General features: G+C 41.6%; 3 protein-coding genes and 1 long non-coding RNA gene across 6 annotated transcripts; 3 read left to right on the top strand and 1 right to left on the bottom strand.

Moving 5' to 3' along the window:
* The first annotated feature begins 265 nt into the window (after positions 1 to 265).
* On the top strand, positions 266 to 18,879 carry glra2 (glycine receptor, alpha 2). 2 transcript variants are annotated; one of them, XM_010880315.3, is made up of 9 exons: positions 266 to 784; positions 3,581 to 3,708; positions 10,392 to 10,459; positions 12,683 to 12,906; positions 14,073 to 14,155; positions 14,254 to 14,397; positions 14,495 to 14,709; positions 16,402 to 16,551; positions 17,181 to 18,879. In XM_010880315.3, the coding sequence occupies exons 1-9, from the start codon at positions 717 to 719 to the stop codon at positions 17,460 to 17,462; spliced, it is 1,362 nt and encodes a 453-aa protein (XP_010878617.1). In that variant the 5' UTR covers positions 266 to 716; the 3' UTR covers positions 17,463 to 18,879. The 2 variants fall into 2 exon arrangements, with proteins under 2 accessions (XP_010878617.1, XP_034153534.1); XM_034297643.1 differs by having other exon boundaries at positions 16,500 to 16,551; positions 17,181 to 17,358.
* A 9,029-nt stretch (positions 18,880 to 27,908) lies between these two features.
* On the bottom strand, positions 27,909 to 34,474 carry fancb (FA complementation group B). 2 transcript variants are annotated; one of them, XM_010880317.3, is made up of 8 exons: positions 32,987 to 34,474; positions 32,744 to 32,899; positions 32,501 to 32,593; positions 31,417 to 31,545; positions 31,143 to 31,303; positions 29,650 to 30,053; positions 29,251 to 29,491; positions 27,910 to 29,005 (listed from the first exon to the last, which is right to left on the bottom strand). In XM_010880317.3, exons 1-8 carry the CDS (start codon positions 33,911 to 33,913, stop codon positions 28,582 to 28,584), a joined length of 2,535 nt encoding a protein of 844 aa, XP_010878619.2. In that variant the 5' UTR covers positions 33,914 to 34,474; the 3' UTR covers positions 27,910 to 28,581. The 2 variants fall into 2 exon arrangements, with proteins under 2 accessions (XP_019910129.2, XP_010878619.2); XM_020054570.2 differs by having other exon boundaries at positions 27,909 to 29,005; positions 32,744 to 33,092.
* Positions 34,475 to 34,876: 402 nt separating this feature from the next.
* mospd2 (motile sperm domain containing 2) lies at positions 34,877 to 56,953 on the top strand. Its single transcript, XM_010880319.5, has 15 exons — positions 34,877 to 34,909; positions 35,025 to 35,082; positions 35,667 to 35,819; positions 36,539 to 36,625; positions 36,735 to 36,889; positions 41,036 to 41,096; positions 42,136 to 42,174; positions 42,302 to 42,426; positions 42,646 to 42,834; positions 50,234 to 50,355; positions 53,306 to 53,399; positions 53,485 to 53,581; positions 54,309 to 54,438; positions 55,928 to 56,030; positions 56,349 to 56,953. Exons 1-15 carry the CDS (start codon positions 34,877 to 34,879, stop codon positions 56,490 to 56,492), a joined length of 1,590 nt encoding a protein of 529 aa, XP_010878621.2. The 3' UTR covers positions 56,493 to 56,953.
* LOC117592823 lies at positions 47,055 to 49,455 on the top strand. The gene is made up of 2 exons (XR_004574585.1): positions 47,055 to 47,733; positions 47,950 to 49,455. It is a non-coding gene; the product is annotated as an uncharacterized LOC117592823 (long non-coding RNA).
* Positions 56,954 to 62,232: the final 5,279 nt, after the last annotated feature.

The raw sequence follows: 62,232 nt of genomic DNA on the forward strand, positions 1-62,232 counted from the left end.
GTTCTGGCGCGCAACATCTGTCCTTTTCATCTGTCCCAACTGAGCACTTCTGTATCAATACCGATTTTCGGACAGTTTTCAAGGGACTCCTTCTCGAAAAAACGCAGTTTTGACCAAATAAAACTATCCCGAAACTGTTTTGAAAATGTTGCCCTCGTCATTTCTATGACATATTGATAATCAACTCACGTCCTCTAGTTGTAAATCGTGCGCTTGCGCGCAAAGAAACCGGGAGCTGTCCAAGTCCTGAATCTGAAGAGGCGTCCACTCGTCTCCCATTTCAGCAGTGGAAGGATTGCAAGCAAGGAAAGATTCCGCTTCAGCACCACTATACCTTTTAAAGAGTATACAGTTTTTCTCCAGTGAGTCTTTGAATGAAAGCGCGAAAACGCCTTATTGAAGTCTCCATATTCCGCGCCTTGGAGATATTTTTCACCTCACGCCGTGTTTTACACAGGATCATTTTTGGTGGCAGTGACTCAGAATTTATGATTCTTTATACATTAACAACAACAATATCGCACATTGGAATCAGTGTTTCTTCAAACTAAACTATGATCCTACGGACTGGAATGCCACCTGCGTATTCTCTGTGTGCCACGAGAACACCCAACTGCGCTTTGGTCAGAAAGAAAGCGATATTGCTGCTTGGATTATCTGTTTGACCAATATTCACATATGGAACAAATAAAGTGAAAAAATAAAAATCAAGAGGAATGAATCGCCCCTTTATAAAAGTCTTGACTGCTTTATTTGCATGTTTAATGGAGACCAACAACAGCAGGTAGGTTACTTTATTAGCTGTTTAACACTGAAACATAATAACGATAAACTACTTTCAATAGAATTAGATATTTTCTTGGATATGGAGAGTGTATTCAACAGTAATGTTATTTTGAAAAGGCAAAGTGCATTACCGTTGAAACAAAGTTTAAGGATTTTTTACTACCTCCAATTAACCCTTTCTGTCCTCATGGTCCTTAAAGTTTCAATGTTATTAATGGAAAACATAAATCATAGTAACTTGAGTATAGCTTAGCTCGATGCGTGTGTCTGTGTGCCCCTGGTGTCGAGTGGTATAGCCTAAGCGCGAGTGAGACACCAGAGCCTTCGCGAGATGTCGCCTAAAGAATAATGCATTTGGTTTGAAAAAAACGACCTACTACAAGTGAATCATTCATAATGGCTTTCCCAAAACACATTATATGACAGATAGCTTCATAATACTGTCATAACCATATTATAACACGTAATAACAGCTGACATAACTTTTCATACCCTGTTATCATATTGTCATGACTTGTAGACTTATGACTTGTTAATTTATGATGGTTATGATCGCTAGATAAACTTGTCACAACCCACAAAACTGGAAAAAGGCAAAGTATTCAAACACCTTACTAGTAAGTACACTGAACAAAAATATGAAAGTAGCAAGTATTAATATCAATGACTTTTACCGAATTAGAGTTCATATAAGGAAATCAGCCAATTCAAACAACTAGTCACTAATCAATGGATTTCACACATAACTGAGAATACAAATGTGCATATGGAAAGTTTTGGGATTTTTTTTAATTTCAGCTCAAGAAACATGGGACCAATGCTCACCAGTTATGATTTATATTTTAATTCAATGTTGTAACCATGTAATCCAGGAAATTCCCTTGCTATTGTATGTGTTCCCATATGGAATACACATACCAACCGGAATGCTGCTGTTGATGACTGGGATGAATGTAAGAGCTGATTTCAGGAGCTGTACAAGACAACTTTGGTACCGATACTGCCATGATTCTGATTCTGATGTCATCATGCTTCCTAAAAATACATGTCTCTTAAAGTATATTTAGATATTAGAACTAAATTGATCATAATGCTGTATTAAGTTATTTCAAGTAAATTGTCACAGGATTTTACACACACACACACACACACACACACAAACATGAATTACCATGACTACAATACAGGTTTTTGTAGTTTTATTTCGCAAAACAGCACGACAGAAATGGAACAATGGAGCTGTGGGGTCTGTGTTCAATTCAGCAAGATGACCACAGGACCCTCACTACCTTTCCATCAAGTCTGATCTTGAGAGAGGTCTTCTTCATGGACATAGTCCACATCTACAACTCTGTAAGATCTCCAGACACCTCTGGCATATTTTTAACTCCAGTCTGCCATCACACACTTTTGAAACAAATACTAGCATTTCATTTTGATATACTGAGGGGAAAAGAAGATGGGTGCCACGCATAATGTGGTACAAGACTATAGAGGCAGCAACTGAGAGGGGGATAGCAGAAGTAAAGGGCTAAAAACAAAACACACATACAGGAGCTCTAGTCTGCAATATTAACTTTTGTAGAAAGAGAAAAAAAAATATTGGGAACATGAGATATTATGAAGGGAATGGAAGAACAGGATGCAATTTACCCAACTGTCCCTGTTTCCTCCAAAATGTCTGTCCATCAGGCTACATGCTGATGTACAGTATCTACCAAATTCTACAAGCACATGGAGACAGTTCCTTCAATTTTTCTGAAACTAGCAATCATTAACGTTGAGTAGCTACCTAACAATCGCAAATACAAGTGATGACAGGAAGATTTATTACCTGGAAACAACTCTATGCTCCTACTTTACACAAAGGCTAGCTACATCAAAACATATATGTATTCATAACTGGTAGTTAGTTAGCTAAGTTTAGCTAGCTAAATAACTCAGCTGGCTCATTGCAAAACCCAGCTAGCTTTGAAAGTCATTCAGCTAGATAGCAAATAATATAAATTTACAGCAAACTCTAGGTGTTTGCATATTATACCCATTGAATTGTTCCCTTAGAGCCTACCTAATCTAAATTATTCAATGAAATTCTTTGACTGTTGAATCCATTTGTGTCTTTGAATGTGAAAGTAGAGGCTTCATTTTGTGAAGCCTCAGAAATAGAAAATCCCAGACACTTCCTATACACACTTTATTAATAGATTATAGACGAATTCATATATTTAAATTAGCTGATTATCTGAACATTAATTCAGTAAAATCTTTGAAATTGTAACATGTTTTGTTTATACTTTTGTTCAGTTTATTTACAAGCAAGGAGTTTAGTTGAATGGTCTGCCTTGGGTTATTACAAGTTTATGAAGTGTCATAAACTCATAGTACAAGTCTGCATATGAGTCATGACAGTGTTATGACAATTTTACAACAGGTTATGACAACATCATCATGTATAATGACTCTATCCATCACATAAAGTGTTACCTCTTTCCCAGAATCATTTGTTTTGAAGATTTTACAATGATGTTATACCTAATTTAGTGGTAAACTTTTTGCCTCAGTGACAGATCTAACATGGAGTTTGTTTTTCCCTTTCAGTGATCATATGCTAATAGCACACAGTGTCTGCCCAGGTGTAATAATAATAATTTCTGATTGTATGATTTGTGTTTTATCAGTCTACGTTATGTAGATCAGAAAGCACTTTTGTTGAGTTGACGTAGAAATATTTCCCCTAAACTTGGAGTTGTCACTGGTTGTCACTAAGCAAGTGTTTTTCCTTTGTTTGTCACAGGGTAGTGAATGCCAAGGAGCATGAGTCCAGATCAGGCTCTCCTACTAACTTGTCGCCGTCGGACTTTTTGGACTCATTGATGGGTAGAACATCTGGTTATGACGCACGAATAAGACCAAACTTCAAAGGTTTGTTATTTTAATTGATGTGTAGATTGGAAAATCCTCAACTAAAATGCATGTTGTTAATCAGTATATTCACCACTGCAAATCCATCTAGAGTATCGATATCCCACATACACTGTAATTATGTAGGCCCACACAATCTCAACTGAACACCCCCTCAACAGTCAATATGGCACATTATGTGCAATGAATTCTGCGCTAGCGTATTGATTTAACACACCACTTAATGAGTTAAGGAATGGCTATCAGTCAAGCCTGTAGACAATGACATCATCATCCCTCTAGGACCTATGGGAGTTCATGGGATTTAAATACTGAACATCGAGGGCTCAGACAAGAACAGAAGCAGTAGATGTGGGGCTTATCACCCATCGTGACCCACTTCAGCTGTTTCTTCAACTGTCATTTATGGCGTCAAACACGTCATTATTCAAAGCAAAAACCCAAAACTTGCGAGTGTGAGGTTGTAGACGTGGGCCCCAAACCAACATCGGTGGCACAGTGACAGACGTAGATGACGAATGGGGTCCCCCTGGCTAGTCTACAGGGTTCCTCTGTTGTTGTGTTGTGGTGCTCGGTAGAGACCCAGCATCTGTCAGTGTGATGGAGCAGAGTGAGAAGGGAAAAGGAGCTGGCTAGTGGGACTCAGGCAGGCAGGCAGGTAGAGCGGACAGGCTGGCAGGGAGGAAAGCAGACCCCAGGCTGGGTGTTGAGGGCTGGGAGACTAGCAGCGGAGCCAGTGCTGCAGAGAAAGGGCACAGTGAGGGGAGTAGGACAGGAAACACTGTCTAAGATTGGTCAGCAGGGCTCAGCTTCAACCCAGAGCCACTGGCCCAGATCTCTCCACTCCGTCTGGGTTGAATGGAAAACAGGTGTAGACAGGACCTCAATATCCAAAAAAGACTGTCTAACGCTGGCCACTGGACATTCCTCGAGACGAAATGAGGAAACTTGAAGCCATTTGTTGTGTATAATATTTGTATGGTAAAACCCTCGAGTTTAAAATGCAGAACAGAATCTTACATTTTCAGTTAGATAAGGTCTCTGTTGAATAGAGTATTTCCAGTCTAATGGGGTTGCATACCCACACACGGCTCACTTGTAGTGTGCATCAGCACATGCATGTTCAGTATAAAGAGACACACATGAATTATGTTAATCACCTATGGACCTTAACTATACTCCACACTGCTGCTGTAGCCTGACCTACATATGCCTGCCAAGGTTGTTGTGTGGAGTTTTCATCTTCACTGCTCTGCGACTAACATTAAATTCAGTTGCCCCGACTACAAACTGAGGCAAATAGTGGTACCGCAATGTCACATGCAATATTTGATGAGCAATACATTGGGGAAGGACACTGTGTCCACAACTTAAAAACACAGAGGCCAAGATGCGGTGCTGCCTGGGTATTCTCACTTCATGGGAGGGCCCAGTGGAGTTGAAATTACATAACACATAGTATTTCCTTACCCGATATAAGACTCTCTCTCAGTCTCGATCTACATCTTACCTGATAGTTTTTATTCAAGACAGTGCTGGCTCAATGGATAGAATGTGTAATCTCCTGATTCTTCACTGCTAACACATTTACCATTGATTCTGGAACTGCCACCCTTACTTTAAACATATCAGCAGAGGCCTGTGACACTTACCTGCTCATGGTTGTTTCATAAAAGACGTGCTTGCATGTGCCACTGACTGTAATGTAAGCATGTATATACACCACATTAATTGATACTTTTCGCTTTGAGGTTTCTGGGGATCTTTTGCTGTGTGCAGACTAGCACGAGGGACAAAAAGTAAATTACCGCAATGAGGTTTGTTTTGAGGAGTGTAACATTATAAGCAACCTAGAATTGAACTAGATTGTTGCTTGTTTAATTCCTCTCATGATTATAAAGCAAGCAAAATGATGATGTAAACAAAATGTCATTATCCTCACATTACCAGTAATGGTCATATTTAGCCTAGTTGTCATTTACTTATTTAAATAATACACCCGAATGACAACGGTTAGCTTGGCATTACCTCATATCAGCCCTAAAAGGCTTATAGAAAGTCTGGTTAATAGTTGTATGCATTGTCTGCTGGTATTGTATATGATATATGGAGTAGCTCAACAAAACAATGAGTGAGTTTGGTCTGCCTTAAAATAGGACTCAGCCTTTGGCTGCATTGGCAATTGATGTTACACATGTACAATGAACTGCTGAATTAATAAACACAGCTGACTTACTGAGAATTAAACAAGACTGATTTTAGCTCTTACAAACCAAACAAAAAATAAATGTAAATTTTTATTATGCAACACAGAATCATTAGAGACAGATTGCCCTCATCTCTTTATTTTAGGATTGTGATCTTTTATAAATCAACACTGAGTAAATTTGAATAGAAATTCAACAGTTTAAACCATTTCACTTCAAATAATCAGTCGTGCTCGGTGGATTGCTGCGATATGACCACAACACATAAACTCAAAATGCTACATGGACACATTCCATTTTAAGTTTATATTCAATTTAACGTGACATTTCATGCATTAGCGCCCTGAAAATGTCCTCTGATGTGAAATGACAATTACGAGTCCTGCACTGTTCATTGTTTTCACGACCCCCCTGAATTGGGAGTGGATTTGCATGCCTGCTGCCTGTCCTTGGATGCGGTGACTGTTTCTCACCCTCCCAGACTGGAGAGCAGGAGGAACAGTCTTCAAAAGAGGCCCTGTTAACGCGGGTCCTTCCATGGTGGACTGTGTACAAATCACCCAGGGAAACCGGTTAAACAGAGAAACCAAGGGGGTTGTGATGACACGACGCCGGGTGCTAGAACCAGGAATGGAAGAACTACAATCGACCTCCCGTTTCTGCCCGCACCGTCACTAGTGCCGGATAAAAGAACTAGGCCCTCGCCAGTTTCATAGTACTGGTTCGTTGTTGCAATACCAGGTTATCACCCCAGGTGGTAACACACCTCAGGACACACCTTAGTACACACATTAGAACACACATCAGGACACACCTTAGTACACACATCAGGACACACCTTAGTACACACATTAGAACACACATCAGGACACACCTTAGTACACACATCAGGACACACCTTAGTACACACCTTAGAACACACATTAGAACACACATCAGGACACACCTTAGTACACACCTTAGTACACACATTAGAACACACATCAGGACACACCTTAGTACACACCTTAGTACACACATTAGAACACACATCAGGACACACCTTAGTACACACATCAGGACACACCTTAGTACACACCTTAGTACACACATTAGAACACACATCAGGACACACCTTAGTACACACATCAGGACACACCTTAGTACACACATCAGGACACACCTTAGTACACACCTTAGAACACACATTAGAACACACATCAGGACACACCTTAGTACACACCTTAGAACACACATTAGAACACACATCAGGACACACCTTAGTACACACATTAGAACACACATCAGGACACACCTTAGTACACACATCAGGACACACCTTAGTACACACCTTAGTACACACCTTAGAACACACATTAGAACACACATCAGGACACACCTTAGTACACACCTTAGGACACACCTTAGGACACACTTTAAGACACACATTAGGACACACCTTAGTACACACATTAGGACACACCTTAGCACTACTTCAAAGCAATGTGAAAATGCTGCAGTGGTCTGTAGTCCCTGTCTCTCAGTGCAGCGGACCTAGCAGAGGATGGTGATAATTGGCTATGCACCTCCCGAGGTGGACCGTTCAGATGTCAGACAGGTTGGCCTTTGGTCACCGTGCTCTAGTGTCTACCTGTGGTGGATCGGGTGCCTGTAAACTCAGTCGTAGTTATGGGCCTGAGAAAGAGCTCCCCCAACGCGTAGATAATGGCAATTCACGTAGTGTGTGAAGCAGTGTACGCAGCATGTGAAAAAACTATTTGTCAAGCAAAGACTTTTGATAGGATTAGGATTGGTCTTAGTGTGGAGAAACAAACTGTGTGACAGGTTTGGCACTTTTTGTTGTTGGATTATTAAACAATTTGCCAATTAAAAATACCAGCACTGAACGCAAAATCGCTGCACTTACTCAACAATAATAATTTAAAAGATACTGTATATTGTGGAGAAAAACTGTTGCCTATTGGTAAGCGATAAGTTTGTTTGAACAACAAATTTATTTCAATAGGCTATGAAACTCATTTGCATATACAAGTAGGCCTATGTTCTGAATACACAGGCCAATGTTTTAAACTTTTGAGAGTTTTTGTTAGGCATACACTGTATCAATAGCATCCATTCATTCAGCTTCTGCCCTTGGAGAGTGTTTACAATGCTTTTTTTAACCTCCACAGACAATGGCTTTCAATAATGCTAGATCAGATGCTCTGACTCAGATTCTCTGAGAGGTAAGACATTGAGGATGTTTTTTTATGCTTTCAAGATCTGCTGCCAAGCACGAACACTCTTGGTTGTGACTCCAAGTGTAAATTCCTTTGAAGAGGCTCACATTGCATCCCGTCAGGAAGAGTCTGACGGTTGCTGGCGTTGAACACAAAGAGGGCGATGGATCTTCAACCAAACCCCTGGTAAAAGTTTTGGGGTGAAGGAAGCACATCTCAAGCCGACCTGACTTGCCACCATGTCCCACAGGTTCTTCACCTTCCGGAGCGTTCTCCTCTCTCCCTGTTTCCCACCTCATTCACTGCTTCCGCTTGGCTTGTCAGACTGCCTTGGCGCACCTTTCTGATTCATCCCGGTGGCATAGTTTTTCCACAAATATCTGCTGCTGCTCAGAAGTTTGATCTTCTGTCAGGGGAGTAGACATTCTCTTAACCCAAAGCCTTGTCATCCCTGTTGCACTTACCTTACAAAGTCCCCATGCTGAAGAGCCTTGGAGTACACCTCTGTCCTGTTGATAGGGTTGATGCAGCAGTTATTATTTCTGCGTCCTAAGACTCTGATAGTGTTATCTCCATCCTAACCTTGGTGCCTTTGGAGCCTTCTGCCAGACCAAATGCAACTCAAGGACTCCTTTTCCATAGAGGTCAGTGTTTGTGAGGTTAATGTTGTGGCCACGTCAGGCGGGAAGCAAGGTTTCATCCGATCTTGCATTTAGGCTTCCTTGAGGCTTGCATCATCACATCCTCCAAGCTTATTTATAGGATGCCCGGACAAGTGTTGCCATTTGCTGAAGAACAAGTTCACCTTTGGCGATGGAGATTCTTCTTGCATTGTTTTATCTTCATTCTGGTCCACTTGATGTAAATTTGAAGCTGAAGACCATGGGAGAGAAGCTACAACTGACCATTAAGCCTACTTCTAGGTATTGCCATGCGGTGGTAAACTTGGGGGGGATCAGTTATCTTCCTGGTTTGTGCCATGCTTTGAGTACGACTTGTCCCGTATGGGACCCTATTAGGCTCTGGGGAAGAAGCTCTGGCTTATTTTAATGCCATTTTGTAGGATCTGTGTCCATCTGGTGTTCTAGTTTCACTGGTGGGATATTCAATGGAATGGAAGTCTACTGGTGCCTATTCTCATACAAGTTTCTTTTAAGGTGATGCGCCATCTCTGGCTGGATACTTTCAGATTTCCACTTTTCCTCTTGGCGAAAAGTGCTTTGATGAATTTAAGGGTTCCTTATTGAAACATTGATATGTTTTATTATATACCCCTAAAAAAGTGTTTCTTCAAAACAGTCTGACATTCAAGATATGAGGCTGGAATGATCTTACCCTGTTCAAACCTCCTCAAAATCATTAGACATCTTTAAAAATGTTCTAGAGTATGTTGTCAATGACATTTTTCTTTGCTGGATGGACTTAAAACACCCCCCACTTGATGCTTCTGTGCTTGAGTTTGCTCGCTAATATATGCAGTACTGATACTATGCAAACATTGATTTGGCTCCAGTTGCTGAAATTAATTTAACTGACTGCTCAAGATGTACTGATCAATGCAAAGCCCCTGCTGTTAACTCATATAAGCACCCTTTCTTGCCTTGGCGTATGTTCATGTCCTTCCTAGAGGTTGCCTATATATCTTTACTGAAGGCATCTCGTCATTAAATGTTTTATCATTCACTTATTAGGAGTCAACTAATCAGTGGTCTAACTCAGCAATTAAGCAAGAGTTTTGCAGTGCACCTTTAATTAAAATGGCTTTGGGAAACAGCTCAGAAATGTAACAACGCTACTACAAATGTTCTAATTATTAATTTAACCTCAAGATGCTTTTGGGAAACCGGGTTCCAGTTTTGTATGTATGCATGAGCGTGCACCAGCATGATTCTCTCTTCTTTTGCCTCTTCACGTCTGTAACTCAGGGGCATGTATTTTTGTGTACCTTTTCTTGAACCAACCCAGTTAAACAATCCTTGTCATCCATAATGAGTCAGTGTTTCTCACCTGCTCCTACTGCTGTACTAGGCCAGCCAAACAAATGGCATGCAATGATTCAAAAAAAAATCTAAACGTTTTCTTGTCGCCCTATTCTCATTCCATTTCACAGGTCCCCCTGTAAACGTTACATGCAATATTTTTATCAACAGTTTCGGCTCGGTTACAGAGACCACCATGGTAAGTTTGTTGATCGCCCTATTGCTTTACTTGTGCCATGTCAAACATGTCAATGTGTTATCTATCCTCCAACCTGCAGGTCCCCCAGTTAATGTTACCTGCAACATATTTATCAACAGCTTTGGTTCTATAGCAGAAACTACAATGGTGAGTTGGAGTGTTGTGCCTGGGCTTGTAATCAACAGCCTGGCGCCGAATGCTCCCCTAGAGTTTGCAGCTGAAATCATCCAATGTCTTTACTCTTCATGAGCAAATGTATCTTTTTACTTTACGGCCGTTTAGAAGTTTTTCTTCTGTATGTCACATTCTTTACTTTGCCCCATCCCCCGCGTCTACTGGCGGCTCCAGGAGGAAAGCTCACAAAGAAACTGAGCAACGCAATCCAAACAAATATCTTTCCAATAATACTTAAGGCAATATTGGATTGCTATTCCCAGGAGTACTTTGTGCATGTGTTAGATTAGTTCTATTTTAATAATTCACAGAGTGAATGCAAGCACATAATTCACTTTAATTGCAGCCAATAGCTGTAGGTGTGATGTCTCATGGCCTGAGATTTCTGTAGATTGATTGGGTGTAATGTCTGAAGACATCAAACTGCCCAAGGGGTAAACAATATCAAACCAGGAATCTGCCATGGGACAGAGAGCCGGTGTGCATTCAAAAGTAGTTAGACCTTTAATAAATATCAAAGTTAACCAACAGCTGAGACATGTTTCTAACAGTTGTTCAATATATTCTGACACACCTGGGCCCGCCAATACACTGCTACCTACCCAATACGTCTGTTCTGAGAAAGAGAGAAAAGGCATCTCATCTGATTTTATCCGTTCATCTCCATTTAGGTTTTGAAAAACTGCACGATTCAATACTAACCGCATCTTCAAACTTTAAGGGAGTTTCTTGATCTACTATTTCCACAAACATCATCTATCTCCAATTTCAGCAATAGGAAATAAATTATATGGAGCAAGTAATGAAGTCAGATTCATGATTCAACTTTTATTAGTTGAGTTTAATTTTCTACAAATTAAAATCTATTACCCAACTCTTTAAATTGTATTTTGGATTTTAGATGATGGTATTGCTTGCATCCAACCATTCATGCTATTGTTTAACATATTACAGTTATAAATACACTAACAGTCAGAGATGGGCAATAATGTATTTAAAATAGGAATTTCAAAAACTTTTTGGTATTTTGTATTTGTATGTAACTGGCTTACTACAATCCCATGTACTTTGAAAGAAGATACTTTTGAGACCTGTATTCTAATATTTCCCCATTTGGTGTGTAAACATATTTATTTTGACACTGCACAGCACACTGCACAAATAAAATCTATTATTTTCAAGTGTTCAACCACCACCTTGATTGGGCTACCTTAATTACTCATACTACAGTATATGTCATAGGGAGAACTTTTTTTTTTTATTGGTTGGATCAGCTGTTAATAAAAGATCTGATGTGAAAAGATGCTATTGATCAAAAATACCAATTATGGGAAAACATATCAGTATTGGACTGCATGTGTAAATGCAGAGGCATGTTTAGTCTACAGTACATAGCATAGTATAAAACCCTGACTCCTGCTGGCATAATTACACGTGGCAAGTCGTTCATGTTAATTATGTACGTTTCAGGTGCCTCAAAACATTGTACCATTTACGGCTAACTGTAAAAGGGCATGTTCCCTTGCCCAGGCATTGCCAACACGTGACAAATTTTAGAATGTCTCAATAGGTACTTTAATGTTATTAAATTCATGTTTGACTTCATTTCGGGGTGGAGATCATTAGAATATCTGCAAATGTATTTTTGAATTGTTACAATTACAAAATACATAAAACTTTCATTTAAATACAACACTTTGCACAGACATTTTATTTTTTACTTGGATACACTGGTTTTAGAGTATTTGGTATTTGTAACAAAACATTTTCCTTTGCCCATCTCTGAACATAATAAATCCTGTAAAAGTGTTATCAGTCCATCAACATTTTGCCATTGATATTAATGTTATTATGACTACTGTGAAGCAGATTATAAGAATGTAAACCAGTGATACTTCAACTTCAGTGTTACTCTCAAAGGTCTTACAATTGTAGTTATAGTATCATTGGTGGTTTATTTACGCCTTAGTGGCAAATGTCTTGGGGCAGTACTGTCACCACGATGTGACCAAAAACCTAAGGCATGCGTTTGGCCTACATATTGACAGGACAATGTTGTTTTCTATTAGGGAGTCCATCACTCTAAGTCAACAATCTTTCAATAAATATTCACTAAGTGTAGTGCTGTATATTTTATGGAGAAAGACAGCAGTCATAGTGAAGCAGTCATAAAGCGTATTTCATTATTTCCCCAAGGATTACAGAGTGAACATCTTCCTGCGACAGAAATGGAGAGACCCTCGGCTGGCGTACAGCAAATACCCAGACTCCTCCCTGGACTTAGACCCGTCCATGTTGGATTCTATCTGGAAACCTGACCTGTTCTTTGCCAATGAGAAAGGCGCCAACTTCCATGATGTCACCACAGACAACAAACTTCTGAGGGTCTTCAAAGATGGGACTGTCCTGTACAGTATCAGGTCAGATGTGAGCATTGAAAGGTGGACTTTAGCATTGAAAGGTGAAATTAGCGCAATAAAGTTGAAAAAGAGTTGAATAAATTTAAGATTAACACAAAGAAATCTTTCAAATCCACTTCGATTTCGGCAGACAGAGATTCCCTTCAATGTTAGTCTACCTTGAGGTCCTTTAAGCACATGTAATTACTTCTGTAAGAAACAAGTTTTTACACCAAAAACTGCCTCTGGTTCGTGGGATTCATCTCTGTGAAGCATTCCTTTGCCAGGAGTCTCCATACAAACACACCACTTGACTAGTGTAGAACTGCTAGTGTAAAGGCTACAGAGATCTTTTCTCTATAGACATTTAAAATATGTTCTGGGAACACTTTATTTCCCCTGGGCTACAAGGGGAAACTTCATCGCTAGCGATGCACAGGATCAGTAAAATTGAATCACTTCAAAGCAGATGCAGCCCACTCGCAGTGAGATGAGTCATGGATAACTTTCATACAATAGCCGCCTCTTACAATCCACTACCACACTTGAGAGCATATCTCAGAGACAAGACATGGAAACACATTACATTTCATTTCAATACGACTTCAGTAACACCAGTCAGCCTCAGATTTACACTTTGAGGCAGCAGAATAATACAGCTCAATTTGGTGTCCATTTGGAAAAGCTGATTCAGGCAGGGGCAGACAAGCCGCGGGGAGCGGCAGAGGATTTGGAGAGAACAGACGAAAGGTGGTTAGCTGCTCGCTCCTTTCGCGGCAGAAAAGATGAGAAAGGGAGAGGACCACGGACGATGACAGACCTCAGAGACAATAACGGTCCAGTAATGAAAGTGTGATAAGAAGCTGCTGGAGGGAATCCCACATGCTGTGTGGGAGGATGAGGCTGTCTCACAGGAGACTGGAGAAAGAGCATTCGCAGCAGGAGTGGAGCATATGTTTAGCACGTACTGTACACAGTAGAAATATATTGAAGGGAGCTTGTATTTAAATGTGATTTAAACATCAAACATTAAGTATAAAAAAGATTATAGAATTTTTTTTTAAGTCTACTACTACATGTATCTAGTGAGGGAAGTAGAGAACATGATCAACTGATTATTCAATATCTACACAAACTGTAATTCACTTGCCTAATGGTTTCATTACTTTGCTGTCTTTTTCTCAAAGGTTGACTCTTATTCTGTCTTGTCCCATGGATCTGAAGAACTTTCCCATGGACATGCAGATCTGTACCATGCAACTGGAAAGCTGTGAGTGGTGTTTCCCCGCAACTGAAATAGTGAAGTACACGCAACACGATGATCCTGAAACATCGGGAACGTCTTTAATGCATTCGTTCATCCCTCAGTTGGCTACACCATGAATGACTTGATCTTCGAGTGGGAGGAGAAGGACAAAAATCCTGTCCAAGTGGCGGCAGGGCTGACCCTCCCCCAGTTCATCATGAGAGATGAGAAGGAACTGGGTTACTGTACGAAAAGCTACAACACCGGTCAGTAAACGGAGCGAACCCAAACCCCCTCCTGCTCACACCCGCTCACGTGTACAGGCGTCACCGACATGAGCCGCCTGTTTTCATGTTTCCGCAGGTAAATTCACCTGCATTGAGGTGAAGTTCCACCTGGAGAGACAGATGGGATACTACCTGATCCAGATGTACATCCCCAGCCTCCTCATCGTCATCCTGTCCTGGGTCTCCTTCTGGATCAACATGGACGCCGCGCCCGCCAGGGTGGCCCTGGGAATCACCACCGTGCTCACCATGACGACCCAGAGTTCCGGCTCGCGAGCCTCCCTCCCCAAGGTGAACCCGTAAATCCGTGCGCGGGGGTTGAGGGGACGGCGTGCCGGAGAGGCGAGGGTTAATGGGTCGTTTTCAGTTCAGTCGATCTTCATTTCCGTTGTTCACACGTGTCATACGCAATCAATGCAAATATGCCTGTGACTGAGGAGTCCATTACGGCTCAGTGGATTTGAAGCATTGGATTCAGATCCGGGCGTCCTAGGGCAATTGATAAAGCAATTCATTGATTTATATCAATCAATGCATTTGTTATGTTTCTCTGTTTCAGTCAATAAGCTGTAAAAGAGAAAAAGACTATTAAACATTCCATTATCACCAGACATGGGTTCAATACATTTGTAAATCTGTAATTAAAAATCTTTTGGTTTGTATTTGAGAAATGTCCAATACTGAGCACAAAATAATTTGTTGTATGAGTAGGTCATACACAGTGAGTTAGTCTAATATGTTAAACTATTCTCAAACACCTCTCTGCCACATTATATGAAACCCATTTGAAATATAGGGTAACAAAATAATTTACCTCAAATACTCGAGGTTAAAAGAAAAAAAGATATTCTTTATATAGTTCTAAAAAACAGATGTTTTAAGTAAATGTTCAATCAATGAATTGCATAAATAGACTTGAAAAGGGCACAATTCCCACCCTTGCTTAAGTAATCCGTCAGGCATGAGACTGGCGAGTTATAACCACAAACAAATTCAACATTTACTATGAGCTCATCACCCAATATCTTCCACCAACTGCCAATCCCGTGACATTCTTGAATACCAACTGTCACACATTCTAAATTTCCCAAATGATGATCTCAAATACATTTCAATAACCAACCACTTGTTCCTTCAAATACATGTTATCTAAATAGCAGTTTGTAAAGCATGGAGAAAATGTAAATACATTAAATAGTATTTGAACGCTGACTATCATAATGTATTTTAGAAACTGATTTAACGTATCACACCAGTGAAGTGATGAAGAGTCTGGACTAATAATACCAAATGAAACAGTAGTGGACACAGAGCAACTACACATGGTCAAACATACTAAATTCGCATTCTCAATAGAGCTTCGGCGTGAGTTGTCTCTTGAAGATCAATCATTCCCCTAGTCTTTGGACAGCACATGACCACAGAGAGCCTGGGCCATGTCAAAGACACCTGCATGAAAGAGAAGCACGCTGATAAATATTTAGAGGGAGATCTTCGAGAGGCCCAACTCAGAACAACAAGAGCTCAATATACCTCAGGAGCACTAAACAATGTCAAGTTGTTTTCTCTCCATGCAAATTACCTGTCATTTTGAGAAACAGAGACAAGGTTATTGTATGATGAATAAGAAGGCATCCTTCCGAGTCTAGACTCCATCTCACCTCTGGCAGAGACATCGTTGAAACAGACTGATAAAGGCTCCCGTTGAGCTGCCATGGATTCCTTTGTTACCCTGGTAATTAAATAAGCAATTACTTCCAGCTAGAGCTATCGCTTAAATCACTAATATCAAAATGAGCTTTGAACGTTGAAAGCGTTCTTTAGCAAATACCACCCCTCTAATTATGGTGATTTCAAGTTAAAAGCAACACTGATTAACATAAATAAGCACAATAAGTGAGGATAATATTCCCCTTGAAATATGAATTGAATGAGGGATCATCCAGTGTAGGTAAACAACAGGCTGTTTATGTCTTGTCACAGGTGTCCTATGTGAAGGCCATTGATATCTGGATGGCCGTATGTCTCCTGTTTGTATTTGCTGCGCTACTGGAATACGCTGGCGTTAACTTTGTCTCCAGGCAACAGAAGGAGTTCCTTCGCTTGAGGCGAAGACAGAGGCGGACTCACAAGGTAAACACTCTGGTCTTAAAGAGCGTAGCCTCATGAAATAGCTATTTTTTCAAAGAGTGGGTCAGAAAAGAAGTTGAGTGGGTTTGTTTAAAGTGCAATATGGGACCACGATTTCAATCCCATGCTCACACAAGCGCACATGCACCAAAGCCAGTGCCTATTAACCGCTAGACCGCATCCCAAGGCCTATATGCCTGAGCGTGCTATGTGCTACATAGTACCTGTGGAAAGTAGGCGCAGAAATTAATAAACTGGACTGAATGCACACTTAGGGGCAGTCAGAGACTGACTACGTTGACCGAAGTTCATGGTATAATCATTTTGAAGGCGAAATGTGCCAGGTTATCTGAGGGTATGAAAGCGTCAGCTAGCTCCTGCGGCAGCAGCAGTGCAAGGAGGGTTTTGCAACTGGGAGACATTCAGCTGTGTCCCAGGTGTCAATGAAGCTGCTGTAGATGTCGCCTGGAGGCGTCCTCAGGTAAAGGGTACAGCACCTGAGTCACGGGCCAGGAACAGGGGAGAACATGGCTGCAGGCCTTATACACCGCAGTGTCGTGGTGTGCACACACGCCCGCGAACACAAGCGTACTCACCGTGGGTCCTGAATCGTTCTCCTTTTGTTTCACCAGGACGAGGACATGAGGGACGGCCGCTTCAGCTTCTCTGGATACGACATGACCCAGTGTCTGAAGGACGGGACAGCTGTTAAAAGCGCTGCATCAAACCCCGTGGCGGCGGTACCAACGCTGAAAGAGATCGAGATAATACGGAAGAGGTTTGTGGACAGGGCAAAGAGGATCGACACGGTGTCCCGGGCGGCCTTCCCTTTGGCCTTCCTCCTCTTCAACATCTTCTACTGGATTACTTACAAGGTCATCAGGCATGAGGACATTGGCATGCAGTCAGGGTAGTGTTAGGACCAATCAGGGTGGGAGGAAGGCCCAGCAGGATTTACCTATGGAACAGCCTTCTCTTTCCATTCCCCTCTCTCTCTTTCTCTCTCTCTCTCTCTCCCTCTCTCTCTCTCTCTCTCTCTCTCTGACTGAGAGATGATTGGACAGCATCATTGAGACTACCATTTTTGTTACGACTGTGCATCGAGGAGAAGCACATTGATGTTGTGGGTGGCGGTGTTCTATCAGGGACAATTGATAGGTGTTAACGCGCATTCTAATAGACTGACGGACGCACACGTTTCGGAGAGAAAACAAGTAAACATCTACAGTGCAAACACATAAGTAAAAAGTTGGTGAGGCACAGATATATGTCTTAGATGTGTCCCTATTAGCTAACGCAACCAGGACATTCCACTGGGTTGAAACTTCATGGATTTGTATCTGCAGTAGTCTGGGCGTTAGTTAAGGTTAGACTTTTGTGTGGTGAAAAAAATGTTTTATATGAAGGCTGATTTGAGCAGTTTAATACGATTTGCACTGCAGTTCCTCACTGTTTCTACAAGCAGCAGTTCTTCCATTTATTAAGACGCGAGCTCAATGTGTACACACACACTCCAGTAAGGCCAACATGTGTGTTTGGAGATGAAATCTAGATTGAACATTGGATACTGCATTTTTATGAGCTACCCAAGGCCTTCAATATCATGCATTTTTAGATATCATATGCTTCCTTATCTTTCACAAAGCAGTTTCTCTTTTTGCTCAGCTGTCTGACAGAAACAAATGCACATTTATTTAAATCAGCTAAATTTTGCATGAAGGTGGTTTGTATTTTTCTCTTCCCTTCAATGTTCTGAAGTAATATTATTATTACAAACATATGTTATCCAATGTTTTTTCCATTATATTGCTATTCTTAAACGTCATGTTTTGCATTTAATTTACCTGTTTATCTATTCTTAAATATGCCACACATGGTACCGACAAAGTACTGACCCATAGACAATACCCCATCACTCAGTAAACCCGTTTTCCAATTAATTTGTTTGTATCACAAGATAAATATTCCGGGTAGACTTGAATTTAGAGTTGGGGTGTACGTTTTTGTAGATTTAACTGTAGTGAAATCTTCATTGTTATTGGCAGATGTTTCTAAAAAAAAAAAAACTGATTTTTATTCTTCTTGTTGAGATTCTTCTGAGGACGGTTGAATGCATCCCCTCACTTCCACACCGCAGTGCCCTCTTTGGGCAGTATGTATTACAGTTGGCATTGTATACTATACAGTATTGCAATTATGACGGATCTCCCCATAACACAATGGTATACGGCAGCTATTGGTCTTTGCACTCCTGGCCTAATAAGGAAAGTATTTTCTTGAACGCTGTTTATGAAAAAGGTTGTTTACCAAACTGTACATCAATAAAGTTGAGCGTGCACCAAGTTCGTCCCTCGTCTTTGTAGCGTGTTGTCCCAATGTAAACCGCTCATCAGTACCTCACGTACACTAGGATGGAACCAACTGACAACATGCCTATAGAACTACTTCAGACTACAGAGTTCAGTATTTTAGCGATAGGCTAGGGCAATATGGAATAATTGCATTTAAACCATGATTACTGACAACACAAGAAATAAATCCTAAAATAGATCTATATCGAAAAAGTAAGATTAAAAAACTGTCCTTTCTTCTTATCGGGCCAATGACTCACAGTGACTGCTGAAGCCTGGCTCTCTCGCTCTCCAGTTCCCTCCTTGTGACACAGACCCGGGGCGACACCATGCTTCTGCTAATGCAGGATAATTAGGCCTCACAGTGTGTTGGCGAGGCTTCACAGCAGGTCGTGTTTACCTGTGTTGACACCACCTGAATAGAAAACGCCAGGGCAGCTTCACTGACATGGCAGGGACATTCTATTGGACACACACCTGGGGCTAAGTGGTAGCACCTCTTAAACGGTCTCCACGCACTGCAATTGTCGCTGAAGTCGTTTAATGGGAGAGCCATGGAAATTACTGCTGCCTAGAGACAGAGCGTCATGTTATGCTCCCTGTCACCAAATTACCATGTGAATTATTAGAGAATAGATAGTATTGCTTTACTTACCTTTCCCACTAGTCAATTCACTGGACCACGTTATCATGCCGTCAATGAAAGATCAACACTGAACCGTGCACATCTAACGACGTGTGATTTTGGAGATTAATGGAATGCGGTATGTGGTATTTTATCCAAGCCGAACATTGCATAAAACTGCAGTTGATAGTGTTTCACAGCAGTATTATAAAGCTATTAATAATGTTAATACTCTAAAAAATAATACCACCAATTTACTCTAGGTGACACGTTACATCGGTAATAATTATTGGTCAAAAAAGGCGAGGTGTCTTATTGAAAAATCCAATCAGTGAGAGCTTATAAAAAGACAATTATTTTCAGCATAAAGAGTAAAAATAGACAGCATCTTAATTGTCTCAGAGAGGAAACACGACTTTCAATCATTCATTAGGTTTCTAGACTGTCTGGTAGGGAGAAACGAGAAATTACAGGGTTTCCATAGCAACTACACAGGAATGGAAAGGCCAGTATGTGGGGAAAGTGTGGATTGATTGAGTTTGAAAACTGGTGGATCATTACATTTATTTGGTATTTCTCCCCTAAAAGCATGGGATATTAATATTTCAAATACAGGGTTGTTGTTTTTTTTTTGTTTTTTTTCCACACGAAATGTACAAGAGCTGTTGGTGTGGAATGGAAATGTTTTTTTGCATACCCCCCCCCCCCTGTCTTCATGAAAACTGTGATGTTTTTGTAGGTGACTGAACTAACCTTGAAGATGATTATAATAACGCAATAATTATTCTCCTTCAACCCAAATATTTACCAATTATTTTTAAAGAAATTGCAAACAACAAAAACAACTGTCAATTAAATCCCCATAGGTTGGACTTAGACTTGAAGCCCAGTGACACTAGATGGAAGCGTGTGGGGGCCTGCTGGTTTTAAAGATGTCTGTGTCTAGCCATGTGTTGGCCGGAGTGGTAGTATTGATCTTGGCTCCTTTGTCATGACTCAAGGTAGCTACTCTATAATGAAGGACACTGAACTGTCTGCTAGCTTTGATTCCCCTTGAGGCCTGAAGACTAGTTTCACGGCTGTCTTGGGAACTGTTTTCCAAAGAACAATCATTCTATCACTCTCAATCCTCAGTCCTAAGTGCATTCACAGCTCTTCCTAATCTCTGAGTTGTACAGTTCAGAGACATGGTTGGTAACGAGAGATGATAAACTCTGTTTATGCTCCTGGTGGACGCGAACTGTACCAATATAGGAATTAGATTGAGAAACCCCCCCACTTCCTGACTACATTTGTCCCACAAGTCCCACAAGTCAGAACATCAAAAGCCAGAAAATCAACATCAAAATCAGAAACTAACATAAATGTGGTAGGGTGTGATAAGGAAGTAATGCGGGGGAGTAAATAAGTTAATGAGTACCACAATACTTGATTGATATTTGATAAAATCCCCCGATTGGGATAAACGTCTGAGGACTACTTTAAGAGTTGCTGTGATGGTTCCATTTAAACACATTTCTTGAGAGTTTTTTGGTATCTGCAAAGGAAGTAAGAAATTCTAAATACTGCCAGTGTACAATGGTCAATAAACTCAGTGAGAGAGCAGGCCAGCAGACAGTTTAATGGTTAGTGCATCTGACTGCTAAACGAAAAGTTTTTCTGTCTTTGAGCAGCTAACCCAAATTGCTACTGTTACTCACTCCGGGTGAGATTGTCTGGCAAAATGACTTGATTATAATTCAAAACACTATAAGTCAAGGTACGGACAAAATTAATATTCCGTGTTACCCAGCTCACGGATAATTGCGGTACAATTGGCCCGCACCATCTAGGTACGGCGGGTTAGTGATGTGGTGGATGCCATGCCTCATCACTCTCTAGCGACACCTTCTGGTGGTTTGGGTGCCTGTGAGCTTGATCAAGGCAGAAGAGTGCGGTCCATCCTGAAATATAAGGATTCTCGTTTAAACATCCAGGTTGAGTGAGCAGGGTGATAAGAACCTGAATTGCATTGGATATGCTTGGAAGAGCACATATCTCAACAATGTCTCGACTGCTGGGAGTTGCTGCGATAAAGCAGGGCCTTAATCATGAATTGGATATCGTGAAGTTATGGAAAAACCTGAAAAGGTGGTGGAAATAAAAGCATCTTCAATGTAGAGAGTAGCCTGGTTAAATTGTGCCCATTTCTCTTTTGTGATAAGTCAATCTATGCCCTTTACTCAGATTTGAGTGACAGTCTTGCAGCAGTTAAAAATGTCTGACCTTAGGCAATAGCTGTAGCAACCATGCCAGGAACAGATCACTCCAGGGTGATATGAGGAATCCTCCTGTCATGTCAACCATAACGGTCAACATCACTCCTCACTGTTGGTGTCAACATTACAATAATGATGCCTCTGGAAATAGTACATACAAGTATCTGGGCCTTGTTTTGTAGCTTAAAGTAGTCTAGACTTGCCACGGTGTTTTCAGCTAGCGTTCGTCATGTGTAGTTACTAAGTAGGAAATCGTTACTGATTGTGTACACACACTCCAGGAGGCCTTACCGGATTAACCTTCAAAAGGATCTTATGTTTCAAATGATCATTATCTGGTCAATGCCTTTTTTTTTTGCAGCTGGCTTCCTGTCAACTAAGAGAATGTGATCTGACAACAGAACTAGGCGAACGCCTGTTGCATTTAATCTTTGTAACACAGATGACTTGTTTGCTGAACTTGACCAAATACCTTTGAAATGAGAAGTTCCTGCTGAATTATTACATTCGACATTACATTAGTGTTTTCCTCTAATGTAATCTAACCCAACAACCCTGCTGTTGCCTCATACTCTGGCTACTGATCTACATGGTACTGGTCAACTATGCAAAATCTGTTTAAAAAAAAAGAATACAATGTCACCAAATTATTTGACATTGTTTACTGGTAAAACTGTCACTTGAAGACCCTGGCTGTCACATGCTTTTACAGTGCCCTCCATAATGATGTTTTTTTTATTTTTTTTATCAAAGAGTACTTGAGTCAGTAGCAAACACCATGGAGTTAATAAGTGATGCTGTTAATTTTGTATTTCCTCATGATTATTCAGTTTGATACACTTTGAAAACAAAATCCTCCCCTAAACAACCCAGATACAATAGCCACGGTATGCCACTAGTATATATTGTTTTATTAAAAAAAGAATCAAATGATGTGTAACTGACTACATGTATCATAATTCAAATCACCTACATTTGCAAAGTGTATTTACAAGAATTTTACTTGACGTTGCTGTTAGTGGAAAAGAGCTTGCATGTACAGTGGGGAGAACAAGTATTTGATACACTGCCGATTTTGCAGGTTTTCCTACTTACAAAGCATGTGGAGGTCTGTAATTTTTATCATAGGTACTCTTCAACTGAAAATCACATTGTATGATTTTTTTTATAATTAATTTGCATTTTATTGCATGACATAAGTATTTGATCACCTTCCAACCAGTAGGAATTCCAGCTCTCACAGACCTGTTTCTTTTTCTTTAAGAAGCTCTCCTGTTCTCCACTCATTACCTGTATTAACTGCACCTGTTTGAACTTATTACCTGTATAAAAGACACCTGTCCACACACTCAATCAAACAGACTCCAACCTCTCAACAATGGCCAAGACCAAAGAGCTGTGTAAGGATATCAGGGATAAAATTGTAGACCTGCACAAGGCTGGGATGGGCTACAGGACAATAGGCAAGCAGCTTGGTGAGAAGGCAACAACTGCTGGCACAATTATTAGAAAACGGAAGAAGTTCAAGATGACGGTCAATCTCCCTCGGTCTGGGGCTCCATGCAAGATCTCACCTCGTAGTGTATCAATGATCATGAGGAAGGTGAGGGATCAGCCTAGAACTACACTGCCCAGACCTGAAGAGAGCTGGGACCACAGTTTCAAAGTAAACCATTAGTAAGACACTATGCCATCATGGATTACAGTCCTGCAGCGCACGCAAGGTCCCCCTGCTCAAGCCAGCGCATGTCCAGGCCCGTCTGAAGTTTGCCAATGACCATCTGGATGATCCAGAGGAGGAATGGGAGAAGGTGATGTGGTCTGATGACACTCGCAGTGTTTTGAGGAAGAAGAAGGTTGAGTACAACATCAAGAACACCATCCCAACCGTGAAGCATGGAGGTGGAAACATCATTCTTTGGGGATGTTTTTCTGCAAAGGGGACAGGACGACTGCACCGTATTGAGGGGAGGATGGATGGGGCCATTTATCGCAAGATCTTGGCCAACAACCTCCTTCCCTCAGTAAGAGCATTGAAGATGGGTCGTGGCTGGGTATTCCAGCATGACAACGACCTGAAACACACAGCCAGGGCAACTAAGGAGTGGCTCCGTAAGAAGCATCTCAAGGTCCTGGAGTCTCCAGACCTGAACCCAATAGAAAATCTTTGGAGGGAGCTGAAAGTCTGTATTGCCCAGTGACAGCCCCGAAACCTGAAGGATCTGGAGAAGGTCTGTATGGAGGAGTGGGCCAAAATTCCTGCTGCAGTGTGTGCAAACCTGGTAAAGAACTACAGGAAACGTATGATCTATGTAATTGCAAACAATGGTTTCTGTACCAAATATTAAGTTCTGCTTTAAAATGCAATAAAATGCAAATGAATTACTTAAAAATCATACAATGTGATTTTCTGGATTTTTGTTTTAGATTCTGTCACTCACAGTTGAAGAGTACCTATGATAAAAAGTACAGACTTCTACATGATTTGTAAGTGGGAAAACCTGCAAAATCGGCAGTGTATCCAATAGTTATTCTCCCTACTGTAGGGGCAGAAACCTCAGAATCTACACACAGTTAACACAATTATATACAATGAGTGGTAAGCATATGCAAAAGGCTTTGTGCACATATAGCATACATTAATTCAGAGAAAATTTCAACATTAACAGACCTTACGATTGCAGTACATTTATCTACATTCACTGCCCACTTCATTAGCTACACCTAAAAGGAGTTTTCATGCATGGAACTGCTGCTCACTGTTTTTTCGTAATCTACTATTCTCTGTCTAGAGGCCGCTGTGTGAAAATCCCTAGAGGTCAGCTGTTTCTGAGATGCTGGAAGTACAATGTCTGGTGCCATAAGTCATAACCCCATTCTAATGACGGTTCGAAAAACAACTAAACATTGTGACCATGTCTGCATACATATTCACCTGCAGCCACGTTCGGCGATTTTACACTTTGCTTCAACGAGGAGGTGCGCCTTATAGTGGTGGGTGAGTGTATCCAGATGCAGGGAGATGAGAAGAGTGTGCTCCCTCGCCCTTGAGTTACTGTTTGGCCTACGATGCGGGGAAGGTGGCGGTCGATCACAAGACCTGTGGACTGTACCGTTTGTTTCAGTGGGCAGACGAAGATCCGGACAACACAGACGATGAGGGTAGAGCCGGAGTAGGACTGACTCTGACGATTTCTTTAAATGCACATTCACTGCTGTGGCTTCTCTGTGACGGACATTTAGCCAAACTAGCAGCTGAGCCCTCGGTCTCAAGTGGGATTTGTGGGGCCTGTTTCCTGTCAACCACCACTACAACACCTTTGTCAGTGTGTCAGTGTCCCAAAATTCCTCCGACTGCTACAGAACCGCTGTCGGTCCGCCCCTTCATGGTACCAGCTGTCGGCTATGAGCCCGGCCAGACTGGTGTCTTCAGTCAAGTGAAGCAGTTTGACAAACCCGTTGGTTGGCGGTACTGTAGCGGTACTAGAGCGACATGGGTGACATCCTTGCGGCCTCCAGGTCTGAGGGATAAGTTCTGGGTCCGAAATATGCATCTTGACTTCCCGTTGGTCAGGAACTCACTGGTCCACTGACAAGATGGAGCAGGACACGTTCAACTGCGAGAGCTTGTGCCGTTATCATCCATTATCCTGCAACCCTGACGGAAGCAGAGCTACACGTGTTTGTCTTGACAACAGATCTTAATCTGTAAAGACTAGCAATTTGCATTCAAGGTCTTAACAATAACCTACATAAACTGCTCATCTAACTGCACAACTGTTTTGGCACTGGAGCCGGATGCAGTCAAGCAAGCTCCGTGTCTGGTTCTCTTTCGCAATGGAGCCGGATGACATTCGTCTGTCAAGAACCCCATTCTTCATTCTGATGGAAGCACTTCTGCGAATGGAGGGCAGAAGCCCTGCAGTCATTCTTCTCAAACTTAATGAAAGTTAGCATGCAATAATGGGATGACAAAACAAATCTCCATACATTCGCTTCAGCCTGCCAGGCAGTGTGGTTTGAAGAGGCCTCCAGACAGAAATCCATCCCCAGCTGATCCCATAACAAATGGAGCAGGTGTCGCAGTGCAAGAGCTTTATACCTGACATCGGGGGAAGCATAAACCCTGTGTGTGTGTGTCTGAATGTACTAAACAAAAGCAGAAGCGGGCGTGAAATTGTTGAGAAAATGACAAAGAGAGGAGCAAAACACAATCGCAGGTATAATCACAGCAGTTTTCTCAAAAGATCTCCCTCCTCAATTCCACCAAACTTTTCTGAGCTGAGACCATTTTAAATCAAAATGCAGGTCAAGATCTACCACTCTAGAATCAGAGTACCATCTGTTCCGGTAACAACCATTGGTTGTTGGATCATGGCATCTCTACTGAGATTAACGTACAGACAATAATTATTGGTGATTTAAAAAATCCTGGTAAATCAAGGGAAAAACACGGTTATTGTCTTTGGTAAAACATTCATCTTTAAGGCTACATCAGGATAGATGGTACTACTGGAAATGTTCCAATATTTAGTAAAGCATCACGGCAAGTGGGAAATGAAAATCTGACAGTCTACCAAGGAATGATGGTTAAATCTCTGGAATTTGGAAGGATGGAGTTATTTATGCAGACTTTTGTTGCCCCTTGAGTCTGGCATACCACGATTTGGGACCGATTTGTTCCAGGTTGTGGGACCCAGGTGCCTACTGCGGATTGCAGTATTGTGATCAGCGCTGTCCGTGATAGTTTTTGAATTCAAACGATGCTAATGTAGGTGGTTTACATACACTTTCTGCTCAATCATGGCTGATATACTAACCCCCCCCCCCCCCCCCCCCCCCCCCCAAAAAAAAGATATTTCGCTTTGATGTTAAAATAATTATTATGTAAGCCTATTCAACATTAATTATGAACAGTTCAGTAGCAATTCAAAAATTAGGCTATAGTTCCAATGTTATGACAGCACATTTTCATCAGTGATTGAATTTTCAAGCAAATGCTGTTCCTTTTAGGGCATTAAATGTTATTTACTTATTTAAAACCAAAACACCAAAAGCAAAACCCAAAATTGAGGTATTTGATAACTGATAATAGATAATGAAGTGTGCATAAATTAGCTTCATTTGTTTAATATGGAGCCTCCATCTGGTCAGTGTCAGCAGGTGGAGGGAGAGACAGACCCATGACCGTCCCTCAACTCTTCACCCCTCATTTTGATCACGACATTGTGATTAATATGAAAGGGGATAGTCTTCCGGACGACAGCGAAACTAAAGATGCACTGCATTATTTCTGCCTCACGCACAGACTTTGCCACCCAAATGACAACAGAAGGAGACATATTACTTGATGTTTAAAAAGAACACACGAGCTGTGAACATTGACAATGCAAGCCTCTTGGCGCACCTTTCTACTCAAGGGCATTTCATGACTTTGAAAGTGTGACTGTGCCAAATAAGTAATAAAACATGTATTCACTCATAAAAACAGCATCTCTTTGCTGTATGTGTCTGTTTAGTCTGAATGGAATAAAATACCAAAATCCAGGTTTATAGAGACCTATTGAAGTAGACTTATGGAAGTTATCCAAGCAAAATGTGCTTTTCAGTATTAGTTGTGGGGTGTTCACTGTTATGAAACCAAGGCACTGACAGCATTTTATTTTTCCAAGACATTATTAAATATATTCTTCACTTAAATATTGTTGGTTTCAAGGTAAAATATCAAGACTATATATCAAGAGACTATTTTAGCCTTTACATACACAAAAGCGAAATTATAGTGTTATATATATACACATTATACATTTCTCCTAAAATGGTTTAGAAGACTCTTTATCAATATATGGCTCTTTATTTAAGTAATAAAAAATATCCTACTTCAACCAATGTTTTTTTCCAGACCAAAATCCTGTAACCATGAGTCCATGGTGCCCATTACACGCCTGAGGCAAAGAAGCACAGACAGAAAAAGGTGTTGAAGAGAAAGAGGAGGGTTCATCTCGGGTCAGACATGGAACCACAGAACGATGGACAACCAAATGGCACTTAACCATCCTGGGGTCCCCCAGGGAACAACTTCACATGAAAAAATAAGGGCCAAAAACCTGGTAGATCCTCACATCAGTCTTAACAGATAATTTTAACCAAGCAGTCTCAGAACTCACCAATCTTAATTACTCATAAGTTGTTTAAAAAACACAATACACACACTGATGTTTCCTTGGAGGAAGGACACAACTGTACTCCATGACATCATCCAAAATTGGTTTATTTTAAAGAGTCAAACAGAAACTGAAAAGAAGTACGGAAGTGGCCACTAAAAGCTTTCACAGACACATCAAGACCCTAACCAGGGAGGAAGCTACAGACCTTGTCCATCCACTTACTTCCTGAAATCTCATTTTGAACACACAGCCCTTTCCCACTTCACATCACAGTAAGAAGCCCATCTCTCCCAGTGGGCAGTGAAAAGCAACAGACATTAAAGAGTGTATATCACATGCAGCCAGTCTGAGGGGAGCTGGGCAGGAGAGAGAGGCAGCTATCACAGACACACACACATTAAAGGTGTGAAGCACAGGAAGAGGCCTAAGAGAGAGAGAGAGCCAAGTTCATACAGTAGCAGACTGATTCAAGTACAGGGGGAATTGTATCATATCTGGTTTAGCAGTTCTCTCCATTTCACAAGGCATTCGCTGAACACTGAAGAGAACATTAAAAACGGAACACGCATAAACCTGCAATGCAACGACGGTCATGCAAAAGGACGGCACCGCAATAAAATGAACTGAACACGTCAAAGTGTGGCGCCAGGTAAATGTGTCTTCAGCAGGGCAGCTAGATCTCCCTGCAGCCGTGCCTGGGCCAGGCTCCGGGTCAGCCTGCGATAGCGCTCAACGTCCACCAGAGGGCGCAAGCTGCTCCTGCTCCTCAGTGTGCTCCTTTCCCACTCCTCCCTGCACCCCCGAAGCCCATCGGCAGAGCTCGGATCAGGGGGATCCGTCACTCTCCCGCCGTTGCTCTTCCTCCCTTCTCCCCCCACCTCCTCGCCGCAGAGCAGAGAAGACACGCCCTGTTTGAGTGAGAGCACCTCTTTCTCCAAGGAGAGGGCCAGCCGCGGTGATGTCCCCTTCCCCCCGCTGTTTCTAAGGGGCAGGACTGAGCAAGACGCTGGCAGGAAGACACACAGCGAGTCCAGGAACCGCAGCAACTGGAACTGGCTGCAATGATGTCAGTGTTGAGCCGCTGTGTTTCTGTTTTATCATCATCACAACTTTACTGTACCACTGCTGAATTACAGAGACAAAAGCTGTTCCAGGCAATGTCAGACAGCATTTTAGGTTTAAGGAATGTTAGTTGATTCCCAACCCCCCCCCCCCCCCCCGGGTAATTTAAAGTGGGAAGAATGTAATTTCCTAAGTCTTTAAAAAACAAATCAACGGCACCATAAGGAAAAATGAGCTACCTGCAATGGACGGATAATTTTCCCTGGAAGGGTGTTGTTTGCTCCCAGTTGAACAGCATGGCAGCAGACGGCCCGGCCGGGTTGGTCAGGAGGTACCGTGGGTTGATCTCTAGCCTCTCACAGGGCACGCTTCTCTGGATCCAGCCTGCCACGTCACACAGGGTGTGGCCAGGCGAGTAGATCAGGAACGTCCACGTCTCCAGCACGGCCAGCAGACTGAGCAGGTCCTCTACAGCCTCACCTGGAAACCAGAACGAAAACAACAGTGGAACTAGGCTTGACGAGATCTGGGAACGTTCAACGTGACCTACTATCAAACCACTTTGTCCGTTATTACGGGCAAACGCGCAGCTCTCGCACACTGGCCATTACATTGATATAAAGTGTCCCCTGGTTTACCTGTTGTGAGTCGACTGTCATCCAGCAGCTGGGGGCGGGGTTTGGCCTGGATGTCAACTCGGACTTGACCGCACTGGACCACTGCTGGTCCTGGGGCCGTTGTGCTGCCAGAAGACTCCTGTCTTTGGGTATAATGGAGCATGACGGGGAATCTGACACTGCCAGAGGTCAGCAGAGGGGTCAGGTCAGTCACAGCCGTCACTGCCAGTTTCTGTGTGACTGTGTCACTGTCTCCGCCGGCGCCATCCTGCCTGCCCCTCTTGGCTGCAGGCTCTGGGTGAGACGGGTGAGACGAGGGCCTGGGCGGGGTGAACCAGGACCCTCGGCTCTGGGTCTCGATGACCACAGGCACCCGGCTCTGGCCTCCCTCTGTCAGGATGGATAAAGTCACGCTCTCCACTGAGCTGGAAAAAATATATAACAAGTCGGGGACAATCACTTGGACACTGTCGGCTGGCACACTGGGAATCCATTACATTAGCATTCATGAAGTGAATGGGAGAGGTAGTGAATAGTAAAACGAAAGACTAAACGAACGAATGAAGGAACATACAGATGAGTGATCTGAAACCGTCTGGAGACTCAAGGCAGTACCAGGGCTATTTAATCCACGGGAGATCCACTAAGGGACCCCAAGCAATACCACCACAAAGATGATGCTCTTTATCCTCCCAAGACATGTGCCCAAGTTAAACCGGAACAGGCTGAGCAACTTGGACTCTTGATTGCTATGCACTCGCACAGAAACAGCTCAGAGGGCTATTGGAGAGTGCGTTGCCATGGTGACCAGACAGACATGTGGCTGCTGTTAAGTCATGTCTCTGAAAGCCTGCCGATATTCCCTCAGAGAGAGACCGGTCCCTGACAGAAACTCTGCTACACTTCAGGCTATGGAGAGGGAGTATAGACGTTACTGATGTCCTCTTCAGCTTCTTTGCTTTGAGAGCATCTCCTAGGCGATCAGGGCACTTGGTGTTACATTTGTTTGCTACAATCCTCATCAATACAACTATCTCATTCAATGTTTTATATATTTCAACTGTGATACAGATACACAATGTCTAGAGGGGAACCAACCTCTTCTGGGAGTGAATTAAGTGAGTGGTTTTGAAGATAAATAATCGAGCTGTAGGTTTTTTTTTCTCTGTCTTTGGTTCAGGGAATAACACTAGAGATCTATTTAGGCACCAGTAGTGGGATTTAACAGCTGGTAAGTGGCTCCACAAGGCAGGAACCATGCTTGATTGAACACCATTAACGCATCCTATCATTACATTAAAACAACCACTATCATTGCCATAGACATGCCCTGAGCTCCCTAACAAGGACAAGACATCAAGAGAATTAGACTTCTAAAGAAATGATGCTCAAAGACACAACTGATTATCACAAGATATTTCGGATACAATGTTCACAGGGCTTTCAGATGAGCTTCCTTGACAGTGAAAATATACACGAGAGAACAGAGATATCAAAAGTAAGTGAATATTTACTCGACACACTCTGCGGTAAGAATCACGCCTACAACCAAGCGCTCTTCAATAAAACGATGCCAAAGCTTTTCCACAGGAGGAGGTCGAATCCCTGTCACAATTTGATTATTTGTATCCACGGCCTCTTCCTCATCTTCATCCCACAGAGAAACAAGGCTTTCCTATTGGAGAGAGGCCCATAACGGCAACATGTAAAGAGACTACATACGACACATTGAAATACAACAGAATGTAATGCAGAAAAGACAACGGTGATAAGCCTGTTGACAAGCACCTGCTCTGTCTGGGTAAGAATGTGTTCTCTTCCGGAGACCATGTCTGCGAGGGATTGGAGTGACTGTCGTAGAACCCTCTCCTTTACACTCACATCTCTCTGGAGATCCTGGAGCACCGTCAAGCCACTCTGGAGAACCCAAGAGAGATGGAACAACAACATGTTGAATGAGTTGGAATACTGCTGAATACTAAGGCAATAGGATATTGTGGCTGTTGAACATTGATAAAACAGAACAGCAGGGACTACCGAATAACCATAAACATTATTTTGAAAAAGGCCACTGAAACCCTCCTCATCTCCCATGGAGAAAACAGACCCTTATGTTCAGGAACATCTATCCACTTGTCTGTCTCATGGACCGACCAAGAATAGGGTAAATAATTAATGACCACCCCATTTTTTTTTTACTCCAAACAAATATTTAAATTAAACCTTCCCCTATGCTATTACCATAATGACATGGTCCATTAAGCAATTTAATTACACACACTTGAAGGAATCAGAAACAATTCTGTGATTAAATGTTGAAATCTGGCCTCAGTTCTCCATAATTTCCAGAAAAGCACCTAAATAACACACACAAATGTCAAATCATGTAAACCAAATATAAATCTGCTGGATTTAATGATTGCCTATGATTTGTATTGACTGAAATTCATCAGAATAGTCTGGGATTTACCAGGCAATAATTGTGCATGTGTAAAAGACATATTACTTTCAATTGCAATTTGGCCACTCTTCTATCATATTCTGACTGCGCCATAAAAGGAAACAGATAATTTCAGAAGCCATTACAGCTAATGACTCCAACCATTTCAAAAGTTAAGCGTCAAATTAGCATAAATAACGTAAATAAGGAAGCACTCAGTATGCACGAACTTCTAAACAGCCTACGTCTGAGGTTACTCACGTACCCGTGTTTCTATTCATTAAAGGTTGCATTTGGTGTATCGAGAAAATCTATTTTAATCACTTTCTCGTGTAGGATATGGCTCCTCACAGTTTGGCCTGGCCCTTGGTTTGGGAAATGTCCTCAGGTTATTCAGGTTAGATAGGGGAGTGTCGCTGAAGTCGTATATACCTGAAGTCTGGACTGTAGCGCTTGGACAGTTAAGAGGTAGTTCTCCGGAGCTGTATCCGAAGCATTTGGTCCTTCACTGCTCTCCTGTCCATGCTGAGGTATACAACAAGCTTTAAACATCAACTGCACTGTAGGTGTTTGGTTAACCCAACTCAAACCAAATTATAACATACAATATTTAGGGGCCTCGGTGGGTGTTAGTAACACTGGCAAAGAACAACCGTAAATGAAACAGCGTCTCACAGAGTAGCTTGTCCCGCAGAGATCTGTGATGAGAAAATTATCCACTGAACCCACAGGGGCACTCTGGCTTCTGAAGACCAGCAGCATCTGGTCGGTACCACAGCCTACAAAGTCATCGACATGGAGGGAGCTCACATTTGACCAGCACAACGCTACCTGAGGAAGTAAGAGCAGGCCGCGGGTGAGGTTGTACATAGCATATACACTAAAGCAACCATGGTGTCCACACAAGCACTACGATACCTGAAAGGTGTCCTTCCATACTGTACAGACGTGTCCGCCATTGAAAGAGATGACAAACAGACATCCGTTCCGCCCAGTGTTGACTATCTGAATGTGCTCAGGTTCTTCAAAAGGAAGTCTGCATACCTCTCTGGGAACGCCATTCTCAAAATACACCAGCTGCTTTTTACTGGTTGCCGCCACCAAAGTCGATTTGAATACACTATTCACCTCTCCAGCAGAGACCACACACATACACTGTGTGATAGAACTATAGGCATGAGGTAAGATCAGAGCTCCGTTAAATACTTGTCCATCTTCTACAAAATACCCCAGGGTTTCACTCCCCCCTGAAGTGGCCAACTGATCATTCAGGCATTGTGTCTGGGAACCTAGTACAAGTATTTTCCTTTTGTTGAGGTGAAATTCACCAATAAAAAATGGGGAGAGCTTGATGGGTACTTGTCTAATTTCACCAGACTGCAGGAATGTGTAAAAGACAAAACCGTCATGGCTCCATAATGCAGTAGGCCCTTGCAAGATAGTAACATCGTCTTTAATGCGATATGGCAGTTTGAACTCCATATGTGTCTCTGTTGTATTTGAACTACTGAGAGTGAGAAGACTGTAATTGAAAACATCCCGCTTTTTGTTCTCTACCAGTAAAATGCTTGGTGAAGTGATTCTGTTTTTCACATGTAGGGCTAAGGTGCATGCCACTATATCAACATTTGATGAACTATTCTTGTTGATGACGGCTATACCAGAATTCGCCTTTGAAAAGGAGCAGGCGTCCCGCTGAAATGTCAGTCTGCTGAAGGCCAGTTCTAATCCTCTTCGACTTTCGCCATCCCCTGGAGCGGAGCGTTTGCAGTGAAACGTGAGAATATTTCCACAGAAGGAGAGCAGTTTTCTTTGTTGGCTAGGACTGTCTTTTTTCATTGACATTATGGTACTTTATCTAGAAAAGCATGAAAACTTCAATCTTCTTCGGCATTACTATGAACATTCTAAGTACTGTACTTACAAGATACGTTTCCAACGTTCGCAATAGCTACGGTAGCTGCAGTACAGTACTGTCTAGTTTTTCATCAGGTAGCTGAGGTATGCAGCTAAAACTAGCGAACTTGACTACCAGTTTTTTTTTTGCACTGAACATACAGGTTATTAGATAGCGGATTTAGTGATCGAAATCTAACATATTAACCGCTTACAGTACCTGCACAGTTGACACTTCATCAAGCTACAGAAAACATGACTGCAGAAATATCAAAACATCGCGCCAACGGTAAAACAGATTGGGTGCGTTCGATTCATGTGGCTAACGAGGTGTTTGGGGGGAGTTTTTCTCATGTCAACCTACCAAAATGGTGCATACATTATGGTAGATACAGTGGCTATGACTATACCGGCAATGTCTCATACTGAATTACGCAAATACTTTGCGTATTTCTCGTTCAACCATGCATCCGACGTAGCACGATTTTCAAATTCCAAATGTAAATTACAATTCAGTCTTAATATATTTTAAAAAAAAGTTTACTTTTATGAAACAATAATAAAAATAATCCGGCCTGGCAAGTGACACAAATCGAACGCATTTAATGGCGTAGGAAACGTTGCATTGTGGGTTATTGTTGTCTCGCACCACCCGGTTTTTTATAAAAACTTTTTTTAAATCAATGCTTACTTTCATAAATATTGAGGTCACACGTGACATTTTTAACATTGTATTCTGTTAACATTAACGAACCTGAGATTTATGTTATTTTATTGTTTATCTTTAACTACTCGTCTAGCCAAGAGCCAAAATGGCAACACTAGGAAACAGTTTCATACAGTAGCACTGATTCATCGCTCAACTTTAACGTAGCTAGTAGCCACACTAGCTAGCACAGTCACCACTTGAACATGGCGGAAGTTGGGAATCTCGAATCAGAGAAGGTTACGCTAACTCACCAGACTAATGTTATTTTTTTACGCAAAAATACATATTTTGTTAGGCAGTTTCTTATGACAAGGTTATTAACAAATGTCTAATTTATCTCTCTTAAAACAGGACATTCAGAAGAAAATTGAGGAGACAAGACAGAAGTTCAAGAATGAGTACCTCCAGGGTGAGTTCATACTTTGATGCTAACGAGCTAGTTAGCTAGCTGACGTAAGGTAGCGCACTGCACAGCAACATTTTTGACACAACTACACCAACATTAGCTATAATTTGAGACATTTAACATAGAGACTGTTTTGTATGGAAACGTAGCAGACGAATTTGACTGAGAATATAACATACTTTTGAAATGGCTGCCTGTTGCCAATATTCGTATAGCTGAACAACTGTGTGATGATAATCCTCATCATATCTGACGTTAGATGCCTGACAGGTTGCTGTTATAAATTACTGTCATCGTTGAATCAGGATTATTAATTGGGTTACTGACAGTAATATGACATTGTGTTAATAACAAAAAAATATTAGTTTAACTATTTAGTAAAGTAGCCTTTTACAGGTAGGTCTTTATTGGTAGGTCTTTATTGGTAGGTCTTTATTGGTAGGTCTTTATTGGTAGGTCTTTATTGGTAGGTCTTTATTGCCACTTTATTGGTATAGTAGGCTAACTGCTGTCTTCCATCTATGGTAGGGTCTTGTCATAAAAAGTTGGAAGCAACAAAGTCAAAGTTAATTCTCTGTCTCTTACAGAATTGGAAAAATATGACTCAAGAGATGTGGACAGACTGCAGAAAGATGACACTCTGGTGGAAGCCTATCTGATGTGGCGACTATACTCTGTGGACGATGCCCTGAAAATGATTGATGAGAGTTTTCTCTGGAGGAAAGAATTTGGTTTGAATGGTAGGCACATTTTACCTTTTGTCTAACTGTATTGCAGTTGTCCTGGTTTTTGAAGGGATTGACAAAAGAGAAAAAACTGGCACTGTCAATGACGGTTAATGCAACCTTGACTGGTTTCTCTGTTCCGAGAAGTCTTTGGCTGTATTTTTACACCACAACATGTGACTTTGGCCTTGTGTGTGGTTGAATGTTGAAAACAGGAACAGCCCACATTTTCAAACCTTGCTAAAGTAGTGTTTTGTATTCAAATGCAAACATTGTCTTAGTTGTAAATTACATTTTATGTGGACCTATCAGTATCAACACTGACGGTTGATCAGTGGCTGTCATTGTATGCCAATGTCAGATGGTTTCTTGGCCTTTTCTCAGATAAAGGCTTATTGTTCTCTGTGCACCAATATATGTCTCCACAAGCCAGAGACAATTTTCTCTGTTTCCCTTAAGTTTAACATACATTGCTGCATTCCACTTGGCAATTACAGTTTCAAGCCAGACAAATTGTTTGTTTAGTTCGTGTCCTTGTATTTACTAGAATTAGCTATTGTCACTTGTTAAAATGTTTTTCTCTCTTAGATCAAGAGGAGATTAGTTAAACACCTGACTGGTTTTTAAGACTTCTTTTGCCATTAAGGAGTCTTGTTATGAAGATTAGGAGAAAGTAAAAAACTAGTAAATGTTTCTTTTTACTTGTTACCTGAGAAAGCTTTATGTTGTTCCAGACCTCACCGAGAGCAGCGTTCCAAAGTGGATGTTTGAGACCGGGGCTGTCTTCCTACATGGCTATGACAAAGAGGGCAACAAGCTCTGTTCGTACCACATAATGGCCTTTTACTCATATTCCTCACTGACAAGTAATGACTCATGAGGAGCTTTTGAATACAAAACTATGTTTTCGTGTTTTTGCTTGGTTTTCAGTTTGGTTCAAAGTCAAGCTGCATACTAAGGATGCAAAAACCACAATGGACAAGAAGAAGTATGTTGCTTTCTGGCTGGAGCGCTATGCTAAGAGAGAGCCAGGAATGCCGCTCACTGTTGTGTTTGACATGGCCGATTCAGGGATCAGCAATATTGTGAGTGGACTTTTGTCTGTTTGACTAAAATGTAGTTTTTTTTTCTTGTTTTCATCATTTAACCTTGAATGGTCTAAGCTTAAACTTAGTAAAGGCATTCATTAATTGTTTTTAAATGCGTTATTAAGTTATAATAACCCAGTAGAAGCCGGTCAATCATGCTGGTCACTTGACGCCGTGTTCAGTCAGAACGTGTCCCTACTGTTGCCCTTTATTGCTGTCACTGTAGTCACACAAGTCAAGAAACAATATGTCTTCATTATTTTTTCCTTTCGAAAGTTCAAAGAGCACATCATATTAGGTTTTGAATGAAATCGGAGTCAATAGGTTTGGGAAATGAGGGCATGAATGCGTTGTTCAGCAACTTTACAAATCAAGCATTAGAAATGGTGTGATTTCTGGTGAAACACTTGTAATCATTAGTCCTAGTTTTTCATTTTCTGTCCATTGATGAGTAGTGACTAATGAACTCTCACTGAAGTAACAAGCTAGACCTACTATTTAGTTCATTTTTAATGCATTTGATATAACTTGGTAAAAATCTGTCATGGAATTACTGCAAATTATTTTGGCTGTAATGAGAAATCCTAGGATTCTGGCTCTCATTTAAAACAGGTAATTTGATCGTTGCAAGTTGTAATTAACCATTGCAGCCTTCAAATGCTGCTCTCAACATCATTATTGATGCTTCTCAATGGTAATCAATACGTTCTAACCAGTGGTTCTTGGTGAATAAGCCACCGCAAGCTGCTTGAATGCAGAATCATCGCCCACTTCCTCTCTCCTCTCTATTAGTTAACCCTGAAATCTGTAGCTTGGACAATTAAAAAAATTGTAGCTATATTTAACATGGTTTATGTATCAGCATGAATACAAATTCTACCAAATCCTACGGCAAATTGAAAATGCACAACTTTCTGCACAAAATGTTCTTAAAATTACTGGTAATTGGTATAGGTAATAATGCTAAACTCTGATAGTTGAAAGGTAACCATGGCAATTTTATAAACTTTAAAATTCTGTTATTCATTTGTGTGGTAAAAATCAAGAACATTTGACTATAGTTCCATCGCCAATTGGCATCTGCACAGTTTGAACGGTCTGTTTTAACTTTCAAATCCATGTTTTTATTTGGAATACATTTAGTACATCAGAGCGTAATTCCGTTATGATGAAATTGCCTAAGCACAACATGGATATTAGCAAAGACTAACTATCTTGCTAGCATTCAATCAGTGCTTCTTCCTGTCTTATCCTGTCCACCTGCCTTGCTTGGCTTCTCCGCACATCTGCTTCTGTTGAGATTCATCCCACAGTGTAATTTAATCTCAGAATACAGCATGTTAGCACCTTTTTATTTTATTTTTATAACTTATTTTACATTTACATTTTGCTGATAACAGTTAGTTAACTATCTTGCTTAGCAACAGAAGGGCAGTGTTTTTTATTTTTTTGTCGGCTCTGGGATTAGGGCCAGCAAACTTTCGTTGACTTGCTCAACACTCCACTAAGCTACCCTGCATTTTAACCAATTTCACTGAAATAATCACTCTACATAGATTAAAGAAGGGCGTGGGTTAATATTCATGCTCATAATTAAACAAGGTTGTCTTATTAATAAATATGGGTATGAGTGTTATTGAAGCCCTGGTAAGTGTCCTAGTTTTGCTTGCTGTTTGGGCCAGGGACTTGGAGGGATTGATGCTCTTCAATGCTTTAACATGTTGGAGATTTTAAGTGACCTTTAATTCCATTTGGTCAATCCAAGTCGACCGACTGTGTAATCCACAAACTGCCTTTGTTTTTGTCTGAGCTTCCCAGCGGGCACTCTCCTCTCAGCTAGACGGCTCTTTTCTCAGGCCATACCCACTTCCAGCGAAATGCCTTAATTGCTCTCTTTCTCACACTCACTCTTACAGTTACTTATATATACATGTAAAGATATACTCAAATATCTGCAAAAATGTGAGGGGTGTACTCACTTGTGAGATACTGTGTATATATATATATATATATATATATATATATATATATACACACACACTTAGTGAATAATAGATCCGTTAAGGAAGTGCTGTTAATGAAGCTGGCTGAAATAGCCACAGTGTGGTCTGGAGTTAGCCAGTGTTATCTCATTAAAAATCTTAGAGAGTTTAGGATATTGCAACAAGTTTGTCTGTAGAGCATCAAGTCTGTCTAGAGGTCAGCGAATTTAGAATCCGTCTAGAAGGCCGCACGTCTGTCTTTCCTTGAGTTTAATTACATTTACACCCAACCACAATGTCTTATTTGGGGGAATTCTAGGAAACATATATTTTTTTAAATAATATATTTTTAGCTGAATTCCTGTGGATTTTTGTTTGTGCTGCCAGTGGCAACTCTTCCTGTAGTATGTGAGCTAGCTAATTCCAGACTGTTCCTGAGGGTCTTACTAGATTAATAGTTCTGTTGTCTGATGATAGTAGACCATTCTGGTAATGAAAACGTTAACTCTGATTGAGTGAGTTCTCATGAAGGAGGCTTTATTTATGTGGCTGTAATCAATTTAACTGACTATGGGGGCTTTAGATACCAGTAGTTGCGTGTGTTTGTATTAATCCAACCTTTGTCCTCATTTCAGAGGCCTCTGGACAGAGAGCCTTGGGTTTTTTAGATAACACATTTGCACAAAAGCAAAAATTAAAACCCTTGAGTTTCAAAGCTGTCTGTAGATATTTTAGTCATGGCTAGACATGGTGAATGAGTTTATATAATTTTCATGGAGATCAAGGTTACTCAGTCAGAATGTAAACAACCAGACCTTGCAAAATCAGTTTCCACTGCTATCATTTCGCTATGGCACCATGGCAAAATTATTTCCAACTTGAAAAAGGTTTTGTGAGCAAAATGCTGTAATTAATCATTTTATGCACATGAATCGCCTTTGCTCTCTAAATAGATAGTGTTAACGGTTGTAAAAGTGTATATAGGTATTTTCAGATCCCACTTTGGAACTTATAGCTGCCTGCATGTAGCAGCTGGACTGGAGACATTGGATGCGAAACACTATCAGTTTGGTTCTGTGGCACAAAATATTGATTTATTTTAACTAGATGCTACGTTAAAAATAATGTATTATAGCTTAATAATTTGATTTACCTGTTAGTTCCTTAGGCAAATGATGTATCCTCAGAACTGAATTACTTTGATAGTTAATTAGGAACTCATTTAGGCCCTTGTATTCCTTTGATGGGTGATCGTGAAAAAACAAAATGCCATTTCTGACATTTCGCACTGCTTGATGCTCTAAGCACTTTTTGCAATGTACATTTTGCTCTTTAATTATTCCTATTAATTCATATGTTTCGCACACCTAGGATATTGCAAATAGGTGATGGGCTATTTAGAATTTGGCCCCTATAGTGGCTTACTGCACTATAGTTTGCGTCCTGACTCCAGCCAGGTATGTTAACTCACAATGTTGATTAATTATTATGTATTAGCATTTTATATTAACAATGATGTTGAACTCCTGAACGTTGTAAAATTTTATTTATTAGTAGGGAGTGTGCACCGGCTTCTCAACAGCTCATGGACAGAGATAAAAATATTAGATTGGAAGGTAAAAATGAGAGACCTGGATATTCAACAACTGCCATGGGTGGCTAATATAGGATAATACATTTGGCTGCAGGAAAATGAACTTGCATAAAATGTAGTTCCCTCAACATTTGTGCTGGGATTATGGCTTGGCATAATGTGTCATTTTGCGTGCAAAGTCCAAGCGAGATTAGAGTACATGCCAGTTAATACAGCCGGGTCATCTTAAGAGTCTCCTGGCCTGTTCTTTCGCTGCTGTGCTGCATGAATTATCAGTGAAAATACACAGTGCTTTTGTCTAATACGTTTTTCCCTGAATCATATTTTCTATGATTGAGTTGAAGGAAGGTGTTTGAAATTATGAAATGGATTGTCTTCAGAAGAACTTACTACTACTTTTCAACTATTGTAAATTGGGTCATTTCACAGCTTGAGGCAGTAAATATCTCAAGCTGAGCAGATTCCCTAGTCCATAAAATGTCTTTGTTAGTCAAAGTCAAAGCCTGCTTTGAGGCCGCTATATAATACTGTACTTTCTGAATCATTCTCTTTTTCTCTCTTTTTCAGGACATGGATTTTGTTAAGTATATCATTAACTGCTTCAAAGTGTATTATCCAAAGTTTTTATGTAAGTATGTAAAATAGGAAAATATTTTAATTCACAGATTGACTGATAAACTTTGTTACACAGATTGCCTATATACCTGCTCTCATTTATAACTAGGTTTACATCTAATTGGAATCATTTCATGGAAATATTCTCCACTTAACATCAAGTAATCATGTGCATGTATTTCCTGTGAATGCACCTTTGGATATAAATCAGTGGGAGTGCAATGGCCTAGTTTACTTAAAAGCTCCTTTTCCTTTTTTTTTTTTTACACTTACGTTTTCAAGTACAGAATTCAAATCTGTTTTAAAGTGTCTCTATTGCATTTTGTACTCTGTAGATAGTTGTTCGTTTGCAAATGCGCCCACTTTGGTCTTGGCACCTGCACACTACCAGCTTGCAAATACATACACTACATGATGAGACTTAAAGTAAGAATTATTTTAGCTGTCAAGGCTGCAGCGTGTCTAATGTCACATGAATAAGGCCCTTAATCAAGCTCATTGCATTGCTCTTTCACCACCGTGTGAAGTTCATATTTCATCTGTAGACTAATAAACTGCATGCTTTTTGGTAGGTCATAAAATTTTTCATAGTGTGATTCTAAATGAACTTTGATATGATGGTTACTCTTCAGAAAATGCCTACAGGCATTTCCAATACAATTTATTGGAAGAATTTATTCTACAGTCTCAAAGAGACCATACAGAGGTGAACCAAGCATTGTTTGTCAACATTATATTTTACAGACCACTTCCTGTTTCCATCAAAATATTGTTTTTATCTTCAAGACTTGATTATACTATGTATTGCAGGAAACCTGGTTTTTGGGATACGTGCAAAATATTTCTGGTAATAATGATTGTTTTAACAGCTGTATGTGGCACCATATGGTTGACCGGCCAAAATGTTACAGTTGAATTAAACTTGTCTGTGACCATTCCCCTCGTATGGTTTTTGTCTGTGACCGTTCATCTCGTATGGTTTTTGTCTGTGTCCGTTCACCTCATATGTTTTTTTCTGTGACCTTATGCTTTTATGGTTTGTCTAATTTCAGCCAAAATGATAATTGTCGACATGCCATGGATTATGAATGGTGAGTCATCTAGTTATTACAAATGTTTCCTTTAGACATGCTTGTGCCCAAAAAGAGCCAGTCTATATCATAATGTAACTATTACAGTTTGGAAATGGTAGTTTGAACGCATGGCTTTTCTTTTTAGCTGCGTGGAAGATTGTGAAGTCGTGGTTGGGTCCGGAAGCCATCAGCAAACTCAAGTTTGCATCCAGAAACGAGGTGCAGACATTTATTGGCCCTGAGTACCTGCCTCCTCATATGGGTGGAACGGTATGTGCTGCTCTATTAAACTCACCCAAAATGGCTGTCAATCTACCTGCATACATATTCATCATTCATCATCTAATACATTAAAGTATCTTCATTTTACAGGGATTTGCCTCTGCTTCACTCACTTTTCATGAGAAACTGCTAACCCGTGACTAATTTCTATTCAGGCATCATCGCTTTACTTAGGATGGTTGACTTAATGCTAATACTTAATTTCAGGACCCCTTCAAATACAGCTATCCTCCTCTTCCTGATGACGACTTCCAAACACCCATATGTGAGAATGGACCAGTGGTTAGCGAGGACGACAATGAGAGCAAGGGCGAATCAGAAAGCAAGGATGGGGAATCAGAGGGCAAGGAGTTGGAGTCAAGCTTCTCCTCTGAGGTCGCTGTTAAGCCCAAAAAGGTACGATGCATTGACTGTCTGTTTATTTTCCAGGAACCCAGATTGTTGTGGCAAAAATACAGCGATATCTTTTAACATGTCGGCTACCTACCTAGCTGCTGCTCAGTGCTCCACTGCCCCGCCCCCCCCCCCACACACACACACCTCAACTGTTTTGGATTCCATGCCTTAGTTGGCTATTAAGCATAAGCGCAAGATTCACTTAATGTAACTAATTTAGCTGAATACATCAACAAATGTGTGTATATATACAATAAAAAAACAGATTCTGGGGTGGGGCAATAACCTCTGGTGGGGCAATAACCTCTGGTGGCGCAATAACCTCTGGTGGGGCAATAACCTCAGGTGGGGCAATAACCTCTGCTGCTTCCTGTTGGTGCAACTCCAATATCAGTTACAACAGACAGGCATGGGTTGTAGTCCTCATATTATATTCAGTTTCAACAGACAGTAATGGGTTGTAGTCCTCATATAATATTCAGTTACAACAGACAGGCATGGGTTGTAGTCCTCATATAATATTCAGTTACGACAGACAGGCATGGGTTGTAGTCCTCATATAATATTCAGTTACGACAGACAGGCATGGGTTGTAGTCCTCATATAATATTCAGTTACGACAGACAGGCATGGGTTGTAGTCCTCATATAATATTCAGTTATGACAGACAAGCATGGGTTGTAGTCCTCATATAATATTCAGTTACGACAGACAGGCATGGGTTGTAGTCCTCATATAATATTCAGTTACGACAGACAGGCATGGGTTGTAGTCCTCATATAATATTCAGTTACGACAGACAGGCATGTGTTGTAGTCCTCATATAATATTCAGTTACGACAGACAGGCATGGGTTGTAGTCCTCATATAATATTCAGTTACCACAGACAGGCATGGGTTGTAGTCCTCATAATATTCAGTTACAACAGACAGGCATGGGTTGTAGTCCTCATATAATATCAGTTACCACAGACAGGCATGGGTTGTAGTCCTCATATAATATTCAGTTACGACAGACAAGCATGGGTTGTAGTCCTCATATAATATCAGTTACCACAGACAGGCATGGGTTGTAGTCCTCATATAATATTCAGTTACGACAGACAGGCATGGGTTGTAGTCCTCATATAATATTCAGTTGGCTGCAGGGCCATTGTAGCTTTCAGTAGATATGTCGTCTATAATCATGCTTCCGCAGCTGAGTGAAAAGCGGTGGAGTGCAAGCAGCAACTACATTAGTTAAGTGTGTGTGTGTGTGTGTGTGTGTGTGTGTGTGTGTGTGTGTGTGTGTGTGTGTGTGTGTGTGTGTGTGTGTGTGTGTGTGTGTGTGTGTGTGTGTGTGTGTGTGTGTGTGTGTGTGTGTGTGTGTGTGTGTGTGTGTGTGTGTGTGTGTGTGTGTGTGTGTGTGACAACGTCACCAGGAGACTCTGCTCCCCCCGGTGGGTTGTGGGAGAAAACATTGTACCCATAGCCAATGCAAGGAGGACGACACATGCTAACACATAAAATATACAGTCATACTGTGTCCAACAGACTCAGTGAGCCTGATGTCATTTAACTAATGTAGCCTGTCAATCAGCCAATGATGAAAACGTACGCTAACTGAGAAGACTGACAGTTTGACCCTGCACAGGGGTCTCTCAGAGGTAGCACAGTTCTTCTCCCTTCCTTATTTTTTCCAGTTACAATAAAACTCATCCTGACCGCACTCTGCATTCAAATAAGGCGACGGAAGACACTCGGTTGGCTGGCTCCACGCTTTGATGTGCCGTTTCACTCTGACCGCTGTTCATTACTTATAGTTTGGTGTGAGATTACGGAATGTAATCGGGGTTCTCTGTGGAGAGAGTTGTGAATGGTGGAAGCAGTAATGCCCTGATTTGGCTGCTGTTAAGCTCCTCTTCATTGTCTCAGTCAAGGTGACCCCATATCTAGCTGCAGCTTAATCCTGAATGAATGAATGATAGTGACTGACTGACTGTACCCGCAGACTGACTGTACCCGCAGACTGACTGACTGCCTTACTGTACCCGCAGACTGACTGTACCCGCAGACTGACTGACTGCCTTACTGTACCCGCAGACTGACTGACTGACTTACTGTACCCGCAGACTGACTGACTGACTAACTGTACCCGCAGACTGACTGCAGCGTTTCCCTCAATCGGTCCACCTCGCCCATCCTCTTCTGAGCTCCACCTCAAGCTGAGGTCTTACACCGTAGAAGTTGGTAGTGTTTTTCCAGCCGGCTGTTCGGCTTGCCTGACTTAACCGGTGTGTTTAAAGCAGTTCCCATAGCAGCGTGCCTACAGGGCATGTTTCCTTTCATGTGCGTAGCCCGGGCACGTCACCGAGAAATGCTGCAGCTCTTGGCTTTGACACACATTCTTAAAAGACACCGTCTAGAGCTCTGTTGTTGTCAGGCTGCTGCACGCCAGTAACAGTCGGCGCGTCAGGGCGTGGTCAGGGCGTGGCTATGGGGCTCACATTCCCCCTCCGTCTGTAGGGATGTTCAGTATGTCTGCAACATCCTCACCCATTTACCCACATACTTTTGCTTGGCACCACTCAAGAACAGAATTGAATTCAGTGAACAGAATTCGGGCTACTGTGGCATGAAGCTAGCCACTAATCATAAGGCTGGCCATTGCCATAGACCTCCGAAATACGACATCATAACATTAATTACCACACCGTATGTATTGCATTTCGATGTTCAGCTTGTATGTTTGATGTTTCAAGCATATTGCTCTCTACTCATCTGCTGCAAAAGGACAAGACCAAGCTATGAGAACCAATTTTGATCAGTCGTTGTAAATTTTCAAAGTGCTGAAAGCTGGTTTTTCTTTCATTATAGAACCCCAACATTCAACAAAGCTTCCCAACTTACGGGGAGGAATAAACATGTCATCGTAGTTTTACGATTGAGGTTGTCTGCAAAGAATTATCTGCTTCTTTGCAACCCTCTAGCTGACAAGAAAAAGAGATTGACTGTTCAAAAGTATGCTGCTTCAAGCTAGCTTTGCCTTGCAGCTGTGCTACACCGCAAACAAAAAAAGCATCACGTCTCATTGATTGGTGTGAGGTGCTAAACCACATCTCAAGTGGGACGTGGCAGTGTCGGCAGAGTTTAGTCATAATGATAGCTAGTCCACTAATATGGGCCACGGTGGACAGGAAAATTGACAGCCTCAACAGTCAAGGTCCCAGTAATTGTTTTATGGGTTGTGAAGCCAACTGGAGGATGGTGCTGAAGAGGCCGTGTTTATTAAGTCCACCTGTGCCTTTGGGTGTGTCTCACTGGGTGTAGTAAAGGGCTGTGTTGTCTCTGTGTTGTTGGAGTCAGCAAGAGGCTGTGACGGTGCTGTGACTGGTCTGTGACGGACAGTTCTGTGTCTGGTCTGTGACTGACTGGTCTGTGACTGACTGGTCTGTGACGGACTGGTCTGTGACTGACTGGTCTGTGACGGACAGTTCTGTGTCTGGTCTGTGACGGACTGGTCTGTGTCTGGTCTGTGACGGACTGGTCTGTGTCTGGTCTGTGACGGACTGGTCTGTGTCTGGTCTGTGACGGACTGGTCTGTGACGGACTGGTCTGTGTCTGGTCTGTGACTGACTGGTCTGTGACGGACAGTTCTGTGTCTGGTCTGTGACGGACTGGTCTGTGTCTGGTCTGTGACGGACTGGTCTGTGTCTGGTCTGTGACGGACTGGTCTGTGACGGACTGGTCTGTGTCTGGTCTGTGACTGACTGGTCTGTGACGGACTGGTCTGTGACGGACTGGTCTGTGTCTGGTCTGTGACGGACTGGTCTGTGACTGGTCTGTGACGGACTGGTCTGTGTCTGGTCTGTGACTGGTCTGTGTCTGGTCTGTGACGGACTGGTCTGTGACGGACTGGTCTGTGACGGACTGGTCTGTGTCTGGTCTGTGACGGACTGGTCTGTGTCTGGTCTGTGACGGACTGGTCTGTGTCTGGTCTGTGACGGACTGGTCTGTGACGGACTGGTCTGTGACGGACTGGTCTGTGTCTGGTCTGTGACGGACTGGTCTGTGACTGGTCTGTGACGGACTGGTCTGTGTCTGGTCTGTGACTGACTGGTCTGTGACGGACTGGTCTGTGACGGACTGGTCTGTGTCTGGTCTGTGACGGACTGGTCTGTGTCTGGTCTGTGACGGACTGGTCTGTGTCTGGTCTGTGACGGACTGGTCTGTGTCTGGTCTGTGACGGACTGGTCTGTGTCTGGTCTGTGACGGACTGGTCTGTGACTGGTCTGACGGTGCTGGTTGCAGCAGACTCCTGTTGAGCCTTTAAGCTGTTTGGGTAACCTGCACCATGGTCATACCTCACAGGGGATTCCGTGTACACCCACACATGCACGCGCTCGTGTTTGAGAGTGGCCTTAGCAGCGTCGTGTCTCAAAGCTGCTTGCATGATCCTCTTAAGCGCCGGAAGCCCGTAACAGCAAATCCCCCATTGAAAACCACATTAGTCATGCACAACAGATTTTAGATTTACAAAATGGGGATATGCAAATCAATAGGTAAGTAACTCCCGCCAACCAATCCGCTTGAGGGAGGCCTGCTGGTGGTGTTGGAACGCTGGGTACAGACATGGAGCCCTGCAGCCTGTGATGCTGCTTCAAGGTGTAGCCGTGTATTGGTGGGCAGGAGGGTCAGCCTGACTTCCACAGCTACAGAGGATCTGTCAGGATCAGCGGTTCGTTCAGTACCTCTCACACTGTCTGGGAACGTATGTTCACTAGTGGGCCAAATGGCAACACTGTCCTGTCATTTCTACTGATCAGGTCGGCCAACCGGAAGCGCGATCTGCTGTTTGATTTCGTGTCGCCCACGTAAGATGTATTTCATCCATGTATCTAAATAAGAGCGTCGGCATAGGTGAGCACACTGTTGTTTTCAGTGCCTGTAACTAACTAGCTGGTTCTTAATGATCAACCTTGGCTATAGGCTAATCCCTTACTTTGCTGTGATCTGAGTTTGGGTCGTAACAACATTAATGATTTCCATTGACAGCTCGTCTGTCTCCTACTCCTGTTCATATGGTTGATAACCTCAGCGACCAGCTAATTGCTTCTCTCTCTGTTTTGACCCAAGGGCTGGTTTAAGTAAGGCATTGTAAGATCTCGGCCGTCAGAAGCCCTGAGTCCTGGAGAGATCTGCCGCCTGAAAGGGCAGTCTGAGGGTTTTACTCATGTAGAGTGTGTGAGTACTCCACCCATGTCACCTTGTCGCCGTCATAGCCACATTTTGTCTTTGATTGAATACAACATCGACCCGGATCAAACATTTCAAATTTGACTCCCCCCACTGTTTTTTTGGGGGGGGTTTCTCATGTCAATGTGATGATTTTGAATTAATGGATGTTTCCATAAGAGGCTAGATCTTTAGACTGTGATATACATTACCATTCAGAGTACTGTGTCATAAAAGAAGACATGTTTTGCCACCGTTGATACCTGTTGCAGTGTTATTACAGGGTGGTTATTTATTCACCTTGATTCTATGTTCTTAATATAAGAAGTGATTGGATGTGAGACCATATATCACGGGTATGACAAAACATTTTTCTATTTTATTGTGTTGGGAACATGTTTATTGTAGGAAAAAGGCCCTTTTTGGTATTTTCTAGATCGTATATTTGTAATAATGTCTTTGCTGTGTTATAATGTCCATATAACGCACCCACTCGGGCCTTATTACTTATAGCATTTGGTAAATGTTTGTGCCAAGTGTAGGCAAACGTGCCTAAATGTTTTGTATTGATCTTTTACTCTAAATCAAACTGTTGTGTCATAACTCTAATTTACTTTAATCACGGAGTCCGTAATACTAATGAAAGAGGCTTCTGCACTTTGCCACCAGCACTAAAACCCAAGTAATTTTTTACAGCACTTATTTTAAAACATTTGCACTGATGTGTCTTTGTGCACCAAAGCCTTTTTACACCACCAGAGTGGTGTTCGGTGTTGTGCCTTATTGTCGGTAACCTCTCCAGATCATCACACACTAACTCCATTTTCTGCTTGGGGATGCTGCTTACAAAAATATGAAAATATGCTGTCCATTTCAGTAGCCTTACAGTCCACATTTTGACCGTAAGGCTTAATGCAGACTAAGGAAAATATGGTCTACATTTCGGTGTAGCCTTATGGTGATATGCGAGAAAGAGGGTCCATTTTTATTTCATCTTTTACTGTGTTTTGTTGTGGATTTTGTCATATTAACCAATAGGATTGCATTGTTTTAATATATTGATTGAAATACTAACACCTTCCAGTAGTGTTAGCTTATGCAGTGTTCGTAGTTCCAGTACCAAAGATTCATCTTCTCTATACAATTTTGTGAACCACAGTATTTTTATGCTGATTTGGATTTAAAAAAAAATGTAACTAGTATTTGATTAACAGTTGATTTTGTTAGTATTAAAATGATTGTATACAATATTTAATGAATTAAATGTATTTTTTATTTTTAATGAACCAGTCTGTGCCGTGTAATTGTGGTCATCTGTCTTTGATTAGTACTGTAGCTAATTATCACACTCAGATCTGTATTGCACTTGATTTGAACACATGAATAAAAATAGACATTTCAGCAGCAGCTTGGAAAGTGTGTCTTGGTGTCTTTATTATCAGTGTGTGTCACAACAACCTGCTGGGCGGGGGGGGGGGGGTGTGTGTGTGTGTGTGTGTGTGTGTGTGTGTGTGTGTGTGTGCGCTTTCTGCATGTTGCATATCACAGTAGACCACTCTCCATCTGCCTCATTAGTGCTTATACACGAATAACAGGCAGACCCCAGTCACCTGTCCTCCAGCAGTCCCATCCTCTCCTACTGCGTTCCCATCTGGCTGTCACAGATCCTGGCCTTAGTCAATATGGTAGAGAAATCCCACGACTTGGGTCCCCACAGCTGTCCTTCCCAAACTTTTTTGCTAACATCGCACAAACCGTCTCGTTCAATCAGCTGTTCTGTGGTCTTGTGACACTTAGTGGGTGTATGAGGTAATCACGATGGATACAGGGTGAAAGTTGAAGTGAAAGTGCCGAGGTGCTCTGTTGCAGGGCTTGTTTGGCTAGTCAGTGTTTTGGCAAATGTGTGTTCCCTACATGAGAACCCGGTTCGGACGGGATAGTTCAGGCGTTTTCCTCTGTGAACAAGGTTTTTCATTGGGGTTGATGTGTTCATTATGAAATGCTATGCCGTCCTTTAAAGTAGACCACGGCAAGAGATCAGTATTACTTAGAAGTCTCTGAAGATAACTCTGTGAGAGTTGTTGTAGTCTTTTAAACACATCTCTAAATAAAGCCCATGATGCTAATCCGATGTCAAAGACTGTTTTCTTTGTGGTGATGAACACTGTGTCACTTCTTGTTTCAGGTGAATTTCTCTGAGGAGATTGTGGGCGGCCTGAGGCAGGAAGACCCTGATAGAGGAGACAGTCGGACCAGGGGAGCCAGGAAACCACTGTCCACATTCAGAGGCCCTCTGCTACACATCAGGTATGGAATCCAACCATCTCACATCGCTCACTAATTCCAACCAACCTCTAGCCCCTTCTACCCAGGGACCGATATAACTAGCAAAAGGAATACTAGAGGTGTAATGGAAAATGTAATTATTTCACCTTACTTTCTTGATTGAGTTGCGGTCCCTATGGTTGCAGATATGCAACAGTTTATAGGAACCTTGGAGGGACTAAGAGCTCTGATACAGGTTTGTGCCAAGGCACAGATCTGGGGAAGGGTACCTAAACATTTCTGCAGCATAGAATGTCCCCAACAACACAGTTGGAAGACAGAACCACCAACACTTGAACTGACTTAACAGTCAAACTGAGCAGTCGGGGGGCGCCTTTGTCAGGGAGGTCCCCCCACTAGAAGGACAACAATCTCTGTAGCACTCTACTCCAATCAAGCCTTTATGGTAGAGTGGCTAGACAGAAGCCACTCCTGAGTAAAAGAAATATGACATCCCATCTGAAGGTCTCTGACAGCATGAGGAGAAAAATGATCTGGTGTGATGAGACAAAAATTTAACTATTAGGCCTGACTGCCAAGAGCTACATATGGCAAAAACAAGGTACCACACATCACTTGGCTAATACATCCCTCCAGTGAGGCATTTTGGTGGAAGCATCATGCTATGGGAATGATTCTCAGAAGCAGGGACTAAGACAGTGGTCAGGATTGTGGGAAGCTTGAATGGATCAAAAATACAGAATTCCAAGAACACTGAAAACTTTGATCGCTTCCAAAGGTGCTTCTTCAAAGAAGGAATAAAGGGTCTGAATCCTTACTTGAGATTTCAGATGAAAATGTTCAATAAATTGGCACAATTTTTTTAAAATGTGTAATAGTGTGTGTAAATTACATAAAAACAATATCAATGTAATCAATTACAAATTAAGTGTATAACACTCCTCCAATTTGGAGGAGTATGTTGAAATGGTCTACATTTATCCGTCGATTAGAGTCCACAACCCTCTTTTGGCTTTTCAGATGGTACTTTCAAGTGTGAACCAAGACGTCATTTAAAAGGTCATTCATTCTGCATCTTACTTGTACCCTGTTGTTTTAAACCTGATGTAACCCATTACCTTTTTGATTAATTATAGTATCGGCATACTTCAGGCTTCTAATTAAATGTAAAGAACCTGACCATATCTATTTTTTAGTCTGTATACAGTAATAGTTTTCAAGGTGGAAAAGACACCCATCGGTAAAAAAGAAAACCATACTGAAAACACAGGTGTGTTTTAGGCCTTTTGACCATGACATTCATTTTCAAGTTCCACGGTTGTCTGGCTACAATTATCCCTAACGTTTCATTCATTCTCCAAACCACACACTCTCTCTGTGCCCATCTGCAGCAATGCCAGGTGGATGTGTATCACAGAGGAGCTTGGGCAACAAGCTCTCACGAATGTTAGTTAGAATCCTGTATTTACCCACGCGGGGGAATGGTGAGGTGGATAAAAACATTGTATTTTGCCCCAAACGTCTGTGGGTGATGTACTAGGTTGAGGCAGTTTTATTATGCACTCCATGAAAACAAAACAACACTGGTATTCTGCATGCAACAGTAGGAGTTGATTTGTCCTCTTAGGATGTAGGGTAAGGAAAGGAGGCTTTGACATGGCACCTCATAGACTGACATAATGTACAGTATTCTAGGACACAAAAAAAACATCAAACAGTCATTTTGTCAAAAGGGCCATTCACCCCTCAGTCTACTAATATACCTTTTGTCGGGAACAGCCTTGATGTGATGTAATTAGAAGGTTTGGGGCGATGTTTAGTTCAGGTGTGTTACCTGAGGTGCCTGCCTCCATCATTGGGTATTTCAGATTATTCCTATTTACCTGAGTAATTTCCCTTACATTTAAATTTTTTTGGACTGGCGAGTCAATGATATTTTTTACTGCTCCCAACTATGTATTAGTGATAAACATGTTCATATAAGCCTTAAATGCAATTACTTCTCTAAGCTGTGTTATCCCTGATTCCAGTAAGTCCAGGAGGGTAGCAGAGCGGGAGGGAGGGAGGGTTGGGTGAGGGGGTGGCTTTGATCTTCAGAATGTGTTTGTCGAAAGGTTTCCTGAAGTCTGGAATGTAATTCTGGTCTCGGCGAGCACTGGGCTCCTCAAAACTCTCTTTACCGGGGCTAAGAAACAAACAAAGGAAAGACGCAAAGGAAGTTGGAACAGTGTGTTGTTTACAGGAGCTGTAGCCTGCGGAATGTACAGCAAGAAACTTTAGAAATGTTTTCAGCAGGTACTGTAGTAGGCTAGCAACAGTAAAGTGGAAGAGGGCTGGATGGGGAAGCGTGAAGGTGGGGAGGGTGAATTGAGCAAATCAGGGCAGCTCGAGGCAAGTTTCTCAGGTCATGGTTGTTCTTCCCTTGGAAGAACCTCCTTGATATGAGGCTGTTATTGTGTTAACAAAAGAGTATCATTATGATAGTTGTCAGATTCACACGCGCACACGCACTGGTTTCTGCATCACTGTAGCATACAAAGCGTTTTGTTCATGCAGCATTAAAATTAAAAAAGGTTTTAGCAAACATTAAGCTAAATGTTGCTACTGCAACTGTAAGTGTATGACAACAGACGCTAACAGAAGGTACAAGTCCCTGGGTAATCATTACAATAACTCTCAGGAAGTAACATCTTCATTTAAGCCCACAAAGCTTAGCCAAGCAAATCAATAAAGCTAAGATATCCCTGATATAGGAACAACAAAAATGCTGTATAGGAAGCTGTTGTTGCTATCAACATCTGAAAGTTATATGAGGTTGTTTTGAACACCAGCCAGCGTTTGTGGCCAATAACTTAGTAAAGAAAAAATCTGTTTTAGCTGCCATATTATTTATAAAATTTTAGCTGCCATATTCTTTAGCAGCCTCTGTATTTCTCCTGTAAAATGGGAGATATTTTCTCTGTTTTATTAGCCCATCAGAGGAGCTGAGCTTTGGGTCCAAAGAGTCTGAGAGGAAGTGTCTTATCATCCTCGAAAATGTGTCCAAGAATCAAGTGGCCTTTAAGGTTTGTGCATGATCCTGTATTTGTGCACGCGTGACAATACACAGCGGCATTGGCCATATTCAAACAGACCTCTCTCCTTCTACAGGTACGAACCACAGCCCCTGAGAAGTACCGAGTTAAGCCCAGCAACAGCAGCTGTGAACCGGGCATGTCTGTGGATATAGTCGTGTCCTTACATGGAGGTACAGCACAGCACTTATCTCTCTGCACTTTATCTCTCAGCTAATATTATCTACTTCTTCTGTTGAATGTTTCGAAAGGCATCCGCAGAAGCTTCCGAATGATGAAAAGGTCCAGTCTATTAACTTTGGAAAGTGCTGACAAAGTGCAGCTTTCTTTTGCCCGACATCCATATTTTAAGAGTGATAAAATAATAATCTCTTTCCCTAAACCAAGCCTTTCAGAAATCTAACAGAGGGTAAATAAAGAAACTTTATTGAGCCAGTCTTAGTACTCGCTTGGAACAAGCAGGTCAATGTTTTTCTGTATAATCACTCGAGACCAACATGGAGTTTGGATGCAGGGATTTGGCTGATAAGAGCTTCAGAAGCCTTCGAGCATAAAAATGTCAGTTTTATACTGGCACAATTCCAAAGTTTTTTTGGGGGGTGGGGGGGGGTTCTCTCTCTTTCTGGGTTTTAACTTTAAAAACTCATTAATTCAATTTTTTTCGAAGCCGCCATCTATTGGCAGTATCTTGTTCATTTAGTTAGCTCTTCTGAATAAGACCCCTTACTGTGTCAGTTCACAGATATAATTCAGTCAGCTCTTTTACTTCAGGCTTGGACACTTTGACAGTGACAGCAATGAGGTTTGTTTTCCTCACGCAGTCCCAACCAAGACTAAATGTCTAGATTCGTCAAATTGTTTGAGATTAACATTGAATGTGCCATGCATATGTTTGTGCAGGCTACCAGGCATCTCTGCAGGACCGCTTCCTGGTCATGGGCGCCGAGATGGAGCAGAACTCTTGCGCTGGGTCATCAGAGCTTGCTCAGTTCTGGAAAGATGTACCCAAAACCAAGATCATGGAGCACAGGTGAGCCTACACAATCAATTTGTTGTAATGGATGGGAATATAAAGTATGGAATTCAATTAATTACCAGTTACATTCCTTTCAACATTTGTCACTAAGTGCTTATATAGATGCCCAAAACCCTTGCATGAAACCCCAAGTTTAAGTACAGGCAGGGAATGATCCTAGCCGTTTTGCCTAGCATAGCACCAGACCACCAAAGGGAATGCAACTGACCGTCAACTACCCTAAGACAAGGCAGAGTATAGCCCACCAAGAATTCTTCCACCACACAAGACACAGGGGGTGTCTTGCATATGTATAGGTATTTTTTTTGTTGTTGAGATAATTAGCGTCAAGTCGTCAGTGCTTTGTAGATTAACAGAATTTTTTTTGAAATCAGCTCAAGAGTTAACTGGAAGCCAGTGAGGAGGCACTAGATTAATATGATGCAATTGGTTGGTCCTAGTCAAGATTTAAGCAGTCTCCAGAATCCTCTAGAAATAAATGCAGTGTTTCAAATTTTTTGCATTTAAATCAAAAATGTTTTCTGTGCATCATGAGGTTTGTAGTCTGCGCCGGTACCAAACCAAGACCATTGAGTTGGGGGGGCGGGTGGGGGCTGAGGAGCACTGAGCTGCAGCTACTTAGGTCACTGACACGTTCATGGACAATGCTGTGTTCTTTTTGCAATAGCTCAATCTTCCACTGTCCTGAGCTTGGTGGAGTTGCTGTGATGAAGCAAACCATATCTGGACTTAAATTGCTTCCTGTATAATTTCAGAAAAAGTAGCTAATTTTTGCAGTGTTACTTAGCTGTTAAAGGGCTTTTCTCTGAAATGTTCTATATCAGGTATTCACCTTTTACCCTATGATGTCCATATCCTGCATGTTTCATTATTCATTTCACCCACCTGATGTTCCATGTCTAAATCAGTCCTTGAGTTGAGGGTTGGAAGTAAAACATTTAGTGGAATTGGCTTTGAGGTCCAGAGTTGGGTTTGAGGGTTCTATATGTTTGTGAAAAATGAGCTCAGTGCCTACAGTAGAGTAACTACTTTCAGTTTTGTTTCGGATGGCTGTATAACTATCAAAACTCGTTTCCAGGTCCGCCAGTAGACCTCTTTGTTTCTTGATGCTTCGAACTAGCATCTGTTTTGTCTGGGTTGAAACATTTAAAAACACATCTGCCATCCACCCAATTAAGATTGAAACACAGGCTTCTAGGTTAAAACCATTCAGGGCATTGCCACGTTTGTTCAAAGTATACAGGAGTGTTACCACATGAAATCACAAAGCATTTAAAGAAAAATCTGTGGTTCCAAAACAGAACCTTGAATGGAATCTTTAACAACAAAACTGTCTGATGACAGTCCACCAACAGTTACAGTATCTCTTGTCCAACAGAAAGCAGTCACAGATGGCCTCAGTGCAATTGGTGCATGTTAGTGACCTAGCAAGCTGATAATCCAATTTCATCGGCCTGATGTGACGTGTGTGTCCTTCCGTTAGATTACGATGTCACATCCTGGAGAGCCCTAAGCCTATTCTGAACTACCCCAGTGACACCACTGTTGAAGGAGTACCCAATGGCCACCCAGACCTACAAACAACGGTAAACTCTCATTTTAATAAGCACCTCCACTGTATAGAATGCTTTAACCTCTTTATTAACCCGTGTATTTAGACTTTTTTGTGACGTGTTTATATATATATCGCCCGTATGCGAATGGAACAAGAGTATAATGGGCTTCTGGTGTCTGTAAATGTTGTATATGGAAACACAATTTCATAACAAAAAAAACGAACTCTAGTCCCCTTAACAAAGACAGCTATTTAGCCGTATATATATATAATATTTTTACGCATTTGCTACCGTAAGGAACCACAAGTATTTCATTAAGAAGAATTAATCAGCTACTCTTTTCTGCAGATGATGCGTTTGATGGCGTGTAATGCTCGGTTGGAGCAGAAGCTGGACCAGTGTCTGTGGGTTCAACAGGTCCTCATTGGTCTGATACTGGTCATGATGATGTTCAGCTTCCTGTCTGTATACTACCTTCCTGGAACGTCCTGACCTGATCTTGTCCACCTCCTCCCATCCAACCACCATAGAGACTACGCCAGTGTAAAGCTTAAAACACAAATAGTGTCTGGTTTGGACTCTGTGTTAAAAAGGGAGAAAAAAAAACAGGGCAGATTCTCCTCTCTGCAAGGGCTGTCGTCATGGAGATTGAGGGATGCTCTCTTCCGTAGCAGTGAACTAGGGACATGTGAACTTGTGGAGTTGTCAGTCGGTTGCCCAGAGAGATTTGTCGTAGTCTTCTGGGAGTTGAGAGGTACCGTAGCTAAGACTCTCCACACCATGAAATGATATGAATACAGTTTTTTTTGTTACTGATCATGGAGTTATACATGCAGAGTCTATTTATTTCAATATGTAACATGATGTAGAAGATTTAGTTCTTACATTTTTCTGATTCTAATGTATTTTTTATTTTAATTATATATATATATAACATATCTGGTCCAAAAATAAACATGCACCTTTTGTTTAATAATATTGAAATTTGCTTACATGATGGTGTTTAAAAATATTTTCTGTCTAAACTAAATTAGAATATCTTTGAGGGGCACATATGAGGTGTTATTGAATAGCGTTGGAAGGCAGCAGTGTGCTGGGATGAGTGAGGTGCCATCTCCTAATGCAGTACTGTTGGAGATAACACTTCTGAAGCAGGCCGGACGCATTTCTCAGTTGACCCCTATTTCGCATCAACAGTCTTAGAGTTTCCATGATCCAAACTTGCCTCCCTCGCTTCTCTCTTTGATAAAAGCCTCATCAGTGCAGGGGTGTCTAATTGAAAACATAGCAGAGTGACCTCGCTAAACCTTTCACCGCTTACCCATTGGGAGCCTAGGGAGATCTCTGTCTGCACTGTCTCCCTCTGTTTGTTTTAATTTCCCATTGCTGGCAAACTAAAAATACCAAGCAATTACTGCGAGATGGCAGAACACAACTGTTGGGGCACAGTGAGAAGGGATATCTACAACAAGATCCAGTGCAGAGCAATCAGCCACACAGCTTCATGGAGCGGGACCACACCTCAAACATTTAGATGACACCATGCCATCGTAATAACACTGCAACATACCCTAAGGGATATTTTTCAACCTTCTGTGCAGAAAGCATTGCAGCTGGTCAGCTGTTGGTGGCTTATTGCATTTTTTTACCTCTGTAATGATATTATTGTCTGGTTATTGTTTGGTCTGTAGCTAGAGTGCTTTATGGCCTTTGTCATATTGGTTGGAGACTTTCCTTTTTCTTAATTTAGCCGATCATGCTCAGCTACACTACTTCCCGTTTCAGTGCTAGTTCTGTTTTGCCTCATTCACATGATCTGAGGTTTTGAACTCTGCTTTCCTTTCCCTTCTCCCTGCTTTCCTTTCCCTTCTCCCTGCTTTCCTTTCCCTTCTCCCTGCTTTCCTTTCCCTTCTCCCTGCTTTCCTTTCCCTTCTACCTGGTTTCTTGAGCCTTTTCCACGCGATCCAGAAACCTCTCCGCTTCTGTTTGTAATAGTCATTCGATCGTTTTAGAGAATGTGTGCACTGGGTGTAAAACCTGCGTTGTTTGCTTTCCCGGCTGTTTGGGGTGGTAAGTGCCCGTGCATTTAGCAGAAGGGCGAGGGCAAATGGAGTGCCGGTCTCTCTAGGGGCCTTTAGGTAAAAGCTTTAGCATCTGATGCAGGTGGGTAAGCTCTAAGTGCCGATATACCTCTGTTGGTACCTGACCAAGCCTCTGTCAGATTCCACTCCCAGACAGACTGATCCTGTTATGTAAGGTGGTCCTAAACCCAATGTGAGCATCCGTCCAGGTTCCATCCAAAGATGCATTTCTTTCACTCTTTGCAATTAGGAAGGTTGTTCATTAGATGTTCGAAGGTGTCTCTCCCACGTGACAGACAGACTCTTGATTTCCCAGATGCCACTAATTACATGGGTCAGATAGGTCTGCCTGGGCAGTCTCAGAAGTCAGGAAAGTCCTCTGCAACATTGATTTAACATTAGACACCAGTTAATCGAAGTACAGCTCAATGCATTTGGCTGACCTGATGTGCTCAATAGGTTTGAGGGTATAATGATTTATCTCAAGCAGCAAATTGAGAGAGGGGATCGATCAAGAGGTAATGAGTATTGTGAATTACTAGATTCCATGGATGTGGCTTAGCAACTGTTGCTATGTTATCACAAAGGAGGGACATTTTAGACGTTGAAGAGACTCGACGCGGCATAACAATGAGCTCAGGTACAGTGGATATAAAAAGTCTACACATCACAACGTGGCATTTTAACAGGGATGTAAAAGAATGAGACAAAGATAAATCATGTCAGAACTTTTTCCACCTTTAATGTGACCAATAACGTGAACAATTCAATTGAAAAACAGACTGAAATCTTTGAGGGGGAAAAATTAAAAACTTACAATAACCTGGTTGCATAAGTGTGCACACTCTTAAACTAATACTTTGTTGAAGCACCTTTAGATTTTTGCATGGCATTGCATATCTTGGCATGGCAATATTTGCCCACTCTTCTTTGCAAAAGCAGTCCAAATCTGTCAGATTGCAAAGGACATCTCCTGTGCACAGCCCTCTTCAGATCACCACACAGATGTTCAATTGGATTCAGGTCTGGGCTCTGGCTGGGCCATTCCAAAACGTTAATCTTCTTCTGGTGATGCCATGCTTTTGTTGATTTGGATGTGTGCTTTGGAAGGTGAACTTCATCTTCAGCTTTCTAATGGACGCCTGAAGGTTTTGTGACACAATTGCCTGGTATTTGGAACTGTTCATAATTCCCTCCACCATAACTAAGGCCCCGGTTCCAGCTGAAGAAAAACAGCCCCAATGCATGATGCTGCCACCATCATGCTTCACTGTGGGTATGGTGTTCTTTGGGTGATGTGCAGTGTTGTTTTTGCGCCAAACATACCTTTTGAAATCATGTCCAAAAAGTTCAACCTTAGTTTCATCAGACCATAACACATTTTCCCACTTGCTTTTGTTTTTGCAAACTTCTCATCTTTTCATCAATTTTGGAGGGACATCCAGTTCTTGGTAATGTCTCTGTTGTGCCATATTTTCTCCACTTGATGATGACTGTCTTCACTGTGTTCCATGGTATATCTAATGATTTGGAAATGATTTTGTACCCTTCTCCTGACTGATATCTTTCAACAATGAGATCCCTCTGATGCTTTCTGCAGACCATGGATTTTGCTCTGAGATGCAACTAAAAAAATGTCAGGAAACAGCTGAACTTTATTTGTGATTAATCAGAGTCACTTTAAATGATGGCAGGTGTGTAATGACTTCTATTTAACATGAGTTTGAATATGATTGGTTAATTCTGAACACAGCCACATCCCTAGTTATAAGAGGGTGTGCACACTTATGCAACCAGGTTATTGTAAGGTTTTTATTTTTCATTTTTCCCCCTCAAGATTTTTCAATTGAATTGTTCACATTATAGGTCACATTAAAAGTGAAAATGTTAAAAAAAAATCATTCTTTTACATCACAAAAACCTGGCATTTTAGCAGGGGTGTGTAAACTTTTTATATCCACTGTATGTGTGTAGAGTTTGAGCATAACCACAAAGGTAGAGGTTGAAAGTTCCCCTACTGCTTCTCAGCAAAGAAACATGGTCTTGTAATTCAGTGTTTCGCAAACCCTTTGTCAGGACCCTAAGCCATTCCGTGTCTTAGAGCGGGCTCACCTCAACCAACTTGTCAACCAACAATCAAGGCCTTGGCTGCTTGAATAAGGTAAGATAGTTTAGGGCTGCAGCAAAATTGTGAGGTGGTTTGGGGTTCCCCTATTGCAAGCTCCAGCTGGAAGCTGGGGGGGGGAGTGTTTGGAGGAGCGGGGTGACATGGGAGAACTTGAAAATCTGCCGCACTTTCCATGTGAGGTAAGTCAAACAATGTCGTCGAGGTCATGCCAAGGGCCTCTGGGACGGGGACAACGTGGAGCAGTCAACTGATGGAGTGGTCATGACTGAGTGAATTCTCCCCATTGACCTAGGGTAAAAAGCAGCTCCGACTAGTCAAGGTTGAGCTTGAGGTGGCGGGCCGACTTCCAAATAGACTGAGATCATTATTCTGTTGTAGATAGCTCTTTCTTCGATGATGAGGGTAACGTCCTATTTCCCCCTGGTGCTGTAATACTCCAAAGAATATGGGGGTAAAGTATTTGAACATTGCGTTGACGCGGGCTGTGAATCGTGTTTTACTACATTGAGAAGTTCTGCTTAAACAACCAAGCTTAATGGATTGTAAAACCCCAACCGTGTCGGCCAGGAAAAAAAATGACAGCATTTGAAAGCAGGGACATGGTATTATTAACCTCTGACTTTCTCTTCCTTTGTCAGGTCAGATTTCATCACAGGACCAAATGTGTTACTTTGTCAAAAGAACAACTGTTGCGAACTATCTGTTTTGGCTCCAAGCATATTACCTTACAGTGTCTTGACAGTGATGCACACAAGCTTCTACAGAGCTGTTTTACAGGTAAACTGTCCTGTAATTTTTTTATTAAAGTGATTCAATTGCTAATAAAAGCATGGAAATAGGAACATTGTCATTTATGGCTCTAAATTGTTGAGATAATAAAAATATCTAAATTGAAAACTATATTGAAATAATATAAATAAATCTCAGAAACCTGCACAGACTATCGGCGGCCCTAGATGTTCTAATGATGTATCTGCCCATTGATGGACTTTCAAGGGGAACTCTAGCGGCCATTCCTGACTTATGAGATGACACGTAAAGATCCCATGTTTTATACCAGCGCATGAAATATTATAAACTCCCAGGGTTCTAAATTTGCAAAACGGAGAGTTCAAAAGTACCAAAAAAAATTCTCTATTCAAAAATGTGTTTTATGTAGTTCCACCTTAGATTTATATGAAAAATTAGTGTTAGTTTTTTCTGCTTCAACACTACGTATATCTTCATCGACTGTTTCTCTGTCCTAGGTTACTAAATCCTTTGACTTGGCCTGTGGAGTGGCAGCCAGGCCTCTAATTGTAGTTAGACAGACCCAGTGAGGTCATGGTAAAGTGACCCCAGCAGGAGGGTGGGTGGGTGTAGGCCTGGATTGAAGATGACAGTAGGTGGCCTTTACCATATCACATTATAAATGAAACCTTCTATGAAGCTGCATTTTATAAATGAAATAAAGAAAATTGTGGTCATTACATTTTGTTTTGGAATAAAATAATGCATTTCTTTTTAAACTGAGTATACTTTTCAAAGCTACAGTAAACTTACAGTTTGTCTGTTTACAGATTACACTTGTTACTAAATAGTAACCACCCAACTGTATTTTAAGTTATTGCTGGTCAGAAAGGTCAACTGCCATCTTGCATTTTGGACCAGGTTGCTTAGTAAATTATTTTGCCCACTGAGCTTGTCTAACTTGTTTCATTCATTTATTGCATCAAAATGATAATCATTTTACTCTTACATCCTCGAAGGTGAAAAGAAAGTGTTGTTGGGTTAGAAATGCAAATGCCTATTTTTGGTCCCAATCTGCCCTCTGGGGAATTGAATGAGAACATATTACTAGGCTGCATGAGTCTGGAATTCTAGTCAAGGGCCCAGATTTGAAAATTTTGAATAGTAGGTATTAGAGATGGATCTTTCATTGCACTACATTTGCCCTTTGTTTCAGCGTCTTCTCAGTGATCTCTCTAGGGTTATGAGGGATAATACGGTGGACTGGACAAAAGCAACAGAAGGCAATCTGACC

Source organism: Esox lucius, chromosome 16 (assembly GCF_011004845.1).
Source record: "Esox lucius isolate fEsoLuc1 chromosome 16, fEsoLuc1.pri, whole genome shotgun sequence".
In the NCBI taxonomy this organism is placed as follows: domain Eukaryota; kingdom Metazoa; phylum Chordata; class Actinopteri; order Esociformes; family Esocidae; genus Esox; species Esox lucius.

Bases quoted from the DNA above. Each gene is read 5' to 3' on its own strand.
- glra2 (XM_010880315.3), top strand. From the start codon at position 717: ATGAATCGCCCCTTTATAAAAGTCTTGACTGCTTTATTTGCATGTTTA. The intron at 14,710-16,401 runs GTGAACCCGTAA...GTCTTGTCACAG, and splicing joins CGCGAGCCTCCCTCCCCAAG to GTGTCCTATGTGAAGGCCAT. The intron at 16,552-17,180 runs GTAAACACTCTG...TTGTTTCACCAG, and splicing joins GACAGAGGCGGACTCACAAG to GACGAGGACATGAGGGACGG.
- fancb (XM_010880317.3), bottom strand. From the start codon at position 33,913: ATGTCAATGAAAAAAGACAGTCCTAGCCAACAAAGAAAACTGCTCTCC. The intron at 30,054-31,142 runs GTAAATATTCAC...TATTTTTTCCAG, and splicing joins CTTACCGCAGAGTGTGTCGA to CTCAGTGGAGAGCGTGACTT. The intron at 29,492-29,649 runs GTAAACCAGGGG...TCTGGTTTCCAG, and splicing joins TGACAGTCGACTCACAACAG to GTGAGGCTGTAGAGGACCTG.
- mospd2 (XM_010880319.5), top strand. From the start codon at position 34,877: ATGGCGGAAGTTGGGAATCTCGAATCAGAGAAG. The intron at 41,097-42,135 runs GTAAGTATGTAA...GTCTAATTTCAG, and splicing joins GTATTATCCAAAGTTTTTAT to CCAAAATGATAATTGTCGAC. The intron at 50,356-53,305 runs GTATGGAATCCA...CTGTTTTATTAG, and splicing joins GGCCCTCTGCTACACATCAG to CCCATCAGAGGAGCTGAGCT.